Raw genomic sequence first — 72,089 nt, forward strand, 5'->3', positions numbered from 1 at the left:
GTTGGGACATATCCTATTAGGATAAGCTAGGCTGTATGCATGTCTGTTGCCAGTTACGTTAATTGGTCAAGAAAAGAAAAGCGTCCGTGTGTCTGTGAACCTGCTCTGCTACCTGCCCAGAGCTCCTGAACGGACCTGGGCCCATATATAACATCACAGGCAAGAAGCGCACATTAATCGGCGGAAAACTGAAGGGGGTATTGCCTTCGTCAAGGTTTTTCGCTTGTGTCTGCATCTGGCTGCAATAAACTATATATAGGTTCAAATCAAGTGTATAGTGTCAGTGGCCGTTGTGCCGAAACACATGCTCATATTGTATGTTAGCTATTGGAGGCAATTTCAAATAAGGCTGGCCAAGTAGCTATTGTTCAGATTTGCCTTGCGAATACGTTTAATAAAATATTTCACAGTTCCTTGTTTGCTGTCATATAGCATGCGAAAATCGGTGATGTTTCGCTGAAGGGCTTTGGTCTGTGCTATAAGAACCTCCATAAAAGGCAAATTATTAACCAATAGCCAAACACATACCACCAAAATCAAATATTCCCCAAGGTTTCCCAATGTTTCTCTGCATTACCTATACACCTTAATTTCATTGTACCAGCAATAAAACAGTACAGCTTTCCGAGATTTCTGCTTTATTTCTTTTTGCATCGCGAACTCACCAACCAGGTGATACAAAAATGCGGTTTATCACCAACTAGGTCCAATTATTGCATTTTTAACAACTTCTCAGAGTGGCTTCTTCCAAGATTAAGATTTTTATTTACCCTGATGATGCCACTCTTTTTGGTTGAGAAAAAAAGAAGGTTCTTCATTCTTTAAATTTTATTTGACTCGACACTTTTTATTTGAATATTGATTTGACTCGAGCTGCTAATTAAAGGTCACCGCATATCACAAATCATTCACAGTGATCTACCACTTAGCGAAGGTGCCTATATTTAGTTTCATGCATGCTGCCATTAAAAAAAAGTAACAAACGAGAAAAGTACTGATTCTTTTTCCTACCCGGTGACCACCTCTTGTATTATCACTCGCAGCTTTGTGTGATCATATTTTAAGTGGCACCCGCATCCCTTCTATACAATTGTAAATAACATTTTGGAATCAACAATGTTTGGTTCTGACATAAGCTTTTAAGTGTTATAGCACCTTGAACAGTAGCAGGCCACATGTGATGAGCTGTAGAATGACGCTTTTCAGGGCCTTTTTAAGAGATGACAGATAATATCGGCAATTGTTTGAGTTCTTTATATTGCTTGCGTGAGCTGCGTCTGACACAGCCCCAAATCTTTATTACCAAAAATGGAGCGGTAGGGACAAGACCGACTTCGGAAGCGTCTTAAGGATTGCAGGGGTCACAGACCGCGTTAAGCAGGCCAGGTGCAAGCATGTCCTATGGTCATTGGACAAAGGTATTCTGTCTGACGTTTCTGCCACGTGGGATTCAAGATACCAGAACTCAGAACCATTTCTTTTCTTTGCTCAGCGTACCAGAAAAGCGAAGGACAATTAATTTTCGAGAAGATATAGCACTAAAAAAAAAACTAAATATGATCTTCCGCAGCCATCCTGTGCGCATGCAAGCTGCGCGCATAGTTACTAAATGAAGGAAAGTGCATGACTCCAGGGCTAAGCGGTGAGAGTAAGGGAGAGCTGAAAGTTGATAATGCAATGAAAAGGGAGAGCAAACGTGCCCACTGACTGAGCAGCTGCATCCAATGACGGTGACTCCAGTTTCGACACGCGAGACCGCTATCCATCATTCAGCACCGAGCCGCCCCGGGGGGACTTCATTTCCGCGGACGCATGGGTCAGTGGGCTAATGCGAGGCGTGTGGATAATAACGACCGCTGCCGCCCCCCTAATTATCAACCGACTGTCTTTTTGCTCATGTAAGAGTTCGTCACGAAAGACCTTTCCCTCGCCTGCTTCCTGCATTGAACAGTCCTCTGTGGAGGGTAAAAGACCCTTTCCCGCCCGTCCATTTTTGGGCAGTTTTTGCTGACGTGAATGTGAGATCGACAGGGAGTGAGCGCAGAACGTTTGGTCGTGAACTAAACGAGCGAAATTGTCACGATGTTTTTCTCATTTTAGCATAATGATAACGAGTGTTGCGTACGACTCTTGTACCGGCTTGGCCTCTTGTGCCTGCCCTGTAGCGGCTTCCTTCTATCCAGTCTGCTTAATACTAGGGGCGCTATATAAGTGACATGACAAAGCACGATGAAATGAATGAACAATATTGTAATATTGAATGGATATTTCGTCATTGCTCTAGTTTAGTTTACTAATCACACTCTTTCCTGTCTCGTTCCATATCGCATAGAAACACGTCGGAAGTATCTTTGTCACAGCAGTCAGAATGGCTGGAGCAAAAGCTAAAAAACTGAGATTAGCAAGGTACGGCAATCCAGTGTTAGAATTAAGGAAGAAAGTCCCCAGAGTTTGAGATTCCAAGTTGGTTTAGGTGTCAACTTTTCCTGTGCACCTTGTGTTTGAAGAGGAAATTATCTTTAAAAGTTAATGATTCTGACACATGCTTAGAAGGATAGAAAGTTGGTCAAGTTGGTTGAAATGCATGTCTGAAAAAGAGCGCCTGTCCGCGTCCTGCTTTCTGTTGTCCGCATTTCTCTTTCGCGCAATTTCAGCCTTGTACAATAGGGTCCATGCCGCGCTAATTTAGAATAACTTCTTTTTGGGCTAGTTGGTACATGGCTTGTCGTGAAGGACCAATTGCGCACACAAAAAAGAAAAATATTAATAATAATAAATAATTGGTTAACAGGAAGGGAAAGGCGCAGTATCTGTCACACAAGGGAGGAAGGGGGGGGGGAGTTAAAGTGGAAAGAGAGAAAGAGGAGCCGTAGTGGAGGGCTACGGAGTAATTTCGACCACCTGGGGATCGTTAACGGCCCCGCCGGGGTGGCGCAGTGGTAAGACGCCCGACTACTGTGCCGGAGTTCTACGGTTCGAACCCAACCTCGGCGGCTGCGTTTCGATGGAGGCGAAACGAAGTGGTGTCCGTGTGCTGTGCGATGTCAGCGCACGTTAAAGATCCCCAGGTGGTCGAAATTACTCCATAGCCCTCCACTACGGCTCCCCTTTCTCTCTTTCCACTTTCACTCTCACCTTCCTCCCTTCCCTTACGGCGCGGTTCAGGTGTCCACAGTGCAAGTGTGACAGATACTGCGCCTTTCCCTTCCTGTGAACCAACCAACCAACCAACCAACCAACCAACCAACCAACCAATCTTTAACGTTGTGCTGACATCGCACAGCACACGGACGCCTCTTCCGTGTGCTGTGCGATGTCAGCGCACGTTAAAGATCCCCAGGTGCGCTGACATCGCACAGCACACGGAAGCAGGAAGAGAACTAAGGAGGTGAAAATTGCGCTCTTTTCATCTCCTATAAATGAATCGGGTATGTCAGATTTATTTCGATGCAGTAAATTAAAAAAAAAAAAAGGAAATGAGGTTTTCCCCCGATTGCTGGGGCACTGGGAAGCGAAGCTACTAAACTACCGTTTTTGTAGGCGATACTCAAATCCCGTTAAGGTGCCGCTAGTATTCGCAATTACATGTTCGGCACCACTGTAATCTGTGCATATACCGCCCCAAATAGATAGATAGATGGATTTATTGAAAGGAAAAGGCAGAGAGGTTGGCCCGAATAATTCAAATCTGGCCTGCTACTCTGCACTGGGGAAGGGGAAGGAGAGAAGAAAGAAGGTCATGATGGGTGACGATGTGGGAGAAGGCATATGAAATATATATACAGACACAGCAGCTTGCTTTACAAACGTGAATCAAGTCCGCTGGCGCTCAAATAACGGCAAAGAGCGCGCACTGCCTGGACGCCCTTCCCCTTGTCCTGCCAAGCGCCCAGCAGCAGTTCCTCCGACAGAGGCCTCTTGTCTAAACGCTTCAAGGAAGCAGCTAGCACATTTCTTTCGTTCGCATACTCTGGGCACACCAATAATACATGGTCCACAGTCTCTGGGATGCCACAAGTTAAACATTCCGGTGAGTCCAGCTGTCCAATTAAATGTAAGTATTTGCGCGTGAAAGCCACGTTTAAACGAAGTCGATGTATCAAGCATGTCTGATGACGCGGAATATCACGCGGAACATAAAATTTAAATGTTCGATCAAGCCTTCTTAGACGGATGTGTCGGGCGTCTGGTTGAGCCCAGTAAGCTGCTGTAGCAATATTCATATAACTCTTTAGAAGACACGTCGTATCCGCTCTTGAAAAAGGCACAGCTGTTTGGAAGCCATTGATGAGTGCGCTTTTCGCTTCAACATCGGCCTGCTCATTCCCATGGAGGCCGCAGTGGGCAGGAATCCATTGAAACATTATCGTGTGGCCTTGCAGCTGGGCAGATGTGATGAGATCCATAATGTTTAGTGCCAGGGACTGATAGGCAGTGTGGCGTAAGAAGTTTTCCAAAATTTGTAATGCAGTCTTCGAGTCCGTGAATATACACCATTTTTGAGGTGGTTCCCCACATATATAGCGAATAGATTCTCGAATGGCTACAAGTTCGGCAGCGGTTGATGTAGAGGTATGTCCCAAAAGGAAATGCAGAGTCGTTTTCCGAGCTGGTATGACCACAGCTGCAGCGGATGCCTGTGCTGACACAGATCCATCAGTGTATATGTGAATATAACTGGGATATTCTGACCAGATGTGTGCCAGAGTAAGTTGTTTTAGTCCACTAATTGGTACCATTGATTTCTTTAGTATTCCGGGAACACGAAGGTGCACAAAAGGTTTATCCATCGTCCATGGTGGTTGGGTGGGATGATATGGGAGGGCATATCCTGTCGGTACTTGCGACTGATGGCAGCGGAGTGCAGTTGTAAAACTGCAGTCCGGCCTCTCATCCAGAATCTTGCTGAGTGGGTGAAAACGGTGTCTTGTAAGTGCTCGTAAATATACACGAAGTGGTTCGTGTGACAAGTATATGGACATTGGGCGAGCGTGTGCCTCTTCAATTGTGCCTTTGTTAGAGGTGCATCTGGGCAGTCCAAGGCATATTTTCAGTGCCTGCGCTTGCACGCTCTCTAAAGTCCGCAAGCAGGAAATGCTCATACTAGAGAGTACTGGGAGACTGTACCGGATGTAGCCAACAAACAGAGCCTCGTAAAGGCGTATTAAGGAGCGCTCAGTTGGACCCCATTTGCTGCCAGCTATGTAACGAAGTACATGGCAAAAATTAATTAGCCTCTTCTTCACCATAGCAATATGTTTCGACCAGGATAGTCGGTGGTCAATAATTACTCCCAAGAATCTGTGCCTGGAGACGTATGGTATTACGACTCCATGAAGGGTAATCGGGTAGCGGCTGACACATTTTCCCGTAAACGCGATCACTGCACACTTTTCTGCCGCTAAAAATAAACCTTGACGCCGTAAGTACATCGATGTTAATGACACAGCTCGTTGCAGTCTCGCACGTAGTTGTGGGCGCGTCGAACCAGAGGCCCAGATGCAGATGTCGTCAGCATATGCACTTATGTGGATGTTAGTTGGCAGTTCACTCACCAGGCCAATTAGCGCAACGTTAAATAAAGTTGGGCTGAGAACTCCTCCCTGTGGAACTCCACGACCGACCTGAAAGTGGGTAGTATCTCCTTCAGGCGTAGTCATGTAAACAGAACGGCCGCTGAGATAGCTTACAATCCACAAGTACAGCCGGCCACCAACTCCCACGTCGTCAAGTCCATCAAGAATAGCTTCATGGAGGACGTTGTCGTAAGCTCCCTTTATATCTAAAAATGCAGCAGCTACTAGTCGACGGTGACGCTTTTCGTGTTCTACTGTCGCCACAAGGTCGATGACGCTGTCAATGGAAGAGCGTCCGCGGCGAAATCCAGTCATCATATTAGGATAAAGATCATTACTCTCTAGATACCACTCAAGTCTTGCCAGCACCATGCGCTCCATAACTTTTCCAACACAGCTTGCTAGGGCAACTGGCCGGTATGAGGTAAGTTCGAGAGGAGGCTTTCCAGGCTTCAAAAGAGCAACCAGGCGGCTAATTTTCCAGTGTTCAGGAACAGTACTAGAAGCCCATATATCATTGAAATAATTAAGTAGTGCAGTTCTACCATCCTTGCCTAGGTTCGATAAGGTTGAATAAGTAATCCCGTCAGGACCAGGTGCAGATGAATGCCGACAAGAAGCAAGAGCGGCGTCTAATTCAGCTATTGTAAAGGGCACGTCGTATTGATCATTCGGCGAAGGTGGTGCAAAAACCTCTGAAATTGGTAACTGTGCCTGGTTTGTGCCCACAACCATTTTACAAAAATCTTCAGCTACGTCAACTTCATTGCGGCGTTGGTAAAGGGCCAGGGCACGAAAAGGGTGCCTTTCTCGCGGAGGTGTGCGCAAGCTTCTCGCAACATGCCAGATACGCGACAGGGGCTTACGGGGATCCAGTGATGAGCAGAACTGTCTCCAACGTTGTCGTCCTAACCTCTCCAGGTGACGCAAAACTTGACGTTTAGCTCGGCGAGAAAGTGCGAGATCTTGCGCGGATTTAGTTCTTCTGTACTTCCTTTCAGCCCGCCGACGGATCGCGCGAAGCCGCTCGAATTCCACGTCGATGCTGGACACTGACACCGGCACACTAACATAGCGAGTGTTCTCACTGAGAGAGGAAGTAATGAGTCCCTCTATTTGAGATGGTGACTGGAGGTCCACGCTGGAAGTCTCCACCGCTGCCCTAAAGGCGGGCCAGTCTGTGTATTGCACACGAGGTGAAGTGGCAGGTGCAAACCACTTGATGCATATGTACGTTGGTATATGATCACTCCCATGTGTTTCGACATCACTAAACCAAGAAACGGAGGGATGGAGGTTTCTGGAAACAAACGCCACATCCAAGCAGCTGCTGTAGGTTGTTCCGCGTAGAAACGTCGGTGAGCCGTCGTTTATATTGACGAGATCTTGCGTATGCATAAAGTCTGCCAGGTCTCTTCCTCTATTGCTCATTATTGCACTACCCCACTGAGGGTGGTGAGCATTAAAGTCCCCCACAATAATACGAGGAGCTGCACAACACTGGATTGTTGAAAATAGATATGATTTGTCCAAGCCATCTCTCGGTGGAATATAAGCGCCAATTACAGAACATACTCGTCCTTTCAGGGTTAACGTCAAACAAATGTAGTGGTTCGTGTTGTGGGGCTGCAGAGCATGGCGGACGTGCGCAATGTCTTGGCGTACACATACCAGCACTTTGCTTGTTTCGTTTGCTTCTCTAGACCATAGCAGAACATATCCAGAAAGGCGGAAAGCAGCCGGCATGTTGGGCTCACAGATCACAATCACAGGAAAGCGGTACTTCTGTACCCGCTGTCGGAAGTCACTCAGCCGACCACGCAGGCCTCGGGCATTCCATTGCATCACAACACTGCGGCGCAAGTGCATCGTCACAGAGGTGGGGTTAGTTTGTTGCGCCATTGTGAATTATTGCAATGCCGCCAAGAGCGGCTCAAATGCGTCCAAAAACTGAACAGCAAACTTTGCTGTTTGCGTGTTGATGCTGGAGAGCAGCACCCGCATTGAACGAACCAGCTGTTTCAGCATTTCTTTTACCTGCTGGCTGTCGGGGTTGTCGGAATTTTCAGTACGTGTGGCAACCAAACTGGGATTAGGCCTGGCGTTGGCCCTTGATGGTAGAGCTGGCCACTCAGCATCAGAGGCGGTAGGTAATACAACAGCCTCTGTCTGATCCTTGGCATGTGACACTGTCTGCGACATTACAGCAAGAGTACTCTTAGCGGGATTAGACTCAATCTGTTGTGGCACCTGAGCTGACGTTAACTCTGAAGTTGACTTATCCAGGCTAGGCTTGCCTTCCGATTCCTTGTGCCGGCGTCGGGAACGGTGCTTGCGACGACGAATAGACGCGGCCGCTTCTTGATGAGTCGAGTTATCTCTCACCATCTTTTTTAGTATACGTTTTTCATCCCGAATTTTAGGACAGTCCTTAGCCGTCGATTCATGGGCACCCGAGCAGTTATAACACCTGACAGTCTCCGTCTCACATGCGTCATGAGGATGCGTACCGCCGCATCGACGGCAGGATACCTCGTTTCGACAAACGGCGCTCACATGTCCGATCTTGTGGCATTTGTGGCACTGAACAGGTCTTGGAACATACATCCGAACTGGGTGCCTCACATAGCCCACTTTAACGTGGGATGGGAGGGATTCAGTTTCAAAGACTAATTTAACGCACTTTGAGCGGCCGAATCGATGAACATCCACAATGCGCGCCGTAGATTTGATCAGCGTGCAGAGATCGCTTTCACTTATCTCGGGGTCAACGTCGCTGATTACACCTGCAGTAGTCTTTTTCCCATGTGCAAGGAAGGAACGGACCGGCATGTTGCCTAGCGCACCAATTCCTTTCAGCTTGTCCACTGTTGCCTGGGATTTGACATCCACGGTCAGGACATTCTTCCAGGGATTAATTCTGACTTCGTCAACTTCACCGGGAACCAGCTGGTCGAAAAACTGCGTCAGGTGCTGTCTGTTTATCACATTCAGATTCGCCGTTGCCGTTGTTGGTACGAAGGCCACGGAGAAGATCCCTTGCTTTTCAGCGTTCTTCTTTGGTGTCTCACTCATTACTGATGTTCGGCGCAGCTTTCTTTTCAGGCGGCGCGACTGGACAGGCGTGTAGCTGTTGTCGGAATCCATCTCTGTCACGGTGGAGTCATCTGCCGAGTCTGGAAGCTCCACGTCCGCGACGTCAAGGTGACCCGTCGAGTACGCTGTAGCCTGTTCGATGGTGGCGGGTGGGCGCAGGGGTCGTGCGCTCGCCATCCCGAAGGATGTCGAGATCACAAATAGCTCACAGCGATATAAAATCCAGAAAAGTGGAAGAGCGCTAGCTTCAGACGTTCGGAAACCTCCACTTCTTCTTCCTCCTGTATATACCGCCCCAAGGCCGACGCCGCTGGTATCAGTATGGATCTACATGGCTGCGGTAGGATCGAAGTGGCTTGAAAGGGGTGCCAAAGTCAGAGCAAAGTTTAGCGCCTTCAAAGCCGAATCACAATCCGATGTCTAAGAAAACTTCCAAGTCCTTATGCAGAAGGGTAGTTAGCGAATTTCAAGGTGTGCAAAGGCAGGAATAAAGCATCAGAAACACGATGACAGCCCAAGAAAACACCGAAGGTTTTTTAAGCACACGTGGCTGTTCAAAGCTCCGAACTGCAGCAGGCTTGTGCGTATCGACTCGAATGCCGTCCTTATCCACAAGGAAGCCAAGAGCAAGAGTTCGTCTTTCTTCGAAGTGGTACTTCTTTAGAGTTTAGGATGAGTCCAGCCTGCCTGATGCAGTCGAGGACGATGCCAAGGCAATCATTGGGCTCTTGAAATGGCTCGCCAAAGATGATGACGTCATCTAAATAGCACATAGAAATATCCTTCGCAACCATGAAGAACCATATCCACGTGACGCTCGAACATCGCAGACGCATTACAAAACCCGGTTGGAATTACGCTAAATTCAAAGAGGCCGTCAGGAGTCACGAAGGCGGCCTTCTCTCAGTCGCTCGAGCTCATCGGTATTTGCCAAAACCCGGAATTTCAAAAGCGTTTTCGTTGTCTGCCATAGCCTGCATTCGGACAAGTCATTTTCGATTTTAAGGCGCTAGCCTTCAATGCCTCATCGTTGTCGACAGAAGGTTGTCAGCAGAGTTGTCACGCTTTCGAGAGCGAGCGTTAAAAGCAAATTAATAAAAAATACGAGGGACTTTAGCGACTGAAGTAGTAAAAGGCGAAAGCCTGCGTGCAGCATTCTGCTAAGCAACTGGCACTGATTAGTAATGAATTAATAAGATAAATTGTGCTTAGTGACTAAGTAGGCAATAATAAATGCACCAAACAATTAAAATTAATTAATAAGATAAATTGTACTTAGTGACTAAGTAGGAAATAATGAATGCACCAAACAATTAAATATTCGTTAATTATGCATAAATGTAGTACTTTATTAGTCACCAATTGGTGATTAATTTATTGATTATTATTAATCATTGATTGACATATGGCCATATAAGGCACGCATTCGCGCATACTGTGGTGGTGCTCTGTGATTGGTCGATACCTCTATGACGTGATCCTGCCTCGGCCAATCAGAACGCCGCAAAAGCGGGACACATTTTGTCCACGACAGCATGAGCCATTAAAGGCCTTAGCCTTAAAACCTTGTCTCCACCAGGAATCAAACCTCCACCCCTTGGATCCCCAGCCCAGTGCTTTCCCAACTGCGCCACGCCCCGGATCGTGCAATGCACATCATTTTCCCCTTGTCTACCGTGAGGATGATAGCGGGATTTCGCTATTTTCGTGCCTGTAAACGAATTATAGAACGCCGGTGAACTTTGACGAGGTCAAAGAAATGCTGGTTGTGTTCGACAAGGGGCACGCGATGTACCGTCCCGACAGGTGATGACGTCACCTGGCGATTCATGCATATACAAAGCTAACCCCACTGGGGGTCCGATCCAGGCGTCCGTGCGGCGCGTTTCATTTGCCCCATCCCCGACCGCCGCATCACATAGCAGACAGAAGCAGACCAAGATGTCTAGGAGGCGTTAGTACAGCGGGCATTATCGGCGTTTGAAATTGATTTACAGGATAGAAAAGGCGCAGTATCTGTCACAATTCACCGCGGACACATGTACCACGCCGTAAAGGAAGGGAGGAAGGTGCGAGTCAAAGAAGAGAGAGAGATAGAGGCGCCGTAGTGGAGGGCTGCGATCCACCGCGCTATAATAGCTTTCGCCTCATCGCACGTAGTGGTCCAAAGTGCCATCTAGAATTTTTTTCTTAATTTTTACCTTTTTTTCGTACTTACTTCCACTGTTGTCTTCTCCCTCAGTCTCCTGATGCTAGGCGAGTGGAATTACAAAGGCTTACTCGGGCACTCGGCGTATATAGCGTAGTCTTTTGCGCCCACTGCTTAACGGTGGAAGGTTTGTGGTCCGATTCGATTCACTTCGTGCGGACACATTTGACGACCTAATTTATGGCATGATCTGTCCACAGCCTTTGTCTGTTCCATTAATGAGCCAAGAAATGCTTTCGCATTAAAAATGCTGACCAAGTATTTTCTGCTTGATGAACACGCTGCAGCCCTGCAGAACCTTCGGGAACATACATGCGGCTTCTCTGCTGGGTGAGCATAAACACCGCCACCTAGGGATGAGAAGGGGGTGAGGCCGATGCGCGCAGGGCTAAGCGCTCTCCACGCGCGAAAGGAGAGGTTTCTCCAATGTTCTGGAGCGAGGCCGTGCGCGCACTCCCTTCTCGCCACGCCGTGTTAGCAAGAATGTGCGCCGATATAGTTTCTCAACTTTATTGCTTTAAAACCTGTTTCCATTCTTTGGAATATTGCTTTTATGATTTCGATGGAAGTCAACGCCCTGATGCGACTGCGTAAGGTTAAAATTAATTGAAGTAGCTTGTGAAAAAACCGCGCAAAAAGGCCTTTGCATACAATGAATTTCAAACTGCCGTCATTAGTTAGTAATAACCTAAACAAGGGGAGTTGCCTTCATTAAGATGAGCTCTTGTGAACAACTAGGAAAAGGGTGTGAAACAAAATAAGTAGTCTAAACGAATAGCGATGACAACAAAGAAAAATAATCGGATATCTCGAGTCGCTTGAAGCGCTTCGCTAGATCAATTTTTAATGAACTCCGACATGCCGTGTCTGTGCTATGCTGTGAGACTAGCGTTTAGCGAAGGAACTCATTTATGCTGAACAAAGCGCCCACTGTGTGAAGCCATTACTATTTGGAACGAAAATTCATATCTAGCAAAACAAGTGAAGCCATAGCATTAAAAACTATATAGGTGTTACGAAACATTCAATACGAAGAGAGTCTTTTTAGATAGCACATTTTTATGGAATAAATTTAGTGCTTATTGCGCCCTGCACTGCAACTCATAATCAAACATGCATCAGCAGAACACTGTAAAAGCTCGGATGATTTATCATTTTACGATGTATGCAACAGCTGTTTTCTTCTTCTTTTTTTTTTTTTTACTCTATGATCGACTCTCCGTGTGCCTAACTGAAATAAAAAAATAACTATCGCAGAAGGAGGAGGAGGATAAGAAGAAGAAGAAGAAGAAGAAGAAGAAGAAGAAGAAGAAGAAGAAGAACGCTCGGTCACCCGCAGCTAATGCTTTCTCTCCATATGCCGTTCAGCAGCGTTGAACCCCTCTAATTGTTTTTTTTTTTCTTTTTTTTTTTTTTTTTTTTTTGCTGTGAAACTCGCCTAACCTAATACGGTGCGTGCTTACGATGGCCGAGCGAACAGCAACGACGCAGCGAAAATGCGTTTTACATACTCTGCAGCGATTTGTCCTCGGTTCAGCACACGTACTGTTGCAAACTTATTTTAACAGCTATGGTTTAGTTTACTAGTAATAGTAAAATTCTACTACAAATAAATGGCCCAAGCAATCCATTCTGCCTGGGCAGCAGTTCTTGTGAACGAGGTGATGGTCGGAAAAATATTTATTGGATATTTGTTGCCGTGTTTGGTTACGCCTGAAAGTCTTTTAAACATGCTGTTACAAAATCCCTGAAAATGGAAGCTATCTATGCGCAGTGGCATCGAAGCAATGAATCGCTTTCAGTCACTTGATGTGCATATAAAGATTTCCCGATATACGGAACACTCTTCCACAAACAATACATTCGCTGTTTTTCATTCGAACCTCTTCAAATGCAGCGGACCTGGTTATCTCTCGCTAAATTTTCACAGCATGAAACAGAAATAAGACACAACGCCCAAATGGAGACAGGAACAGGTACTAGACGGCTGGGATTATCAAGCTTCAAGGCTTGGAGGAAAACTAGAGTGAAACGCACTGAACTAAAGCTCGAGGCAATTACCGGACGTTCGCAGCCACGTTGCTCTGACATTTTACTCCTCTAAGAGCTTATACCTTAGAATGAGCGCTATTTTCAAGCACTTGCAGCTAAGTAAGATTGCGCTGCTATGTTTCGCAATCTCCGTTCTGTGGCGCAAGTTTGAAATGCGAGTTTCGCTTGTGGGCGGCTACTCTCTAAACGCATTTTTTTGTTTGCCTCCGGTGGACAGCATTAGCAATGATAAATACCTGGCTGCGTCACTCTCTTATGAGCCACTAAGAAAATAGCCTATGAAATGAAGGCGAATGTTTATGCGGATGTGGCCGGAGCATAGTTCTTGAGAGCGTTGTCCCCAAATACTGTCCTACTTTCCTTTTTGCAATGCAACACAGGCCACTGTAAATCGTTGCGTAAGACAAACTAAAACTTTTTCCTATCATGCACGCAAGAGGGTGCGCGAAAGAAGAAACGCCACAGAAGAAAAAAAAAAGCGGATACGGGGGTAAAGTCGGACCGGCCCTTGGGCGTTGATGCGACGGCGTTGCGTCCATGTAAGACGCGTGGGATCTGCCTGGCGGTGCGATAACGGTTGCAGGCAGCGGCCAAGCGCGATGCTTTCTCGAGACGCACCAGAAAGCGTGTCGCGATTTCTCAGTATGCCGGTCCTTTCTGCGCGCTAGCATCGTAAATAAGAGATGCAAAAAGCAACGCACCCGAAGAGGCATAATCCCTTTGTCGCTTGCCGTTACGACTCCCCCTCTTATCCTCGCTTTCTCTCTTCCATCCCCTTTCCTGCTCTCCTTACTTTTACCCCCGTGAGCCGTTGCCGTTTTTCGCTCCTGTTTTATTGTACTGTTTAGATTGTTTAACCCCCTCTTTTCTATCTATACGACTTGGCATGTGCAGAATCCACGCTCTTGGAAAAGGCTTATGCTTAAGAACGAAGTAAGAGGGAGTAGAGGGAACCAAAGGAACAAAAAAGAGAAGAAAAAAAAAAGAAGCATCCGTGGCGATAGACGAAGTGCAAGCGGAGGAGGAGGACGCGAAAAACAACGCCAGAAACAAGTACCAAGAAAGTGGGAATGAGAAAAAGGCGCGAAGTGTGGTGCTAGTGCCTGAGCGAATCCAAGGGTGAAGAAAGAGAGGAAGAACCAGTGGGGGACGCTGGACAAGAAGCCAAGAGCTGAGGGTAAAGGTTTTGGCTGCGTAGAGGGGAAGTCTACGTTGAAAGGAAACAAATGTGTAGAAAACGGTAGGCCGCGCTCGCTATTCGTCGGCGCCTGCTCCTGGTTCGTGCCTGGCGGTCGTGGTGGTCCGCGGCAGTCTTGATGTCATTCCAAACCGCGTCTCGGGGGAATCCTCTCGGACAGAAAGGCGGACGTAGTACAATTCCGGGCCAGTCGCGGTGGCTATTTCGATCCTTTTCTCACTTCTTCTTTTTGTGTGTGTTTATCATCCCTACGTGTCTCGCTTCTCGTCCTTTCTGTCTCTTCTCTCCCTTCTCGCGCTGTCTTTTCACCCTCGCCAGCGGTGAGCGGTGCCACTGCGAGGTGCGGGCGCTTTCTCCGGTCGCACCTCTGACGTTGAAGAGCTGCGCTGAGGCGGCAGCGGCACCGGTCGCCCGAAGAAGAATAATGTTTTTATGGAACAGCAGCCGACGTGTCCCCCATGTTTAACGGCCGGGGCAAGCGCGGAGCGGATTGTCATTCGCGCTGTACGTATAGCGCACCGCATGGTGCGCCTAGCTGCTGTCGCTCTTCTTTTTGTCACCACCTTTTTTTTCTTGACCGCTCGTGTGCGCTGCAAAGCAAGCCGCGGCCATCTTTGCGATAGCAGACCTCCTGATTTACGGCTCAAATATATCGCCTTGCGGTCTCTTCCTTGGCGCGATGTAACGGTCTGCGGATGTTCCCGACTTCCTCCCTTTTGTCGGGCTCGTTGTAAGCAACCTATTGAATTGATGTTTGGTTGTTTCTTTTTATTATTTGCCTACACGTTACCAACAAGTACATTTTCCGCCTTGATGTAATGGCTTTCCTCTTGCATATGATACACGACGTAGCCGAGCGCAGAACCGTGAAACGGCAGTAGGTCAACGTGATTTCGCAATGCATTCTTTGTAACATATTATTTATGCATTCCAATCGGCATTTCCATACGTTTAACTGATAGCTCTCTCTCTCTGTCTGTTTCTTACACATTTTTTTTGCGTATTAGCTGACTGATTATGGAGGCTTTGACGTATCAATAACAACATCTAAGTGAAAACTTACCTGAATGACACTGGTGGTTACGTAGAAATAATTATTTTACTGTCACATTTCTTATCTGAAAGAAATTGGCAAAACTACACCGCAAGGTACTACGCACCATTAGAAACCTGCGCTCTACCAACAGAGCCATAATTTCCTGTCATCACAAAAGGAGAGTGATAAGTTGAGCATGCTGCATGATTCCTTAATTGGCCACCTTGTTTAGTTAATTTTCCGGCATTTTATTACTCCTTTGTCTAGTTCCGTTTGTAAGATCTGTGGTCCTTTGACTTCACGCAGAAATCTGTTTCGCTTGGTAGTTGGATGACACATTAGTTTTACCGCCTTGTTTACTAGCGGTCTGAAACGTGAAGGCTGAAAGAGAAATGACCGACCGACCGTTTGCCGCGCTGATTTATGATTTAATACAAACTATAAGATCAAAGTTTAATTGAGAATTATACAAAGAAACTTTCGAAAACAGCATCACTGAACGTTGCCGACAGTGGAACTAGGGCGCTTGGAAAGCCTGGCAAAAGCTGCTTGACCATTTCGTTTAATTTTAGGCATTGGCAACCTTGTTTCCAGGTGAAGTATAGATACAAGCAAAATAAAATCGCAGTTGAAGAACACCATCAACATTTTTATGCTGTAAAATTACGAAAATGAAGTCCATTTCCGTTGTTTGAATTCTGGATTTCTTTCCTGCTACGCACGTATTCCTCCTTGTCTTTGATAACTGTATTTTTCTATAAGGATTCTGGTAAGTGAACAAATAAGTTGAAGTCCTGTGTCAATGAAGGGTGAAGGAAAAACCGACGCTTAACAAAAGTATTACGTTCCTTTTCTGGTACATAGATGCGCACACTTTATTTGCAGATGATTCGACACAAAGGGGGAGATAACATAATAGAATAGAATAATAGAATTGATGTTTATCCCATAATAACGATTGAGAAAGTGCCCATCAAGGAGGAGCACTAATGCTTTTGAGGGTGCTCATCAAGGAGGAGCACCCTCAACAGCATTATACTCCTGGGGTCTCGGTCCCTCTACTCAGGTCCGCCGCCAAGCAAAAATGTTGCGTTACTTGTTTTCATCAGCTTATCCAACCGCTGACGCAATAAATAGTGGACTGAACACTGAACTAGAACTTCTTTTACTCTCCCAAGAGGCAAATGCTTGAAATTTCTTTTTTCACCATGTAATATATATAGCTCATATGTATGTAAGTGCCTGCGTTTCAATATCAACAAAAAAGCATTGTTTTTTATAATTCTGAAATTGCTATCTATCCGAGGAGCTTTCACTTTATCTGGAGTCCGGCGAAGACACACGCTAGTCTTGTAGATTTCGAGTACATTTCGTTGCGAACATTTCGGTGCTTGTTATCACTGCGAAAAAATTGGCGAGAAAGAGCTGAATGACAAACCTAATTCGTTAACGTGTGAATGAAGTTCTTTTAAAAACTTTACAACCGTTGCAACAAGGGACAAAGTAAGACGGCTATCGCTTGTCCTTCTTTCGCTGGTGAAGTTCTCAAAGATGTGCTGCCGAATAAAATTTCTGCTTTATAAGACATCAGAATTCCATAACATTTGTGGCAGTGACGACTATCTTTCCTTGCTGCCGAGAGTACTGCAGTATAAATATCCGCCGGGACAAAATCTTCAATTTCTCATGCTGAACCACGCAACAAAATGGTGACGTCCCTGATCTTGGAGAAGGTTCTTGTTTTAATGTGCCACTACTCGCAATTACAGAGTGGCCTGCCTCGGAGGCAGACTACATATCTTTATGAAATATCCGCGTTCTCAATGTTCATAGCTAAAACACATTACGTTTATGCCGGTCTGCCACATGGCTTTTGTTTTTATCATCTATAGCTAGCGTGGAATATGAGGGAAAAAGTATCTTTTTAGCATCTTCACAGGAAAGGCTTCACAATTTTCTTCTAGAAGCAGGCTGTCGAAACGTTGAAGTTAGGGAATACGTTTTTCTGCTTTCATCAACGACTTATATGCTCCCTCATTCCACAGACCTTTGAAAGGAAGAACGGGGACGCTCCGCCCCACCTAGCTCAGCTCTTCGCAAATTACCCGGGATTGGAAAGCTAGAAATGTGGACGTCGTGGAAACAAAATGTCTCGAAATGTGCCTCTGCAAAGCTGATTTCATCGACTTTCCTCGCGGCAGACGAAACGATCCATATCTAGGACCCTGCTCCTACAAAACCATATCGCACTTTCCTCATCGCGGCTCCTTTCGGCATACATGTTTTTCTTTCAACTAACCACTTCTTTTTCTCCTCTATTCCTCTCGAAAGCGTGCGCACTAATTTTGTTCTCCTTATTCAGCCCTTGATTTTTTTTTAACTTGTAGGAATACATACAATATTTCTGTCGGCTCCTTCTCTCAGCGCAACGACAACTTATTTCTTTAAAATATTTTTACGCATTATACAGAATGGTGGTATTTTCCTACTAGTGCAATTTGCTCTGTCTTTTACGTGTGAGGACAAGGAAGGCATATTCTCGCTGCCAACCTATTTCTAGCCATGTTGTGAAACGTCGGAGCGCCGAGGGAAGTTTTTCAGAGACGGATGTTCTAATCCCTGCAAGTACGTTTTATTCTGGAAATATAATGACTCCGTTTCTTCGCGTTAGGCACGTGCCGAATTGAGAAAGTGAGCAGAGCGCACTATACTAGTTCTAAATCACCACTGAACAACCACAGAATGAAAATGTCTACGTGTCATTTTTTTTCCCGTTTTCATTTGTTTTCTCTAATAAGAGCTCTTATTTAATTGGAATCCTATATTTTACTTCTTTTTTTTCTTCACTTTGGACCTCCTGACTGAGTTCTGATGAGGAATATCCTTCATGACTGTTCAGTTTATTCTTTTTTTTTTTTTTTTTCTTAAGAAAGGCTTCTAAAGAAAGAGAAATTCCGGGTTCCAGAATGTATCAGTACTTGCATTTCCTTAAAAACAAAAACAAAAATAACACACTGAATTCTATATTATGTTTGTCTTGCTATGCTTGCGCACACTTTTCCCCTGATTCTGAACAAACCTATTCGGCGCGGTTTGAGTTTGAACGCTTTTACTCATTTGGGGAGGTTTTGCTCTCTGTTTCTTTTTTGCTTTGTAGTAGCGGTTTGTGAGAAAGAAGACTTGCATTATTATTGTTTTTTTTTTAAATGGATCAAAATACAGGCGCAAGCACATTTAATTTTGAATGAAGATCTAATTAGTGCTAGTTGTAACATTGCTGCTGTTGAAGCAGTTACTGAAACCATGTTATTACACCTGGCGTGATTATCTATTGATAAAAATACCTTCAAGGATTTGCAGTAGCGCAAGTCATTTAGTTAAACCCTTCATTAGTTGACAAAGCACGAAAAGTCAGTTATTTCTTATATCTATAAGCCGAAAGTTACCTCAGATGCAGCATTTGCGTCAATAGCATAAAAAAAGGAAGAGAATCGGTCTAAATTGCCCAAAATTGTCATTATTCTTACGGACAATGAACAAAAGCTGTCACTCTAAAATAGAGTACGGTTATTAAGGATTCGTCGCTAAGCGGGAAATAGACTATGTTAATCTTCCAACGTGAATCTATCGATTGTTTGCTTGTCATCAATGATCTCGCATAAAGGACCTTTTTGCTCTACTCCACGACAGTCAATAACTGACTAACAGTCCCTGCTCATCCCCTTCCCGTTGTTATTACAAAGACAGCCTGACTCACCCTCAAAAACCCTATCACCGAACTGGCCGTCTTCATACCTCCCAGAGCTCTCAAAGGAGGCGACTATGGAGAAAACGGGAACGTTAGTTATATTTTTTTTACGATATCGCGATAAAATGGGTTACAAAGTACATTTTGTGATACATTTATAGCCACGAAAAACAGCGACATGTCCGAAGCATGGAATGCGCCTTTTTCTTGGAACCAATTCCCGTAAGAGTGAGCATGGGAGGACCCGGAAGGGGAAAAGCGGCGAGGGAGTTTAGGAGGGAACGAGGGTGTCTCGGGAGAGCCTGTGTAGGGTAGCAGCAGCAGCAGCAGCGCGCTGTCATAAATGGGAGAGTCGGCGTGCTCAGGCGGCGGCTGCTCGCGCTCCGAGAAGGACGGCGGCGCTCGCAGGGCGCCCCATTTCCCCTTAAGGCGGCGACGCAGGGGCCATTTGGCTCGCGAGGGGGCCTCAGCGGGCGCTCGCGCGAACGCGCGCCGGAGCCTATACGCCTCAGGGATGCCCCGTATCGACCCCGGATAACGGCAAGAAACAAAGGCGGCCGCCAAGAATGACTTACTCCGAGTCGTTACGCCATATTCGCAGCGGTGGGTGGGGGAGAGAAGCCGAATGTAGGGAAGCGGGAGTGAAAGAGGGGCGGCAGGAGAGAGGGTGTTTAGGGAAGCGAGAAGACGCTGCTGCAGCAGCAGCCCGAGCTATCTCGCCGAAGCTCATCTCGAGCGATATTAACGTGGTTATGCCGTCGTAACGGCCCGCGGATCAAAGAAATCGTGCCACGCGGCGGAAATTTATCTCCTCCGTGGCGTTTTGTTTAGGGCTAAGGGGCGGCTATTAGGTTTATTATATGCCGAGGCGGAGCTAATGTCCCGATCTTCCAGGACCGATCCTGGCAGCGCTGCAGTGCGCGGAAATGACCCGCTGCTGCGTTCTGCAGGAAATTCATTATTCACCGGAGACTTCGTCGTCTGGTGCTACGGTCCTTGTGGTGTGAGGTTGCATCGAGGGAAGGGCGAAATCGATGAAGCCGTGCGCCATCGACATCGACTTGACGACGCTCACGGGATGTGTACGCGCGTGTGGTGTCCCCACGATAGTTCGCGAGCGCATGCTCTAGCGAGAAGTAGAGTGCGCCTGGGGTAGCCAGAATGACGTGATTGTGCTCAGTACCTCAAGAAAAAATTTAAGGTCTATTTCATTTGTGACGCTTAAAAATGTTTTTCCTACAGTGTAGATATCGTAGATATTTTGTAAGTTCGGTGACAATACAGGAGTGATGTAACATGCTATAATCTGGCGTTAACGACGTCTGGAAAACTCGCAGCGAAATAAGGAATCTCGTCTGACCTCGCGGTGCCAGTAGACGCAAGTATATGCGACGGGAGAGCTCAGTGTGGATGAAAGGGAATGGTCAGTCGGTATTTTAGCCTATTTAAATTATGATTGTAAGGAGCACTGGTCCAGGTTTAATTCCGTATGGGCTATTTTTAGCAATATTGCCCATTACAAACATTATGCAACGGGTGAAACATTTTAGGGTAACTATTTTGGAGTAGCGGGGTTTTAATACTGAGAGAGAGCTCAGTAAGGTACATTAAGTGCACATTAAGAAATGCTGTTATATATGAATTAAATTAATAGATTTGGGGTAGGTTAGCGACGGGAACATAGCAAACATAAGCAAAAAGAACTGGATCTTTACTTCACTACTGAGTTAGATGGTTTGGTTTATAGGTCCTAACCCAGGCTATGAGGGACACCGCAGTTGACGGCTCTGACAATTTCTAATACCTGGAGGCGATTACCATGCACTGACATCGCCCAGTATACGGGAGCCTTTCTTTTTTCCTCCATCGAAGAGCGGTGCCGCGCCGTGTACGAATCCGAATCCTTCAAACTTACTGAGTTAAAAGAGTTAATCGCTATACTCGCGGACATCTTGCTGACTCTGGAGCGAAGGCTAGGCTGAAAATTGAAGTATACACACATTTCTCACAGAACATTATCGGCGAGTATAGTATACTCATGTGAATTTTAAGGATTGAACAATGAGAAGAAAACAGTATAGAAAAAATAGCGACGAAGAAGAGAATAAAAGAGAAGACACTTTAGTGCTCTACATTCTTAACGTTTTGCTGCCTTTTTAGTGATCGTGATCGGCAAATGGGCAAATATAGCTTTGCTGCCTAATTAGTGAATATAATAAATCACCGATAAAATATTTTAAGCACATCACTGCTGACATCTAAGACCGACGTTTTAGACAAGTCGTTTTGGGAGTTTGGACTAATAGTGCAGGCTCAGTGAACTATACACTACTTTAACTAGACACAAGAAGATACAGTTCCCAGCGGAATCCGAGGTTCATGGAAATTCAATAATGTAAAGCTTTCAAAAATTTGAAAGCAAAAAGGACACACTTTCTCATAATATATATTAGCATCGTTTAGCTTTATCGGCAGTGTGTGTTATGAGACAGATTAAAATTACACGTGTTTAAAAAAGTAAGGCAATTCATGATTAAGCTGTAACAAACAGCGCTGCACTGTCTTATTTCCAACTCCGAAATTGAGTAGTGTGTCTGCACCTCACAGGCCGTTTTAGGTGCAAATAACAAGAAAGCAATTCTTAAAAAACCAACCAACCATCCATTCATAAATACCACCTTTCTTTATTTTTCACCTGTGCATAACCTTTTTCTTTCTCTTTTTTAACAACGCGCTACTATATTTACAGGACCGCTTAATTTATGAACGGATGCTCTGCGCGAAATTTCGTACAAGCCAAGGCTGAGGAAACAAAACATAGGTAAGAGGGTCTGTTGTGTTTCTTCAGAGAACGTTGCTTCTTGCAAAAGTACTGGCCACATGCTGACACAAGAGGTGATGTCAGGAGTCAGGGTACCTAGTGCGCGAATTCCTCCCCGGAGAACTTCGCTCTGGGTTTCGCAGTCCGTGCGGTCATTATTTACAATGCCTCGCTTGTCTTAATTCTGGCACCGAAGGCTTCGACGACGTGCTTGACTTGGTCTTTGTAGCTGAAGCCCAGAAACTGCGAAAGAAGAATTGGATTTACGTGAAAATATTAGTTGCGCTATTGTAACCGCGCAAAGGGAAGTTTCGTGGCGCGAAGGAACGATAGATTACTGAATAAAGCATATTCTAAGTCATATCTTTGTCATCAAAGTCGACAGGAGCTGCCAACTGCGATATTAAAAAACAAAAAACAAAAATCAATTCGAAAGGCTGCCTGTCAATGAAACATGTCCAGTTGTTAAGAGGGCACTACCGTAGATTTCCTTATCTAGACGTGGTCTATTGGTTCTTGTCTATAAGTGCACTTTGTACAGGGCGAATACCGCGCAATCAGCCCCAAATATGTGGGCGTTTGCTAGGTGCGTACTGCGACAACTTTCATCAGACAATCAACTCCCTTGTAAGAGCTGCTAATACGATATTTTAATGTGAAGTCATTATAAGGTGTGTAAGTAACGATGCTTCAAGCCGTCAAAAAAAAAAAAAAAAAAAAACAGGTGATATAGTTGTACGACCTCGAGCGGCAATTTCAAACACTGCACTATGCTCGTGTCCAACGCGACGTCTAGTGTGGAACGGAATAGATTAACGCATACGATCAAAAGAGAATTGAAGGTTTCCGCGTGTATCAATTGTTTAACTTCATAATTTAAATAATTTAAACAAATGTTTTGGTTTATATGCGGTATTGAAACTTGGGGCCCTTGGGCCGCAAGCAAGCCAAGCTATCGTCTAGGCCATGCATGCTTGAATTGCCTGAGAACAAGCGGGCGTTTATATTCGAGTAGTGTTTTCTATGAACCTCGCAATAGTATTCACAGTGAGACAATAATGTTTTCGCAATCACACCCCGCAAGTAGCTTTAACTGATATCTGTACATTTTCACGATGTCCCCCTTTTCGCTTTGTTTAATTAATATCTCGGTACTTATCTGTCTTTGTCTTAACGCCTGCCATGATTAACATCATGAACTAAGCTATAAACTATGAACAATAGATACACCCTCCAGTGATCCTCAATCAGCCAAGTCCAGCCACAAATGCAGCGACATTATCCAAGCTAAATTTCATCACTTCATTTTACCACATGACTATGCGCAGCCAGGGGCAGCATTTCTTTCCCATGATATCAAAGCTGCCATCAAATATTTCTGTCGTTTACTGTTCTGCACTAAGTGCCCTGTCCTAGCACATTTTTTTCTTCCACGTTGCAGCTACACACTTCAGTTACACTCGTTTATGTGCTATACCTCAAACTGGTGACCCGCAGAATTTTAATGCTATACCTATTCTTTTTTCTTTTCTTTCCGTAGTTTGTTACGTTGTCATGAATTATGGAGTTTATATTCTGGCCTTTTCTTTAACGCCGCTATCACCTACTCCCCATATGGTTGAGTACTGAAAAATACTGAAAACAACGCGCCAATGTATGCCTTCGTCCGCGAGTTTATATATGTGAAAATTTTAATTTACCAACTGCAATCTCCCGCACCTAAGGACAATTTTGCATACGCTCGAAAGGAAACAAATGATGTGCATACCCCTCCCCCGAGATCGCAACTCCCCATAGAAGCTTATGTTTCATAGTGTCTCGTAGGGATGACAACTGAACGCTGTTTGCTTCAACAGGCCTAGGCTAATACATATGATGGCTTATTACAGTGTTCATTACACCCACAGTGGTACATCAGAACGCGCAAAAAGAAAATCTGGTGTGGTTAGCGCCAGTTCGATTTCACTTCATTGTTTGATAGACTATTATGTATTCGAACTATCTTTGCAGCTGAACACCTGGCTGGTGGCTGAAGCGGGCTTTAAGCCGAGCACCTTCTCTGGTAGAATTGGAAAATATTTGGCGTAAACCTGTGTTTTCGCTCAGTATTACAGCGCTCCTAATGCCTGAAATCGCGCGCCGCACATTCTAGCCGCTTACGTTCTATTCCTTTAAAAAGGCAAAGCGAGCACGGCGGCTTAAGTTAGCCTCTTGCACACGTAGTCGAGGATTATTGCCCGGGACCGCAGAGCCGTCGTTCGGATGCGAGACATCTCCGAGCACCGCCGCGGCTGCTCTGTTACTTTTGGCAAAGACGGCACACAACGGAACTCAGCATGCTGTCTATTCTGAATGAAATCATATCTGGATATCAAGAGCCGTACAGCTGTGAAATATCACAGCAGCGAGTATATGACAAACTTGCGCTTGCAAGTCCTCATAATTTTCATCAGGAAAGCGGAAACGTTATTAGACATCCATAGTATTCTTCTACTACTGTTAGTCGCCTTCTTGGCGGAAAATGAGTCGCAAAAACAGGCGTCGTTTTGTTTGCTTTCAGATAATCGAAATAACTATTTTTTTCCAATTGATTGACCATCGAGTCACTTACCCTTTTGTTGGGCTCCTCGCTGACTATCGTTGCGCCCAGATCAGTAAAACCATGGCGATTGAAAGTGTCCAACTCATTTTCTGGCACGCGGAGCCGTCCATGTAATATTCTGCAATGAGAAACAAATGAGTGGAATAAGCAAATATCGTAGAGTGATCATATTCTTATTGCGCAGAATTGATATCAGGGCAATCCCGCACTTCTTTCAACCCGAACAACCGTTAAAGAGCGAAGAGATCGTCAGGGAGAAATAACTTGTGGTAAATTTGATCCTGGAATATTAAACAAAACCGCAAGCCCTTCTGTCCAAAACGTCTTGGGATTATTGCACCTCAATAAGAGTTGCTCGACCCTCTCTCTATAAATGCTGGTTGAACCTCCCGAACTACAGGATGTAGAACTAGGTTGCTAGGAATTATTTTCACCAGTGCAACGGTTACCAGCACTTTGCCAATGTGAAAGAATTGTGTTATGACCTCAGGCTTAAGTACTGGCTAACTAAGATCATTAAAAAGGCCGTACGAATGTGCCTGCGGGGCCTAAGGGCAACATGCCTGACTCTCAATGCAAGAGTCCAAGAAATGTGATTGCCCTCAGCTTCCCGTCTTAATTGAGAAGCCAGAGTTGGAAGCATGGTCACTTTATGTCGCACGATCCTACGGCGAATCAGTTCCCGGCAACGTCAGCTGCCAGCTGCCACTTGACAGAGACACCACGTGAGTTTTCATTCACAACGCCTACTCCGATGTTGACGTCGATACGCCGGTTTTTTTGTGGAACGGGGCCTTTAACCCTTTCGCGTTAACAAAACAGTAAATCTTGCCAAACGGAACGCTGACACCTAGAGGGCACAATCCAGTCTACGGTACTCGTCATTTTGGGAACGAAGTGGAAATAATAAAAGAAGTTTAGCGAGGTCATATCAAAGATTTTCATTGACCAGCCATCCACCTGAGGGGACCCAGAACGCCGGACAGAATATACCGCATTGAAAGAAGAATCGTGCTGTCGCGCCCATTATAAGATCACCAATCACCCGGCAGCAGTAATGAATTAGGGCTTATCTGCGAATGGAAGAGAGAAAAGCTGGAAAGAGAGAGCAAGAAGCATATGTCCGGAAAGAGGAAACTCCAGTTTTTGTGCCACCGACCATTTGGGCCCCCAACGTCGCGGCACTGGCATCACTTCATCCATAATTCACGAGCAAAAATTATGGGCTCTCGACGCGCGCTCTGTTGTTCAGGAACCTCATCCTTCTCATTTTTACCGTAAAAAAAAAAAAAAATAAATAAATAAATAAAATACCATTACCGTCGCACTCGGAAACAAGGGCAGCTACGCGAACGACCGTTTTGCCGTCAGGCTCACTGCAGCGCTTCCGTCTCGCCAACGCTCTCCCTCCGTCATTATCCGTAATGCACTGAAAAGCCATTCCGCCGAAACTTCTCCGCTCCTCTTCGGACGCCGCGGGCGCGAAGCAGCGCTGCGGGCATCGCGTCCGTATTTAATGCAAGCAGCATTGATCTCTCTCGCGCGCACGCAACGGCGGCCCCCCTATAAATGCCAGCGCGAGAGCACGTTGCATATTTCAGAACTCCGTGGTGCGAGATTGATACAGCTTTTGGGCCAAAGTCGGCTTCATGCTTCGAATGCATCATCCGTTGGCCGCATGCACAACCACGCCGCTCGTTCGGCAACGGCCGACGGGCTTTTAGGTGACCTCGCTCCGTGGAAACACGGCCGCCCGGATCGAAAACACGTGTTACGAAGCGCTGTCGCATCACGGTCAATGCTGTGGCCGGCGATACTGAGCTTCGTGGTTCGGCTTGATCGATGAAATTTATTGCTAGGCACACCTAAAAGCAATGTCATAGCCTACCACCGGCCTCGCATTCCTCGATTCAGTCATTGAGCGGGAACCGATTACAGGGAAAGGCTTTTTTTTGTTGCTTTTTATTTCCGAAAGAATGAAAGGACAGAATTAAAGTGGTATTTACAAAAGACGCGCACATATGATTACGACGTCATAATACGTCGATAACTAAAAGCTTGTGAGGTCTATGATAGCGACAGCTGGATAATCTTTGAACGGTCTCCACGCACTTTGCTGCTGTGCTCGTCCAGCATTGAAAAATTAGACCAGCGCAAAAGACAGAGAAGAGGGAGATGCAATGAGCGGCCCCAGAGGTTATTTTAATTGTCTAATTCTTCTCGCAAGGAAGATAGTGCTGAAATCGCCTGCGTCAACAACCATACCGTCGCGATGACCTTCACCAAGGAGGTTTCTTCGGCTAGTTGGTAGAGTTCTTTCCCTTCGGGGGAGTCTGAAGCTCAAAAAAAAAAAAAAAAAGGATGTGAGAGAGACGCACGACACAGCGGTCGTTTATTCAGAAATCCTAAGAAGACATTGCCAACGCAATAAGATATCCACATAGGATTCCTGTGTACGCACATGATTAAGCGTGTGTTCAGTGCATTGTTGACGAAAGGAGCAGGAATCGATGCATACGCGAAATAATCGAGGCACGCTTGATTCTCAAGAATGCAGCTGTATGCGGCAGCATTTCATCTGTGAATCTGTCAGATAAGGAAAAAAACGCTCTTAGATGGTTATGGCATGCGCGTGTGATGATTCTTTTCTTATTACTTATTATTTTGTGTGTGTTTGTGTGTGTGTGCGCGCTTCCTTCTGTTTATATGCTTCTGGGCCGCAAATAAAATTTAGTCGCATGTTAACGCTGTGTCCCATCTCTCTCTCTCTCTCTCTCTATCTCTCTCTCTCTCTCTCTCTCTCTCTCTCTCTCTCTCTCTCTCTCTCTCTCTCTCTCTCTCTCTCACGTCATGCCCTTTCTGCACTTCAGGCTTCGCCAAATGAGCAGATCTTTAGTCGCTTGTGGCTATTGCGGGTCGCGATGTGTTGATATATGTACTGTATTTGTGCAGCGCTTGCAGAAAGGAGTAGGGCGTGGTATTCTCTCTGCCATAGAGTGGGCTGCTATGTTCCAGTCTCGAGAAATGCAGCCGAGCTTGGTTCATCTTCACGAGGTGCGGTCGGAAGTCTTGACGCATGCCGTAAGGGGGCATAGCAGCATACCCCAGCTGCCACTTCTCTAGATGTTACACGTACGGTGACGCTCGACCAGGGGCTTTTTGAAGCGGTACTATTAGAATCCGAATTCAGAAGAAATGCCTGTGCCATCTTGTGCCGTGAAATTCATTGATTGGTTGAAATAGATCGCGTGGTTTCGCGACGTCACACTCCCCGACGACCAATCTGCACTCGGCCAGGTCACGTGAAGTTGTGACGTCATCAGTATCTCTAGCAATTAGAAATTTCCCAGCAGAGTTCGCTGGTGGTATCAGAGGCTGCACCTGGCAGTTGATGTGACAAGGTTCTGTACAGTTTTGACGTCTTCCACAAAGTCGCAACTGCAACCAGACTGCAATACAAAGTGAATATGAAGAAAGAAAAACACTTTTGTTGAAAGAAGAAATGCTAAAAATGAAACACCAAAACAAAGCAGGAACAGAGGTGGATTCGGATGTTGTCATATTCAGCTCTTAAGGAGCTTTAGGTGTGCCCCGATGTTTTATTTCGGGCGCCTCAATATCAATAAAGTGACTACAATTGTCTGCTCGGGAAATATACTTAAAGTTATCACTACGGTGATGCTAAAGTCGGATAGATATTTTGTTTTATTGGATACATACACCGCTTTATGAGGTTACAGCAGGAGAAGAATGCAGGTTCATCAGATGCCTCTTGCCATCGCCATGCTCGATACTTTTTGCTGCTTACAAGGCTGGCGCCGACGCCGGATTTTCAGTGAACGGGACCTTTAAAGCTATCACGTTAACATGTGACATCGACGGTGTGTGCAAACAATCACGGGCATGGCGCTGTCAGGTGGCAGGTGGAAGCCGAGAACAGAATCATGGATGGTTTGAGCAACTTAACAAGTCCACACATTATCAGAAACCTGGGAGGAACTGCCAATTTGGGTTGGTCATTCGAGATGGGCAGTTGGAGTAAGAATAAACCTTCCAGCTGTTATTAGACAATACTCCTAGGTCACGCAGGCAGCTTTATACGGCTCGGTTAAAGTGGGGCTTTGTATGAACGGGAGTTAGCATACGTAATCGCATCAAACCCTTAAAAACGGAGCTTCAGAATGCTCCATAATTGTACTTTCATTGCTGTGTGCAGTATATACGCAGGGTGCTAATGCAACGCTCTCTGACTAGCCTTTTCAAGGTAATAAATTGAAGTGATGTAAACTGAGCAGCAATGTTACACCATTTTTGTAGCATTCGCACAACCATTATGCTGATGAAGAAGAAGATAAATGCACTAGAAAGGGCATTATCTTGTGCACCTCCTCTCCGCAGGTGCCGCACATACCCGAGCTTTAAAGGAAAATTCGAAAGTGTTAGGATACGGCTTTCAGATGCACGTCACAATAGGAAAACGTGAACGGAAAGCTTGCTCCAATCGATGTGGGGTATAGGATAGGTGTCGTGATACATCTATAGAAAAAGTATTGAATCAGTGCGCCCGAATGAGGCAGCAGGCCTTTTAGAAATGGTTATTTCCATAAGATTTTATAATAAAAAATACATTTTTCAGATTACCACCAGTTAAACAAGGTGATTATTTTTTTCAATAATATCTGTTTTACTTAAGCCATCGCATATTTGCATCCGTAAGTTTTTATAGTCATAGCACGCGAAGTTCTGGGGTCATTTATCACACCCTTTAAGAGAGAAAAAAATCATAAAAACTCAGTCAGCATTGAGAGCGCGTGCCTGCTTGCCGTCACCGCCAAGAAAATTTAGCCCTCGTACGCATTAATCTCTTCACTGTGTTATGAAAATGGCGCATGTCAGATCTCCTGATGCAGCAACATAGTTTTCGAGAAACGACGCGTTTCCTCAATTTTAAGGCAACGCGTTTCTAATTTTTTCGGTCTCTTGCTTCCTCAAAAGATGATCGATAATTCGCGCTACATATAATTACCTAATATAGGACTAATTTGATTTTGATTAAGAAAATGCTTTGACAGAAACTTGGCCTTTTCAGCGCCTTTTCTGCAATATCTCAAACTTATGTCGATCCATGCACGCATCGGACAAAATTTCAAAATCAGACCTAGGTTTAGAAAGCATCGACCGCTCTAACTTTCTTAATTAACCCTTCGTGCTAATGTTACGTAAAAAGCCTTAAACTGCGGTATCTTTAAAGTAATATTTCATTTTCACGAAGAAATCTCGCTCTTTTATGATTAGCTTTTTATTGCGCTTCCTAATGCTACTTTACGTGCATGCCGTATACCCGCGCAGCTTAGCTTAGGTTTAGTTAGCAACATTTTATGCGGAAAACTTAAGCTTAAGGTTCAACGCCAAACTAAGCAGTGTATTCAGAGCTGAATGCAAATAACATCGTGGCATGGTATTTCTAGAGTCGTTATTTGTAGCACCTTAAACTGGAATTATTATTTCGTTAATCTTCAGCAGCGGCAGCATCTACAAGTGCCGAATCATACGCAAAACATCGCAAATCGGCTGAGCAGAGAGAACTTTGTCAGCCTTTCCATCGCACTGTATTCTTCTCTTAAATACAATGTAAACCCTGCAGACCTAATATTATTACCAAGCAATTTTTGCAATAAAACGATGCCCTGCACTTCATCAGTGGGTTACGTCAGGGCAGAGGCAGAACAGGACCGCTTGAAGACCGCAGCCTTGGTGTGGCGCGCATTCTTTCCCATTTGTCGCGCGAGCCCGTCTCCGCTCGCTGGCAGGCCTGCTTAATTCTCGTGTTGCTGCGCTTTTTTCCCCTTTTGCGTGCGCCACGAAAGGAATGTGCCGGCAGCTCAGCGGGGCATGTGCACCATTTGGAAAGCAGGCCGCCGCCGCCCCTGAGGGCCCAATTGCTGAATCTCTCGGCAATTAGTAGCGCTGAGACCAGCACGTCTCCGCGATGAGGACGTAAATCGCGAATCACATTGTCCGGCCCGGGTCTCCTCCTCTGCTTTACTTTCCTCCTCCTTCTCCTCCTCAAAGCTCAACGCAGACCACCTCCAGCTTGCCGGTTCATTCCCTCCTTCCTCACCGCTACCCTCGTGCACTTAGTAATGGTCTTTTCGGTGCTCAAACTCCCGCGAGAAGAGGCCACCCGCCCCCGAAATTAAGGAAGAAGCGAAGCACCCTTCCTGGCCACGCTTCTCCTCCTCTACTTTAGTTCCCATTCCTTTCTTCCCTATTTTTCTTTCTCTCTAGCGCCTTCTTCCCGCAAACACTTCTGTCCGCTCTTCCCAGTCTCCTCTGCTCCGCTAGAAGAGGCTTGCGTCTGCGGCACGAAGAATGTGGGTGCAGTGCGTAGCGCGCGAGAGCGCGCATGAATCTTCGTGTTAATCGCATTTTCCGCTCCTCCCGTGTGTATCCGGAAGCAGCGGATGAAGGGAAGGGGAGGAGGTGACGTAAGAGTGGGCCTGCATCCCTGTGTACAGGACGAGGCTGCGCATAAGTTTCAGTCTCTGCGTTTGTGTGCACACACATGTACACGCACGCACCAGCACGTTCGAAGCCGCCCCAGCCGCACGTCGCGAAGGCCTAACCCGCCCCCCACGAGACGCCGCGACGGTTCGGTCCCGACCACCCTTGACGTGCGGATTGGTGCCGTAGCGCGCAATCTGTCTTGGCGTAATTAATTGAGGCGGTTGAAAGCAGTTATATCGAGGACGCCCACCGCTCTTCCACCTCCCCACCTCCAACATGCTACACAACTTTCTCCTTTTCCTTCCCACATTGTCCCTTTCCTGCCTTGCAGCCGTCATCTTCTTTGATGCGCTGGGAATCTCTCTAGGATACAGGCCGGGAAAGGCTCTCTTCCGCCTTTCCCCCATTGAGAGCCAGCTGTTCTTTCACACTGGTTGTGTTATCATGCCGCGAGTGGCATGCTTGGCACTTAAAGCGGCGGTAACCGCAAGTGGAAATCTGGGAACGGCGATTATTTTGTTCTTTTTCAAGGAGGGCACAGAGGTTCAAACGATGGTAGTGATGTTCATTCTGGTGGCGGCTATATGGGCGGCTTAACTCAGGTTTTGCCAGGTTTGCGTGTTAAGTTCGTACTGGTGATATGCGGCGCTCTTATGTGCCTCAAGTGCGCGAGCAAAAGTGCTTGGTAAACAAAAGGAGAAAGCCTTGTTTTTTGGTTCTTTTACTATCCAGTATTGCACAGTTCTGAATAAAATTAAAAATAATATTCTCTATGCTGGAGTGATGCCACAGCTTTCCTTTTATGAATTCACACCATTTTACTTCCCGCTTCTGTGTTCATGCCTGAGCTCCATGAAAAAGTATTTGAACTATATCCTATTTAAGCGACGACTACCCGCTGGACGCTTTAGGTATAGATAACCTCCTGTGTACATGCAGAATAGATAAATGGGGTTATAAAGCAAGATAATTAAGAAAAACAAAATAGAAATAGATTTGACGTCCCAGTACTACTAATCCATTTGATCCATCAATGCAGGTTTTGTGACACAGCAGTTGATTATAGCCAACGTTCCGAAGAACATTTACCTTGGTATGTCCTGGCGCGAAATTCTTTTGCGACGTCTCCTGTGGAACGTCTTTTCGCAATAACGTCGACTAATTACGACATCGGTCTGGTTTGTAGCACGCTCGGTGTGCTTGGGGCTCCAAAACTGAGTCTCTGCCTTCTTCAGGTTTCATTTATGTTCAGTCATCAACCACGTTATCCTTCCCCATTCCCCGCTATAGATTCTCTATATATTCCAATTATCTCGAGCTTCTCTTCTAACCCGTGCTGCTTTCTTTGCGTCTCCGCATGTTCTTTCCTGCTTAATTTGTTCTTTATATTCCTGAATCCATTCCTTCTAATTTAATATCAAGCGTTTCGTCAGCCTCACAAGTTCTGAGCTTGAAGATAGGTCGCATACAGCTCAATAACCACGAGCCTTAAATGAGGTTCTCTGCCAAGTGCAAAGATTATTCCTCACGACGTCGCACGTAATGTCCTTGCACCTCGTAAAGTAACAATGCAGGAGGCTGGCAGGTGCTAAGAAAGGACATGATTACTGGGAGGCGTAGCGCGGAACAGACAAGGACAAGAGAACCAACTAGCCCAAAACTCTACTTTGCTAAGATAGGAACCGCGAGTTAACTGTACCACGCGACAATCGAACAACGCCCTTCGCTAGAGGCCCACATTTAAGGGCAAATGACGTTTTACTCCTGCTTATGGAAGGATACTATTTCTGTATTCTTCTAAACAGTACCAAGAGATGAATAAAGGCTATACTTATGTCACAGTGGTAAGAAACATCTTCACAACGCTCGTAGACAGCAAAGGTAGCGCTAGGATACTATAATATACGGCCCGTCATAGAGCAGGTGCGATAAAGCCCACAGAGTGCTCACCGGGGTAGAATTCGATGAGGCGTTGCTTCTTGAAGTCGGTGCCCGGTATGGAGAGCAGGCAGACGAACAGGTGTCGTCCGGTGCGCGAGAACTGCTCGTCGGGCACTTGGCTGGTGACACGCGTGACGTAGGAGCCGTCCTGGCGGGGCGTCACCCGCTGTGCTGGCGCGAGGGCGTGGCGCCGCGGCGGCGACGAAGAGCCTTCGTCCAGCCGGTACAGCGACAATGTCGGCAGCGGGAAGGCCCCCGTTGCTTCGCACACGAACGTTGTCGCCGACTCTTCGGCAGCCCGCGAGAAGTTGAACACGAAGTGCTTCGGACGTGCTGCGGAGGGTGGGACGAGAAAAAGAGAAATCGCAAATCAAAGCATTGTATATCTTTAGCAGCGATGGTATCTTTAGCAGCGAATCAAGAGACATGTTTCTGCAAACACTGTCCAACCGAGGTTTGGACAAAAAAAAGAAAAATGCTCATTGACCGCCATCTTAAATTCGACAAATATAGGAAAAAGCCCAACGAGAATTTCTTTTAAAGAAATAAAAATTTCATTACTGACAACAAATTATTTTACAAAAATTAAAGACACTGTAATTTTGTATATAGTAATCTGATATGGACATCCTTTTCCCCCCAAATATGAAGGCTGAAGAAAAAGATAAAAACAAAGCCTGTTTGTTCAGAAAATTTTATCAACATTAATCGCTTCATAAAATTGTTCGATTTTACCAAACGTTTCCGAAAAACAAAAAGGCGGTATATCGGCCTTTTCTGAGCTAGTTTATGGCGCAAACTTTTATAGCAAACCAGCAAAACAAATTGCTTTTCGCGGAAAACGAGGCCGTAAAATGCACACTGATGTGGTCGAAGTAAAATTATAAAAGATTGTACGTTGTACAGTATACTTTTAAGAAGGTTTATTTCGGGCAGTTCAACCGGAAATAATTTGATTCTTATACAGCAAATAATTTTGATATTGTAACGCGCATGCCGCGTAGCGTAGGTAATCGTTCAACTGAAGGAAATGGGAAAGCTAAAAAGCCTGTTGGTCATTGCATGTAATAATCGGAAATTTTGAAATAAGAGAAGCGTTGAAATGTGAAAGGGCTAAATTATCTGTCTAAATATACATAGACCACGCTCTGTACTCGGACAAATATAGTATAAGTTGATCAGGAGAGTGCTAGCAGCTTCTTCACAACAGCAACTCCTCTATTGCATCTTATAACTAAACCACATATTTTCAGTCCATTTGCTTGCATATACCGCTAGTACCGCCCAGCGCAGTACTCCCAGCAAAGTCTATAGCATAGTTGAACAAATAAGAATGTAGGACTGTAATCTAGCATACTCACGGAAAAAAAAAGTAAAGTCAAGTGAACGAACCATAAACAGTCATGAGTTGCGACCTTTGGTCCTGGCTGCTGTGCGAAGTCACGTGACACGAGTAGCGCCCACTCAGCTCAGTGGTGGGCCGCAATAGATTAAGAGCGCGGAACTTGGTGAAGTGGTTTCCGGTGACCGTGAAGTCCGTGTTGAGGCGCCCCTTGAGCCTCTGTGACACGTGGCGCGTCTCCAGCTCGGGGATCCACTGGTAGATGGGCTTGGGGTCGTCGTTTAGGAACCACTTGACCACCAGCTGCGAGTCGTCACGCTCCGTGTACGCGTACTCACAGTCAAGCAGAACCGAGTCCTCGGTGCCGTTTTCCACCCAGGTGGGAACCGAAAGTCGCACGATCTGCACACCGCTCGCCGGCCTATACCCTGCGGAGACACAGTAATAGAGAGTTTTAGTTTACCGTGATCCGCAATCCGCTACTGGGATCCACCACCGCGCGTTCCAGTGCGCATGCCCAGACCCCCCTTGACGCCGACAGATGGCGCAACATACTGGATGTCGGCACACAGACCTGCCGCGTCGGGACCAATCAGCTTGACCGACCCGCCCACGCGCGGTAGAGAGCCACGGTGGCGGATCGCGGACCACGGTAAGCTAAATCTCTCTAATATCTGCCCACATAAATATAGGGCCGTAGTTTCTGCACTAATGCTGCAAAGCCTGCGTACGAGGTTCCCAGTGATGGGCGAATACATATTAGCAACTCTACGTTTTCAGAGTTAGTGTCTGTATCCCATCCTATGAATTGCTCCCTGTGCGCACGTGAAGTAATTATGCAGTTTCTACACGAGGCACTGCGTCGTCTCTCGTTACTGTCTTCGCTTTTACTCCTAAGAATGCGCAAAGTGGTGACACTTTACGCATCGTTCCTTACGGATCCCACGACGCATTCTGTTCACTGTTCATGCGCTCCGATGTCTATAGCCATAGCCCATTGAACAAGAACAAATAAGAGATGTTGGCTAGCGGATTGAGGCTTCCCTTCGCGTCTACAGCTAGATACATTCGTGTCTATAGCGTCTGTTCATTAATGCTTTTCGGGTCGTCAGGCGTCATTGTTCTGCTCACCCTCTGTTCGTCAACTCATCCAAAGCTCTTTCTAGTGGACTTCGTAGAACTCATAGCGTTTGGAATGAGTAAAAAAACATAATAAAGTGGAGCGCTTAGAGATATATATAGAAAAAGGTTTCCCCGAGGCGTTGACATTGTAAAGAGACTCGATAAGTACCTCCTCAGCGAGATTAAAAAAAGAAAAAAAAAACGTAATGCAAATATAGCCATTCAAATTCACTTTCCAAGCATCCGATCTTGTTTGCGTTCCTTCGTTATTTAATAGGGTGAACTGGAATTCATCACTAAACACGAAACGCCATTTTTGGCACCATGCTCAAGGTCTCCATATTTTGATGCACCCGCCAGAAGACTGCTTCAATTTCATCTCATTGCCCTTGAAAATGTGTGAAATAAGAATGTGTCTTTCATTTAATGTCGCACTCAACGAGAACAAAGGTCACTGCAAAACAACAAACGTTTCTATATAAACAAATAAGGCAGATGCTGCTCCACTGTGTCGACGTCGACAGTGAAATATGAATGAACATCAACAGTCTGTTGTACGGAATGGGCTGCTTCCGCTCTTTGGTCACCGCTGTGGCTGGTAATTAACCACACTCTTCTAAACAGTCGATTTAGTTGCTTTTTGGGACCCATTGCATTTTTGGTATTCGATATGTGCCGCAATATTATTTTACTAATGTTATTTCTATCATTTCAGGAATCTAGTCAGCCTTCCGTTGTAAGAAAACAACCATAAAAGAACTTTGTTAACCCGCGCGTAGATACCAGATTAACCTCCAACGTTCATTGCGTTCATAGCGCACATACACAAGCACACGAACATCAAATCTCATAGAGAAAATTAAAATGAAAAAGTTTGACGCCATATGAGAAAGAATGAAAACTGAAGGCGGAGCAGACTGCAAACATACGTGACCCAAATATTTGGTAGCTATCTGCTCGGTGGGCGACTGAAACGATGACATATACCATTAGTAAAATAGAAGGGCGGTTCGTTTTTACCCTTCGCGCACGGATCAATTAGGAGCACTCGATACAGACATACCGTCAGCTTAATTAAGATTGCTCATTTCTGCGCTGAAACTAATCACGTCAAGTGGGCAGCGATTGAACGATGGAAGCTCCCTGCTCGAAAAACCACTCCAATGATTACAAACGTCGTATTCCTTCCTTTTCGTGCTGGCGTGCAGCGCGGAAAACGGAAGAGTAAAGAAAAACAAAACGACGGAACTAAAAGTGCCTGCAGAGCATAAAAAAGAATAAAAGAGAGGAATATGAACTTTGGAAGTAAACATTTCTAGAGAGAACGAATTTCCCCATACCCCCCCCCACCCCCCCTCTTCTTCGCCCGCCTTTCCCATTAAGAAAAAAAAAAAGTGCAATGAAAACCGAAGCGCTGCGACAGAGGAAAACACAATCATTCTACTGAGTTTCGTGAAGCGTTCTCCGACTTCTTCGTTCGATGGTTTCGATTTCTAATTGGCAGCGACGTTCAGCATGTGCGCGTACATTGAAATGAGTGGCTCAATACTCTGGATTGCTGCCAGAATTCCCGATAAACGTGCGTGCGCCGAGAAAGGAAGGAATAATAAGAGTAATAACAGACAAGTAAGTGTTGCTGCAGCTGGATAAGCGAAAATCAATCCGCGAACGACGCTCATATAATTTGCGCGGGCATTCTTTTTGTATATAGTCCTCCGGAGCTGCGTGGCCAGTTGGGCAAAGATTATCGACGCGAGGATTACTGCTTGGGCCCGCTCGTAAATTCTGAAATGCAGCCCTTCGTTTTTTTCTCCTTGCATCACCCTGCGGTTTTGTGGTGTGGCGTTATGCGCAGCGGCCATAACAATTGGGCGTATTCTTTCGTCGCCAACTGAACCGAGCGCGTAGGGGGAAGAGAGGGGAGTTTGATGTCTTGCTTTATTTCGGTCATTTTGTTTTATTTTACCAAATGCTCTGCCATGAACATAGCTGCAAAGGTAGGTTCGAGCTGACAGTATTGCAGTGCGTAACACGTAGGACAATGCTATAGACTATTGTCCGTTTTCCTTCCAGAATTCCTTGAAGCAACTTGAGTGCCAGTGTGGCAACTGTTTATATAAACCATAACATAGTATCTCGGCTGAGCTGAAACTTGTTTCTCAGTGCTTAAATTAAGCAACTCAATGTTGGCATTACTGCTGCGAACAAAAAATCAGCAAGAAAACTACCAGTCCCGATGTCTTGATGCCAATTCATGGAGCCGTAACATCAAAAGTACGTCGTTGTTTTTTTCTCTAGTTAAAACGGATGTGAAGATCTGTGACGTGACAACTGCCGGAGAATAATGAACATTTTGTTATTTTGAAAATTTTCAGTAGTTTTTTTAAGCTTCAAAACCTACAGCACTGCAACATTGTAATATCGAGTGTGAAACGAATGTTTTGGCACGCGCTATTCACAATATTGAGACCCATGAAGATTCCGTAGGGCTTCCTGCTCTCATTAGCTGACTGTCACAAAATTACTTTTCACGTTGGCTAGCGAAGTAGTGCCATCTGTGTTTGGCGCTGACCATTCGTTTGTAAAAAACAATGAGCGCTACTACCTTTGCGTGTGCATCACGGCACCTGTATCGTGGTCATAGTCAGCATCAGGCGCACAGCGCCTAACATACTCTACACTGTGTTAGGCGCTGTGTTAGGCACAATCTTTCAAGTGAAATACATCGGAAGAGAATTGAGACGGGTTACATTGCGGTTGCAAATAAGAAATGTTGGTATTAAAATTATTAGGCAAATAAAAATGAGACAGAGTACAAAAACATGTGTTTGTTTTGAAGTTCTTTTTCCTTCGTGACGCATAGCTATTTTACATTAACTCTTACCTTTCTGACTGGTGCTGAATTTTTAGAGAGGAGTAGTATAAAATAACTAAATAACAGACTTGGTAACGGCGAAACGATTGCACTGACAGACATAGAGTTATAGCTAATAACAGGAACGACTGCTTCTTCCTTCAGCCGCTATGCCTGCTATTCATCAACCCTGCTTTTGGAAACCTCACTCGAGGATATGCAATGCAACCATTGTCTCTTTTTGGTAACCGTGCATGCCAGAATTAGCCTGAATGTTCGGGCGCTACCCAGGCAATTACTATTATTTACTGAGAAGTGGCGAAGTGGTGAAGAAGGCAGGTAATAGAAAATAAGATGGTGTTTCTTTAAGCTGTACTTTATTTCTGTAAACCCAAGAACTGGGGTAATTTTTACGAAATGCATCCGAGAATCCACAATCACGGACACACGTGTTGATGGACATTATTTTTGGTTTATTTTCAAATTATAATGTGGTGCAATGCCCCAATGAAACTAAGGAGGTTGGTGAATGCTGCGCTCGTGACAGTTAGTTGTCGCAGCGAATCTCCTAATACGTGGTGCTGCCATTCTTAATGTGCAAATCACATATATATCAAGCGTATCCGACTATTCGCGTGTGGACTCCGTCCTCTTCAAGAAGTTGAAGGATACCTAGGGAGCAAAACGTAGTCAAGTCGCGCTCGCCTCCAGTTAAATTCCATCATTCAGCCCAAATTTTCACAATTAATTGTGACCGAATTCAGAAGATATTCAGCTCTGGCTTAGCTCGTATGGCAAAACTGCGTAAATGGCTCTTATTTGTGGCTCCTCTTGCGGCTGCTCGTTCGCTCAAATGCATTTTGCTACTCGCTTAGTCAACAACTCCCCTGATTGATGCCTCTGTAATCTCGCACATATTTATTAAAGTGCAGTCTTAAGCTACCACGCAACGTGAAAGATCATCAGAGTAATACTCCCCGTTTTGGCCGTGCCGAAAGAACTTGCCTGCGTGGTATAGGGACATCGGGCTGGGACACAAGAATCCTGGAAGGTCTGATTGCCACCTCACACTCCTATTTAAGAAGAGATACCTCAGTGGAAAGTTCTGCCATCGTAGCCTTGCTATCTGGTCTAGTGAGGTCACGCAACCCACCGACCAATGAGTGCTCGACCATGTCACTCGCCACACGCCTTGGTCACGTGTTTTCGCTCATGACGCCAACGTCGACCCCAAGATAGGCGACAACGCCGACGCGGCATTTTCTGAAGACTAGGACCTTTAACGCCTTGTTTACCTGTTTGTCCTTCAAATACACTTTATAGATTATGGCTATCAAATCAGTTGAGAACTTTTGGTCCTGGCTGCCAGCACTGCCACAGTCGCCTGCCTGTTTTGGCGATGCTCTTAAGCCTCAAGTTGGGAGGTCGGTTTGACTTCAAACTTAAGTCGTTGCTATTGCGTCCGTAAGGCGTAAGCAGTTCCATCTGATGCAGAACGCGAACACAGAAAATACGCTTAATTTGAACGAATTCTTCATTGGAATCCATTATCTCGGTAAGAACAGGAAAAGGGCTTCGTACTATTTAGTTCAGGCAGTGGCGTCGAAAAAGCACAAGAGTAGCCTTCTGCTATACAGTTTACGCAATAACATTTTACGGTAGCTTTATGGCGTCCGATCGAAATGAGGTGACCGCCATGTAGCTGAATTGTTATGCATTTTTTAGAGACATCCGTTTTATTAATTCACCTGCGCTAAAATTACTAATATAAAAGGCAAACCACCTGTTTTACCGCGACAGTCGTTATGCGCCCGTACCCGGCATTCGGGTGGATATCTGAGTCGTAGTAGTAGTTTTCTGGTCAACGAGGGTGTTGTCACGGGGACATCCGGAGTGTTATTTTCATGTAAGACTAACGAAGATTACCGTGGAAGAAGGAAGATATTCTGTGTGTGCTGGAACGCGCAGTCACAGGATAATAGTGGAATTTTATGCCATTGTAGCTGCAGCTGGTGAGTGTCCGTTGTCATAGCTTTTGCGTCATTGTTCACTCACCCTCGCTCGGCTGAGGAGCGGAAGGGGGGTCGTTCCTGGCGGTAAAGTGATTTTTTATCTTAAGTGTCGGTTCGTGCGGACACATTCTTATGACAGGCTCTGTCTGTGTCATTGTGGGCCAAGAAATACTTTCACATTCAAAATTACAAATTTCATACAGCTTTATGTAACGTGGACGAAAATGTCGCCAACCTGTGTGTCAAAGAATACTAGAAATGCCGCATTTGTGCGCGTTGCTTTATTAAATCAACAAGCCAGCGGGCACCTGACACGTGGCTGCAGTTTTTCAAGTATGCCCAACTGCAACAAATTATTGCGCGACTGAAGTTCTTTATAGGGCATCACGTAGGTTACTTCAGGGCATTATCCCAACGTTGGCTATAGTGTTTAATGTGTTACTTTAGTTGGCTACTGGCTTGAACGAATAATAAACGAAACAAAATCAGACAAAGGCGCAGTGCGGGCAAGAAAGCCTTCCCTTCATTCGATCTTGACTCCCCACTTCAGGTAACTCTAACCAAATGATCCCCGAAGTAAGTTAGCTTTAGGTAACGTACGTCGGCGACGTGCTCTTTCGCGAACCAGGAAATGAAAATAAAACATTCAGTATAACCTCCCTTTACGCATTCCTCTAGCCGATGCTTCACTGTTTGCGCGGGCCCTAGATCGGGGAACACGATGTCTTTCCGTGCTGCACTGCTTGTTTCCCTCAAAAGCAGCCCTCCGGCGAGCTCGCCTCTGCAAGTGTAACTACTGCGCACTCCTTTTGGCGCCACAGCGAAAAGGCCATAAGACGAATCTTTCTTCGCCACAGGCCCTGAAGAGTTTAAACTCCAGGCTTGAAAAACGAGCTGAACAAGCCCGGGGTCACATTGCGGAGTGGGGAAACAGAAAGAAAACCTTGTATATACCCCCCCCCCCCCCCCCTCTTAGCATCTGCTCGCGCCTGTTTGCGTTCTTTGTTTATATTCCTTTTGCAGATTTGTTTTCTGTTTCCAAGCAGACTCCGTAAAGAACGACAAGAAGCCAGAAAGGAAGCGGTGGGTGGAGCATCGGTGACCTCTTAATGCAGTCTTCGTGTACGGCGCGGGAGGGCGAAGCTGCCGCGATCGAATTTCCGCGTCGCAGCCGCCGAACGGCCCACCCGATGCTTCTGTCTTTGCTTCTTATCTGGCTTGTACAAACTTGTTTTTGCTTGCGCCTGTGTGTGCATGTGCATTTGCACGTGCTTTGCGTGTAGCTATTACGCTTTCAAAGTGTGTATGTGATTACGTAATCTACTTTGTATTATTGCTTGGTACCTTTCCTTTCTTCCCTTTTTCCCATGCGCCATTATTTCAGATTTGCTGGATCAACGGACAGACATCTATGTTTCTCTAAGAACCGACGTTGATAGTACATGCGCTTTTTCCTCTCTGGCCTACAAAGAGGAATGTTTAAGCACTGACGGGGCTGTTGAAGGTTACGTAAAAAAAAAAAAATACCATAGAGGCATTATTCAAAAAGATGAAAACTCTGTGAAGCCGCTCGTATCGAACCGCGTAGAGGAAAATGAAATAACGATTTTTCTTCGGACCTCTTTTTGGAAGCAGGAAAATAACGGTTGCGCAGATGCCGAGGTACGAAATAAGCACTCAATACCTAGAGCGTATGCATCAAGCATGCATGGAACACTACGAGCTGGCGGTGGGAAAGTTTTGCTTTTTGACGTCGTTTAGTGAGTATGTCGTATTAGACGCCTTATTGACCGTTGTCTCCTCACGTAGTCAGGTACCCTACTTTTGTGCCAGGCGATGTCAGGGCCGTATCTCTCGCCACGCGCTCTCGAAGTGGTCAGTATTTGCAGCCTCGTGTTCTTATTGTGCGCTTTGCAGCACTCAGTAATCGGATCGCACAGATTACAATATTTCTGGAAAGCTTTGTTTAAGCTTCGCATTTGAGGGCACGACACGACAGCGTTAAAGGATTGTCCGCTGTTCGCCTTTCAGATTCTCGCTTGCGTACATGGACTCTCCTACTCGCTTAACCACTAATCCCTTAATATCTGCCTCTATTATTTCGCAAATACTTTGCAGCATAAAACCGTAATCACCCTTCTTTTCTGAAAGTCCATCCGACATACACGTAAACTCCGCTTAACCTCAAGGGTAGCACGCTTGACTCAGAATGCAAGCGCCCTGGAAGAAGGTGTTATTTCAATCACATTCCTATCTGAGCTGAGAAGCCCGAGTTGGAAGCTCCTGCCAAATCGGCCATGTCACGTGGTCACGTGACGTGACACCATCCTTCCACCAATGAGTGACCAACCATATCAGCTTTCAGCTGTCACCTCACAGAGCCATGTCCGTAATGTTTCGCTCGCAATGACGATGCCGTGGACGCCGACAGCAACGACGCCCTATTTATTCCCTGGACAACGGGGAATTTAACACTATCGCAATAATAGCATACGATAATTAGCGCTACCGGAACTAGTGGTTAAGTATCGACAGCAACCACTTTTTATCATATCCAGAAATCTTCCTTTAGAAGGCAATGTATTGTGCCTCACGTTTCAAAGAATGCAATTTCTGAGACAGTACACTGTGTTTACAAATAGCTGCCAATACCACCTAAGTTAAGTCAATTATCTACACCTCAGAAACACGGTTCAGTTGAAATGCTCTAGCGCTCTAGCGCACTATGTTAATGTTCAGCCTGTGTGGACAAAGGGGAACATAGGGCTCGTTCAGCTGAAAAGCCGTCGCCGTATCCCAGTTTGAGAACGAAACGTTTCAAGGACGATTCGGAAACGTGTCGGGCAAAAAGGCAGTAGTTTAGCTCTGGTTAAACCTGGTAAGTTGCGCAAGTAATACTGCAATGGTTGCGCTTAAGGTTCGGCATGTAGTGTAGGTATTAAGTCATTCTTATGCCATAGGCAATCACACACTGAACACACGCTTGCAGATGGATTATTCGTGAAACGGCGGTGAAACTCCCGCGTCGCGGAATCGCATCCACCAACCCGTCGAGCGTAGTCCAAACGTCTTTGCTCTTCCACGGCCCGAGTCAAATCGGCCATGTCACGTGGTCACGTGACGTGACACCATCCTTCCACCAATGAGTGACCAACCATATCAGCTTTCAGCTGTCACCTCACAGAGCCATGTCCGTAATGTTTCGCTCGCAATGACGATGCCGTGGACGCCGACAGCAACGACGCCCTATTTATTCCCTGGACAACGGGGAATTTAACACTATCGCAATAATAGCATACGATAATTAGCTATCAGGCCAGCAGGACCGAAAGATTTACATCTTTTTCTCAAACGTGCTCCTCAGTTTCTTTTGCACGTTGTCTTTTACGCCCTTCACACCTTTTTTGTCTTTCTGGCAGCATCGCGAACTCGTTCTTTCACAAGCCTTTTCTCTCGTTCTTCAGCAGTCTCCTGAGCACGTCGTTGTCGCTTGGTTGCATTCCACCGTTCTTGGCTACTCTGTGATTCTTCTCGTCCTGTTGATGCCGACTCATCACTGTCCAAGGCATTCTGAAGACTTCATGCAGGATCATCACCAGACGTAAAAGTGTCTAGAGGAGCAAGACGAGCTCGTCTAGCAGCGTCTTGCGCCGAGCCCGTTGTCGTTGTCTGGCTTCGGCGCATCGCCGATGCTTCTCCTTGTAAGACCATAGCAACTGATTTACCCCGACACGAACTCCTATTTCTCTCTTTCCACTTTCACGCCTGTTAGCTATCGTCTTTTTACTACTGCGCTATTCCTTACCCTTGGCGGCGGCCGTCCGCCTCTTGGACCCTGAGTGGTGCGTCCCGACCACCGCTTCGGCGCACGTGCCTGGTTTTCGACGCGCGCATGCAACATCGGACCTTGCTCGCATCGCATGTGGTGAGAGAGTGCGATCCGGGGAACGCCAGGAGTGCGAAGTGCGTGAATACGAGAGTGAGCGGTACGTCAGCACAGAGAGCGGACTTTTCTTTCACATCTATCTTTTTTCGTTCTAAAGCTAACACTCCCCCTTCCTCCCTTCCCTTACGGCGCGGTTCAGGTGTCGACGCAGCTGCGGCTCAAAGTCAAGCGTGGCGCTTCTCGCGGTTCGATGGTCTCAGCAGCCTGTCTGGCGCGGCTGTGGGCTCTGTCGTTAGCGAGATGACGTATGTGTAGGACGAATTTATCTAGGTTAAACGAATGAGAGGCGCAGATGGAACTTCACGAAGATGGCGATGCCCACTGCACAGCACGATAATGTGGTGCAGTTTTACACGAGGCGTTATTGGCTGCGGCGATAGCACAGTGCTCACGTGCTTGGGCACGACGATGAAGACAATATTCCCTGCGCAATGCAACAGTTCAAGGTTACAATTACACCATGCATTGACGTGGCGCTTTGCAGATGGGAGGAGTAATGTTAACACTTGAAGAATACGGATTCAAATCAAAATTGTGACGCAACCGCTATTGCACAGTATTCCGGAGTGGTGTACGTTATTGCGTTTCACTTCCCAGGTAGCGTCAATCTTCTAGCCGAGTATGAGGCTAGTTCGCAACATGGATTCGAACTGACGACCTATATACCTCTACTTGTATGCCACTCATTTTAAATGTAGGTGTGAACCAAGAAGCCAGACAAATACTATGCCTTTCTTTCCAAAAGCGAAACCAAACTAATGACATTGAATACTTTTTCAAACTCGGTGCCAGCCTCTAAAAGAAAAAAAAAAAAAAAAAAAACGCGAAATGAAAAGGCAATCCTAAAGGCGCTATTTAGTCTACCCTTATGGCGAAGCGCATGATCGACCCCTTGCTTATAGGTTCACATAATCGAGGCCATCGAACAAGTGGTATTCGGCCTGCGCATCAGCGGCGTACGCTGATCGTTTTATATGCCGCTTTTACGGTACTAAGAGGGGAAAAAATGAAAGGACATTTAGTTACACGTTGAGAATGCGACATCATTAAAGCCTGGAGTTCACCTAGCCTGCTGTCACCCTTTCGTCACTGCTGCTTTTCGTCTATGATGAGGACTGTGAAGCCGACGATACTCAGTGTTCAGCGCCACACATACACGCAGTCACGCTGTCCGCTTGCGATGTTGGTCTACTTAGTAGGCACACAGGTCATTGATCCTGGCTCCATTACAACTTGATACACGGAACTGTGTGGAGGCGTCTGCACAAAGAGCAGCTACGAATGTATGCCGGGTCCGCCAAAGTTCCCCAGTCCTGTCACGGGAGAATTACACTTGTCAAGTCTGAAATGTCATTTGATCTTATGGCGTCCACACCCTGTCAACCACTCTTCGAATTTTATACCAGCCGATCAGCCACGATGCCGCTAACCGATAAGGTTTTCAGGGTTACGGCATTTATTATTAAACAGTCTTGTATCTTTCTTGATAAGTATTTGCCACGTAGCGATCTTTTTGACCACCCATCTACTAAATATTGTGCTTCGTCAGAAAATGCAATTTCTTTTGTCATTCGTCTTTTATGCATATCAGCCTGAATTGAATATGCGCAGCTTTTATAAGTTTAATTGTTCTGTTTTAAATTTTAAGTCTACATGGCACACCTCCACCCAAATTTTGGAACTTCAGGAATCGCCACATTGCTTTCAAATTCGATTTCGTTCTCCATGTTATCCAATAACTGCTCGATTTCAGGATATTGTGGCCCGCACGACCTGAACGTACAAGTGCACATCCGAGCTCTCCAGAAGTGAAACGCTTTTAGTACTAGTTAAAGCTTGTTGAAACTTTGTTTATCGACACGAGGTTCCATCGCTGGCATGGCTATGTAGGCAGCTGCTCTTCCGTTACTTGCCTCGCTTTGAAAATTATGCTCGCGTGATGTATAATTTCGCGCGAATAAACGTCAACCAAATTTCTGTTTCGTATTTCACACATCATAATATTTTATGGCGAACTGCTTGTAGGCTATTTAGGTTTTAGCTAGTTTTTTCTTAACTGCCCATATCGATAGCGCTGTATCTGCGATTTTTTTTTAGCTTCTGACATAATTATCGCACTAGAGTTAAGGAGGAGGAAGATGAGGAGGAAGGGCAGGGAGGTCAACCAGTAAAAGCAAACAGTTTTTTACCCTGCACTGGGGGAAGGGGATGAGTGGATATAAAAGTTGTGAAAGAGGGATAATTGAAGTTAGTACAGTCACATAACAGATACGCCCCATCACATCACGTCACAGTCATGTCATATCAAACTCATAGTCTTTCGATTAGGCCTCTGGTTCCCATAAAGCGGAGCAGGGCCTGGGAGGCCCCCACCGCAGACGATCGCCGTGGCCAGGGACCCAAAATCTTAGTTTCACTCAATGGGCGTCCATCCAGATGCTCCAGCGCACGGCACAGACACTGCCTTTCCTCACTGTATATCGGGCACCCACAAAGAATGTGGCCTATAGTCTCGTCGCACGTGTAGGGCTGTTTACCATGCCTATTATAAAAGAATACGAGTTTGTGAATGCTACACCAACCCACAGGCGGCACAGCCAAGTTTCTTCACGTCGGGGTAGGCCAGGTGGAAGGCGGAGCTTCAGGATTAAACATTTAGGTATTCGCACAGAGTAGAATCAAGCATTAGGTAAGAATATTTTCCCTCTTAATAAATGAAGATACACAGAACCAACAAGTTGTCTTCCTGAGCGCTTGACAATGTGCTACCTATTTAGCAACCACTTGACTAAAATAATCATAAATATGAAAGGAGCAGAAGCAGATATAACCACCGCTTTCTTTTCCTCCTCAGTTTCCTCTTCCTCTTCCTTTTTTTAGATTTACACAAACAAAAAATAATGCCAGTCTGTGAGCAGAGCAGTGAGGCTGTCGAAAATTGGGAAATTCGGATGTACCATGAGATATGATGAAAACAAGACGCCTACCAGGAAATAAAACGAAAACAGAAGCCGAGCGGCTCGGACAGAGCGAATGGAATGAGGATGGCCTTCGAACAAGTCCGTTGCCGCCGAAATGAAACGCGAAGCAGGCTTCTCGAGCGAATGGACGACATTCAGTCTGGAAACAAATATGGCCAGTGGACGAGGCGTACAGCGGTGCTCTGCCGCTCCGGACAGAAGAGAACAGCTCGCTCGAAAGGCTTTAGAGCACAAAAAAAAAAAAAAAAAAAATCAAAGACAAAAACATGACCAAGAGGCGAGATGGGAAATTCAGGACCGGTTGTCTCCTGGCGAGACGTCGAGGTTGTGGTGACTGGAAAAAACGTGAAAAGGCTTGGGGGCCGGAAAACTTCGAACAACTTCACAAATAAAAAAGTTTAGAAAATAACTTAATAAAAGTAGTCTGAGAGAAAGGATAGCGCGCAAAGCTTAAGGAAGTTGATTGAGAGGAGGAAGACAGAGCATCCTTCTGCGGAAGGAACATGCACTCTTGGGACGGAGTGAAAAGAAGAGAGATCCACCAAATCTCTCGAGATGCAAGTAAATGGCTCTACTGCAGTCTCCATTCTTCGTGTCCGATCAAACAAAAGAAGCGCGCGGAGGGCGCCCTAAAGAACTCGTGTTACGGTGCGATAATGCGGACGACCTTTAAGGGGGAGAAAGTTGGCTGTTCTCAACCATGCCGCGATGGTGAAGGCAGCCGGCGCTTGCGCACTGCGGCCTTGTTTTGCAGTTTGGGTAGGAGCTGTAAAGTGACTTATTTACTTCTTCCGAAACAGGTTTTGCTTAGGTTTTGATGAGGTACGACACCAGTGTTAGCCTCACCAAAAACGACTCGTTGTTGGGGACAGGCATAGCCTATACCGCAGAAAGAAGCTAGCGCTTCATATGTTCCCATCATAAAGCAGAAGTTGGCGAAAAGACGGAGCGCAGCAAAGCGAATGGTAAATGTTTTCGCCCGCCATAGAAGTTCGACGGCAGAGACAGCTGTAGGTTGCCTATAGTCACAATTCTTCCTTTCCACAAAACCTGAGTGTTAATTCTCAGGCTTTAGTATCAAGAAGGATCAGTACACTACCAACGCCCCGTGCTCATTATTAGAGTAAGTGAAGTATGAAATTTACTGGAAAACATAAACCAGTCTTGAAACGAACGTTGCGTATCCTTACTTCACTCCGCCATGCAAGCAATAAAAGTTTAGCTGTCGCAGCTAAAAAGTGTGGGAAAGCGCCCTCATTCAGATGGTGTCATAGGATAGGAGTGAACGCTGAAAACGCCATGGAGGGAAAAAGGTGGATTCACGGTGGAGGTAAATATAACGCTGCACTTTTGAGGGGATGCTGGATACCGGTTCGCAATCCGTTTCCCGTGTGCCAACATCCCAGAGTGCAGAATCGTGTCGTTTTCTCTCAAGTGCGGGTGAATCGTCGTGTGTGAACTCGAGGACAAGAACCATCGGTGCAGCCGAAAAGAGTTGTTTGAACAGTCCGATAGCTGATGCGGGTGTGCTTCGCATGAAGGATACGCTGATGCGATCTGACGGTTGCGGACGAGAAGGCGCAGGTATAGAAAAGAAGCTGCTGCTTTTAAGTTTTGCTAATTTCTGAACTGCATTTCAAAGTTGTCTTCTTGTCACGTTCTTAGAATAGAAATAGTTAATTCTCAAAGGAGAGTGCAGACTTCTGACTGTACGCACTGACTTATGGTGTAAAAGGTACAATAAGTTTCTGATCCTAACGATGACAGAGATCTGGAATCGATTTCACAAACATGAACTTACTTAGTAAATGATTTTAAGGTTACTATTGTTAAATGGTCAATCCGTTTTATCAGCTCACTGCAATTGATAACAACCTGCAATGAAATCTTAACTGTTGAGATTCATAAATAGCAGTATTCTGTATACATGAAGTATGGCTCGAGGAATGAACACCATTAATATTATCTACTCTTCAAACCTAGAAGAACGATAGGATTTGGATGTAGTCACTTGCAGTCTGTGCAATATCCAGAATATAGCACCCTATCCTTTTAATAACTGTAAAAGACTAAATGGTGCCTATGTTTCTGGTAATGTTGGACTCTTTCAGTGTAATGACTGCCAAGTCCATAAATATCGCCCTAGGTTTTGTTTTTAGTTGCTTGCCCGGTGCTAACATCTTTAGGGATTTTGTTAACCATGCATGCATCAGAAACTGACGTTTCATTCCTAACAATTAAAGCAATGTACTAAACAGAAACTAAAATATTTCAGTTCCTTTACTACTCTTACGTCGGTACTAAGGAGAAATGATCACCGGGTAATTTATCTTTGGTAGGGTATATGAAAAACAATGTTCAATGTATGTCTTAATGAATCTGACCTGAATTTCGCTTGATGGTGCTGCTCAAGAAAACAGCTCGCAAAAACGAATTATAGAAAAGGAATAAAAGAAACAAAAGCCCTATGGGAAAGTGAGGCATGTTTACGGATGGTCATAAGTACAAATAAACCCGAAAATCTTCCGAAGTGCAGAGCAGGGGCAGCAGTCTGCTTAAGTTTGGCGGTTCTTTTACCCTTCACTTCTGAGGATTCAAAGAAACGAAACACTCATTAATTAGCGGAGTACAGGTTGCTTCAGCTAAAAACGCCCGCTAAGTTCTTCGTTTCAAGTTTAATTCTTCTTCATATGAACTTTTACAACAGGTGGTGTACAGTGGTAAAGGCAATGTGAAAGACTCTTCTTATGCGGATTACGGAAATAGGGTATAAAATGGCATTTCGTGTAAGTTTTATGTTAGATGTTTACTCTGTAAAGTGCACAAATGTTTCTTGGTTTCGCTGCCTATGCTTATTTGCATTGCATCAATAGGTTCTGCCATCATAATGAATCCTATGGCTCAGATTTCGACAATTTCTTAAACGAATTGAACACTGACCGAAACGTGCCATAAGACTGAGGTATAAATGAAGGCTATCTCACCTTATGTGGTGTACACTGAGCACACCAATGTTCGAGAAACTGGGATTTATACATTTAGTTTCACGTAGAAAATCGTATAAAACAAACGTATGTGAAAAAATGCGGTGAAACACCGCCACTAATCATATAGCTCCTCACTTGACCGCATCTCGGAAAAATAGCAGTGATTCTTTAGAATGCATATTATTCTATGTTTCTGTCAGCACTGTTTGTCACGTTTTGTTATAGTTTGCGCTCTCTTCAGTGCACATTTCAATAAAAAGCAACCCACTTCTCGCTTTGCAGAAATGGGCTTATACTATTTTCCCTACGGAGTGCCGCACTGTCTCTAATTTTTGGTAAAAAAATGGTAACAAGGATCTACTAAAATATTCGTCGATGAAGCCTACGCGTTTGTGCTATAATAGCCTAGAGTGTGGAAGTTGATACTAAGGCTACTTTTCACAAAAACGTTTAATTACTCACTGACGGATAGTATCTATATTAATGCAATCGTGATCATGGTTTGCAGAATCGGACTATATAAATGCGAATAAGTACACTTATCACAAAATGATCAGTAAAACGAATTTTTGTAGCTTTTTCTACACCCTATACACATTTACTAATACCCCGCTGTAGTGGCGCAGTGGTTAGGGCACTCAACTACTGTGCCCAAAAATGCGGGATCGAATCCCGGCCTGGGCGGCCGCTTTTCGGTGGGGGCGAAAAGCTAGGCGTCTCGTGTTGTGCGATGTCAGTGGACGTTAAAAGATTCCAAGGGGTCGAAAACTCCGGAGCCCTCCACTACGGCGTCTCTCATAGCCTGAGTCACTTTGGGACGTTAAACCCCAAAACCAGACTAAACTTTTTCTAATAAAGCCGCCGATCGATCACTTTATAGACACGAAGTTTCTGTTTAGGAAAAAAAAAAAAAAAAAAAAAACAAATAGCGCCGAAAGTTCAATATGGCTGATTTGATAAAACGTACTGAATCATACACCTAGTGGTTCGAGTAATCGCGTGGGAGGTAGGAGGCCCACTGTTCGATCCCTTTAGCGCCCTGTCATCCACCCATTTACAATGTTTCTCCTTGGATTGGCGCCCGTTCTCTCTTGATTGCCTGGGAAAACAGGCCTTTGGCCTAACCATGTGTAGATTGAGATAGTATCTGCAACTACATCATTTGACCAAGCTGTCTTTGACCCCTTAATATTTGTGGCCACCACTGAACCAAAGGAAAAGGGAAATATATTTCGAACGTGTTTACGTTGTGGATGCTCTATACGATCTTATTTCGCAGCCATTTGCCTCCTTACCCATTTTCTTTGCAATGAATGTCTCGTTTACTATTACGCGGCGCTGCGTATAGCCTACACTGTGTTATTGATAAGAGAAGTTTAATGTTTATTTTCATTTATTAAGTCCCAAAGCGACTCAGGCTACTAGAGACACCGTAGTGGAGGGCTTTTGAAATTTCGACCACCTGGGGTACTTGAACGAGCACTCACATCGCACAGCTCACGGGTGCCTAGCTTTTCGCCTGCACCCAAAAGCAGCCGCCGAGGCCAGGATTCGATAGCGCATCTTTGGGCAAAGTAGTCGAGCACCCTAACCACTGCGCCACCCTGGCGGGGCGAATATAGCTCCTTTCATCGCGCAGTATGAACGCGAATGCATAATTAGCTTCGATTATGATTTACTTATGCTCCTGCTCTAATTATGCACAATCGCAATTTTTGTTACCTTCTTCGTCATGTGCTTACTCCAAACTGCGCACAGGTAGGTCATCCGACATCCATATGATTCGTTATCTCTTCTGCAATCTAGAATAGGGTTCCAGCACTTGCTACCAAACCGTAGGTGCTGCATCAGCACACATACGGGGTAACTGAGAGCGAATGGCTATATTAAAAGGGCTCGGTTTCTGTTTTCCTTCGCTGTCGTGTTTGCCTCGTGGATATCGACACGGTTCGACATGGACGTCAAGTCAGCCTGGCCTGAAGTGGAGTAGGGCTCTACTTTGAGCCTTCGATCGCACGCGAAGCGTGACTAGATTTTTGAAAAGAGGTGAAGTAAGAAATATAGAAGAGGAGAACGGTGGGAGAGTAGGCGGCAGAACAAGGGAGCAGCGATGGAGACGGAAGCCAAAACGTGGCGGGGCCAGCAATTCCCCTTCACTATTGGAAATCGACGGCGAACGCACACCAGTCGAAGCGGGACCTGGAGATGGCTGGGGCGGGGCTCTCTCCTGAGCACCGGCGGAATTTCGGCCACGTCGCTCGGGAGCCCTAAAGGGGAAAACGCGAACACAGAGGGAGGAGGGTAATGGGTGAAAGAGAGGCATTTTGGGGGAAGGGATGAACAGGGAGGACGCGAAAGGGAAGGGAAGCTGAAACGCACGGGACGAAGAGCTTCGAGTCAGAGGTGCACGCAGCCGGGCCGGGAACGATGGAGGCAGAAATGACGAGACAGAGGAAGCGCTAGAAGCGCAGGTGGAAGGGATGGGGAGGAAAACACGCTCGCACCTCTTCTCATTAAGGAACGCACTTGAAAGGAGGCCAAATTAGCTGGGACCGTTGAGTTCTCATAATGAGAATGGGCTTCCAAATTGCCTGCTTTACCTTGTGAATCAATTCTGTAAGGTAGTTGCTTGCGAGCACTAAAACTGCCCGTAGTTCGTGGATGGCAACATATACATCTAGTTCGTTCCGATGCGCACGATACTATAAAAACCCTGTTTCGCACTCTTCTCTCTCTCTCTCTCTCTCTCTCTCTCTCTCTCTCTCTCTCTCTCTCTATCTCTATCTATCTCTCTTTCGCTTGCTCTCGGCCCAGAGAGGGATGAAACTGAGGCGGCATGGGGAAACGGACGGCTCCACAAAGCTGCACATTATGGGACCTGCGCAGTGCTCCGCACAAAAGACCAGTGGGGTCCTAATAGCTCGAAGGCGCCGTTAGAAACAGCAGTGAGTTCACGGCGTCGCGACCGGGGTGATTGCTGCTGCTGTCGAGAAGGCGCTGCTGGAAGCCGGCAAGCTCGCTTTTGTTCATCATGCACCAGTTTCGCCGGTTAACAATGTAGCCTCTTAAACTGGCCCGTTTTGGGATCTTTTGTTTTGGCGCTAGCGACCGCTCAAGCCGGCTGCAGTAGTAATTAGGAAAGAGAAGAACAGAAGTAAAAGAGTATTGTGATTAAGAAAGAGAAAATTCCAAGAGCGATCTTTTTTATGGAATTAATTTTTCTAACTTTGTTTTTATGTCTGTTTTATAAAGAAAGAAACTTCGTGGAGGCTTCCTTTCTAACGTAGTTTCCAAGGCAGACGTTTTTAAGACAGCAGTGAAGGACACAGTCCTTTGTCTAAATTAAACAGTTTGGCGGAGTAAAAGCTGAACGTAATTAGGTCTAACAAGTATTAGACATCTCCCAAAGAACAGCTTTCGGTTGTTGCCATTTATATAACGCCACCGCACCGCTGCCAAAAAAGACTTGCTTGTAAGAAATGAAGTCCGGCTACCATGATGGTGTACTGCGTTACCCGTTTGGGACATTTTTTTCTTACGTTTTCACCACATTCTCACTACATTTTGAGAATGAGACTATGTGGATAGTAGAGGCTATTGGAAAGTCGAAAACTGAGTATTAAGCCAATTACCCGGTTATATCATTGATATGCTTTTATTTATCATACATTAAGACACACATGGCAGTCATCAATATATATTTATTTTAATATGTTTAACAGACTACTTTAATTACCAGTAGGAGCGCAGACCGCTTGATTGCTGGACTAACTGCTTTCACCGATTGCGGTAGAGACAGGGTAGATATATGGGAGTCTTGTAGAACTCAAAGCAAAGTGAACAAAAGCTGAAGGGAAGCCTAATTACGCTAGCCAAAAGTTTTGGCATGGGAACTTGTTTTCGTTTGGTAACATGTTCTGTGCGCCGCCTACAAGACGCGCGTCTCGCATTCGCGAGTATGTTTTCACGATGGCCGCGAATACAGCAAGCAGTGTGAGGTTAGTTATAAATTATTTGTTCAAAAAGAAATACCGTGAAGTTTTTATACGAATAAGATAGGCTGATCCTATACCATCAAAGACGTGTGGCTTTGGAAAAGATCATAAAACTTTGTCGAAATCTATTGTCTTTTAATTCACAACAATCTCATGCCAGACTATGAAATAAAGAGAGGATTGACTTTTTCGTAGTACAAAGCCAATGCTGCTACTCACGATGCTTCATACACATACGGTTTATGATATTTAACATCCCAAAGTGATTGAGGCTATGATGGCCGCCATAGTGGAGGGCTCCGGAAGTTTCAACCATCTAGGGTTCTTTAACGTATACTGAAATTTCCCAGTACAAGGGGAACCATAATTTTCGCCCCATAGAAAAGCAGCCACCGCGGCCGTTATTTGAACCCGCATGTTGGGTTCAGCAGTCTAACGTTGTAGCCACATAGCCACTGCGGTGGGACGCTCTATATATATACATGATAATGAAGGGGACCATTGTGCCACCATACTGACACTACCGGCTGCTTTAACAAAGACACAGGCACCTGACTCCTACAAGCGATCATTTTGCCCGACCACGCACCTCTTGCGAGAATGAATGAGTGGTCCTCGCGTGAGACAAGAAAAAAAAAATGAGAAAGAGAAATACATGTGCTGCGGCAACACGTCCTTTTCACGCTGTGCGTTTCTGTTTGGTACTTATGAATGCTCCAAATGTATTCACGTCGCACCGACACCGGGTAAGCGGAACAACGAAAAAGGAGAGCAAATTTTCGTGCAGCAATGTCCCGGAAAAAAATATTGCTGTTTTCGTTCATCCTAGGTCGTAACGCCCCTTCCTACCATTAATCTTGCGTCTAACTGCGCTACATTTATATTTATCAACGCATTATCAGCCGAGCGTAACGGACTCTGGAACCTACATCACAACTGTACAAATGAAATGCGATGCAAACAGTCCGCGCGGCCACGCCGCCAGTCTGACCTTCGATCGCACACTGCGTTTCGAATAGGCAAGCGGCAAGGCAAGTAACTGTAGCGCAAATAGGTTCGTAGATGCTACACTATATTTGGCATAGGTTGCCCATTTGGAAGCAGTCACAGCCAAATCCTTTATATAGGGGTCATTAATAGCCGCAAGTTTCGGCGCTCTATTCAAGGAAGCCCAGTGTTTATTCAGTCTACTGAGTCACACGTTTCAAAAATGGCGGCAAGCAAATGCGTTGCGACCAGGTTAGCAGAGACAACGACTGGAATCGTAGTACACGCGAGGAATCGAGCTTGCCCTCCTTCGGTGAGCTCCATTGTGCTTGGTTTTCTATGCTACTAATTGTTGTCGTTTTGTGCACTTTACTTTTATTTTGTGCAGCAGCTTCATGCTGTCTGAATTCACGGTATCGAGACCTTTACGCACTGTACTTTTTATGCAAAGGAAATCAATCAAGTAGTAATTGTGAAGATTTAGTCTGTTCTTTCAACGCTGGGTGAAGCAAAGAGCAATAATTTAATGTTTCTTTGGTTGATGAAGAGAGGATATCGGAAGGAGGGGTCTTATTTCACCGCCGATTCCTCTTTCTTCTCGTTTCTTTTAATGACTTAAAGTGCGCTCTTCTAAATGCTCTGACACAGTCCTCAGATGCATCGTACTCCCGTCGGCTCGCAGCAATGGGAAAGAAAGGAACAAACAAAAACAAAGCAGCGCTGGTAACTTGTCCACGACAGCTAAAATAGCATAATTTGATACGATGCCAAGATTGAAAAGGACCATTGAAGGTCTGATAACACGGACCTTTTCCACCCAGTAGAAGTGCCAGGAAGGAGAAGAAATTGTTTTCTTGTGGTCAAAGATGCGATGCGGTCTTAAAACACATTCCTCTGTTGTCTGGAGCAAACGGTGGGCACTGATGCTGAGGTGAAATAGTGGTTGCATTTGTTAGAGAAACCTTCTATGACATGTTTAAATTACTTGATGCCCATGTCAATTTGTTCGAATACTAGGTTGCCAAAAAATTTGAATTTTAAGCTTCGTTCTCTTTCTTTCTTTTTTTTTTTTTTTTGACAGAAGCTTCAAGCGTTAAACCGTTTTCAATTTTCTTGACATTCTGCTATTCCAAGAGAGCAAAGATTAGTGGTCAGATGCAAAAGGTTTATAGTATAATTGAAAAGGTGAAATGACTAGGTAATATTACAGCGACGTTTCGGAAACTTATGAGATTGAATATCACTTCAAAAACTTTTTTTATGTCGACTGCTTTTCTAGAATAACGGCTGTTAAGAAAGGCGTTAAGCTAAAGTAAGAATCGATATACGGGCTTTTTTGCTCAAAGAGCGCACAAAAATGGCCCCGCATATTTGGCTTCGTTCACTGTAAGGTTTTTTAGAAATAATTTTTTTGGTTCAAAAGAATAAAAAATTGGAGACTTTCTGCTGTGTCGATTTTTAATAGACAGTAATGGCGGTCCTTTTTTTTGTTTATTTAGTATGTGTGTGTGTGAGGGGAGGGGGGGAGAAAGGGGGGGGGGCGAAGTCCCAGGCAAAGCCGAGGGTTCTAGCGCAATACACCCAACTTGTCAAGCCAACGTGGCCTAAGTATTTTGATTTGTATTCCGAGGCGAATGATTAACACTACATTAGAGCAAAACTTAAATAAGCACAGCATTTAAATAGGTCGCCTTGTTTTCAAAACTGACTCCAAAGACTTCCTTCTGATGAGCATAGCCAGGCCTAATTGTCTTTTCTCTCGCTTATTTCAAGACGGATCTAAGCCAACTGAAAAAAAAAAAAAAAAAAAAAGAAAAGAGCGAATGTAATTTATGCCAGGAAGCTGTAGGATTACTTCCAAAACTGCCATTTTAGAAACGAACCTTAGGACCAAAACGCTGAAATGAGCATAGCTCCTGCTGAAAATCGGCGTTCAGCTAATGTGCTTTTCTATGGAAGCTCTCGTAACATTGCAAAAAGCGGACACACATGGACGTACTCGGTCCCATCTCAACGAGAAGGGTCACGCTGGCCGCGAAACAAACGATCTCCCTGGAATTCAATTTCGGATCGCTGCCCCAACTAATGCCATTCCAGAATGTGAAGATCCCTAACGAGCCCTTTTCTCCGCTCAGGCCTTTTGAATCTGCGCAGCAGGCGGCATTTTCAAAGGAAAGGAAGAGGCCGAGATTCGCATTCAATTTTCTTTTTCGTAGCGAGGTCAGGTCAAAGTATTTCCCACTCTCTGCGTCGGCTTAGAAACATTTATAGTAGAATGTATCTTTGGAAACACTGCCTCTATTTCCTTACGATGCAAGCATAATTCGATAGATGTCGTGCGTGAAACTCGAATTTCGCTAATTTTGCATACGTGAATATGCGACGAGAGAGGGACACTTCAAACAACCTGGTGAGCCGGCAGCAGATCACATTTCATACATACAGAAATATAATTAGAGAATCCCAGAGAATGGTAGACGTTGCCTTGCTAAAAGGTTGACGGCTGAAGCGCACTTCACGGACACAGGGTAACTCTTTTTGAGCCCACACAACATGCATGCATCCCTACGAGCGTTTCTGTTCATATACATAAGTGACATTTCTTTAAAATGTCATGCCAACCTAATTACAATCTGACGCCCATTACCAATTATATAATCTTATGATAGAAATAATTTAATCTTGGTCGCTGCGGTCGCTTTTCGATAGAGACGATAAACAAGGCGCCGGTGTGCTGTGCGGCGTCAGTGCACGCTTAAGAACCCCAGGCGATCGAAATTTCTGCAGCCCTCCAGTGCGGTGTTTCTCATAGCCTTAGTCGCTTTGGGACGTTAAATTGCACAAAACAGCCAACTAATACCAATCTATTACACTGGCACTTGCTAAATATACTTTGCCGAGACGCACATGATCCGATATGGTCATTCGTATCCTTTAAAAAAAATGGCGAGGAAAAAATAAATCTTTGTGTTCGAAGCAGAACAAACATTACAAATTATTCTGGTTATTTGGCTAATATGAGCGAAGGATGCACCAAGACCGGCTTTTCTTTCTGCGATACCAAACATTACAAATTATAAATATCGCTCAATAAAATGGGTGATAAGCATTTGTTATACGCACTTCTACAAAAAAAATAAAAAATATGGGGGAAAAAAAACAAGAGTTCCAGTGTACCGATCCTGGCCATTATTAATAGGATAATGTAGTGTCATTTAGAGCCCTTCCTCCGTAAGATACGACTCAGAATGTGTCAATTCACATTCTGCGAATGAGTGTTGGGCAGGTGCAATGAAGTGATCCTTTTGATATTTGAACACCAAAAATGGCTTCTCTGCAAATAAAACATAAATCCCATAGACGTGGTCAAAACCCTCATCTTATATTCAGCCATCGCCCGAAAGTGAAAAGTTGCGCAAGATGTTTAATAAGGCCAGTGAAAAGGCAAGCAAAAAATGCAGCTAATGTGTCTTAAGCGGTCTAGAGTTCAATTATTTCCGCTAGCTTTACCGGGGCTACTTAGTGAGGGCCTGAAATAAATCTCGAGCTAAAAGAGGGGTTGACTGAGGGCATCAGTTCTCGTTGGCGTTCTAAAGTAGATATACAAAATCTAAGTCTAAAAAAAAAAAATGAAACGACAACGCGGCCTCTCCTCGCATCTCTTCTATACTTTTGATAGCTCCTTCGGGGGGCCCCACCCAGCTCTGAGCGTTTTTGATAAAGTGCTGTAATTTATGTTTCTCTAACGTCAGGTTCTGAAAGTAGATTTATGCTTTCTTTTTTTCTTTCTGTGCTCAAGCTGTGGATCACGTAGGTTTGCAAGGGTGCGAGTTAGTAGGGTAGAAAAAAAACAACATATATATGCTAGTAGCGGATGCGAAGAACTCACTACGACTTATTTATTCGATACTGCCAACAGAGCAAATTTAGTGTTCCAGCTTCGCACAATTTGAAGCTTCAAAGATATGGCGTAGGGTAAAATAACTGCTAGCCTCACTTCTTGTGCAAAAAATAAAAACAATGAAGCTGGGAAGTATTACCTAACAACTCGCCGACAATTTTAGCCGATCCCAGTAGCCTTCAGCGCAATAGACAAATGTTTATATAATGTGAAAATGAGGCAGCTGGCGGAAAGAAGTCTAGTAGTCTAGTTTCGCAACTTTTAATAGCCTTTTCTTTGGCAACCGAGGAAATGTGCCTTCTGCAAGAAAAAAGGGGAGGAAAGAATCCTTCTATATTTGTTTCTTTCCCCTTCGCGGTTGTCAAAGAAATTGTGCACTTTTTACGGCTATTATCATGAGCTTTACTTATGATCTAAATAAAGACCCACAGGAACGCTTCTACGTATATTTCTTTCATATATAGGGTTCGATATTTACAAGAATATAACTGACAAGCAGATAAATTCCTTTCCTTTTACCTCAAGCTCCAAGTGATTGTGAAACCACAGGTTTCTCCGACACAAAATGGGTTATTCTAAAGCATAAATACTCATATTTACTATTTTGTTCTCTCTCTTTACATCGAAAATATAACGAAGAGATATCTTTTCTCTGCCGATAATTAATGACTATAATGAATTTGAGCAGTTTTCTTGAAACTCAAGCTCTAACGAAGATTACGCTGAATGAAAAGAAACGTCACTGAATAATGCAATACTGTACAATTGCTCACGAAAGGAATCCCTTCGTATTAAACTACTCCTAATCTTTTCCCTCGACCCGTCTATATATAAACAACCCAGACGAGCATTGAACGGTTAAAGACGCTGACCGTAGGGTTATACAAATAGTACACGTACATTGGAGATACATATTTTTTGTTTTGCACGTTAAAAAGAGACAGAGAGAGGAAAAAAAAAAGATGATTTGGTGCTTGCCTGCAATCCGTAGCGTTCAATGTCCTTTATACAAGAAAACGTGAAAGGCTATTTAGAAAAACAAAAACGTTAACTCTGCTTAAAACAGCAGGCACCATTCATGCTTCGGGAGTCAAGAGCGTTGTTTACAGTAGCGTACTCACCAAGAATGTACAACAGGATGAGAGCGGCCACGGCGACGGGTGAAGATTGTGCGATGGCAGAGTATCCCAGTCGCATGGCGTCAGTCGCGAGCGTCGTAGCCGCTGCCGCGTGGTTCTGAAGCGACCCGAGAAGCAACCCGCGCCAAGACACGATGCTTGCGGGCGCTGTCTTCGCCGTGGGCGCAGCCGCCACTTGAAACGGCGATCGCACGCGCCGGCGTCAACGAGAAGCGCGGCTCGAGTCGCCCGGCAAGCAGCCGGCTCTCCTTGCGAGCGGCATATTCCGCGCGCGCGCGCGATCCCGGTGTCCCGAGGAGCGCAGCGGCAGTGTGCGTCGGACGCCGCCGGCTGCAATGAAAAACCCGCCGCGGGTCGGACCGCTCCGCTTCCCGAGGCGTCCGCTAGGCGAGGCGCGACCATCGACCCGTGAGCGGGAGAGCCGCCGTCGTTTGTCGGGACAGACGTTTTCGGCGGGGTTGTACTCAACCCCTCGCAAACGCGCGCACAAGGGTGGCAGCTGCAAGCAGCTTTTGCCGCAATAAGATAATTTTAAAGGTGAAGCCAGCTTCAAAGAATCAACGCCATCAAAAGCTTAAATACGTCGTGCCTTGCCTGCAAGTTCATTGTGTTGGGTTTAACACCCAGAAGCTGCAAGCAAGCTGTGTAGGACTAAGTCACATTTTATTTCTACTGCAGTTCCTTAAAGTACACCGAAATAGTCAACTAAAAGTTGATTTGTTATTTTAACCTCCGCTTAACTGACAGAAGTGAAAATAGGCTGGTTCCCCAGTTTCTCATAGTGGTTTAACGCTTGAGTCCCGGGACTTCACAGATTTAACATTTGAATGTTCGCCTTTCTGCAAGTCTGAAAAGGTTACCAAATTAGGCAGAATGTTTTAGATGCGGATGGAAAGCACATGAGCAGCCCCTGTTCACGGGAGGAAGAAGAATGAACGGAAAAAAGGGAGATAAAACGAAGTTTTTCTTGGGCATCAGCCGTGATACTCGCCAGCCTCCTCTCAAATATGCATTTACCCTTGTCGTTGTTGTTGTTCTTGTTTGTTTTCACTGAATCATCTCCTATTTTTGTTGTCCCATTCACGAATTTCGAGATGTCTTTCTGGCGCCATGAAGCTGGCAAGAGCTGACTTAGGCTGCACTTTTGTGATGGAAATCAGAGCCACAGCGACCCCAGCATCCGAATTCAGGCCCTTTACGCCTAGACCACGGCGGCACGTCCGAACTGCTTGGTTAGAACGGGGCTCGATATGTACGCAGGGTGATCTTTTAGATTTCAAGACAATCACGACTGCATGCTAATAACTACGTGCGACCTAAATTCGAAACGCACTGAACAATAATTTTGTTTAAGTAAGCTATACCGGCATTTATTTATTTATATTCATTCCGTTCCCAACTGAAAATGACTCTATTCGACTCGACTCTCGATGTACAATAATCATTGCACCTTTTTGAGTTCTTCTTTCGAGTATGCAAAAATTGCAATATATTTCTGATGCTAGAGAAGTACGTAGTTGCTCTTTCACAGTGTATGCGCCATGTTGGCGCCAATCAGATTTCGAATAAATTAGAAGAGTAGTGTTTAGAATAAAGAAGTAAGCACCCGTTAGCCTGACAGTATGAATATGCAGAAAATAGAGTCAAGCATCGTCTGAAAAATTTCAAACACCGTGGAATTTCGGGGCTTCAGATTCTTACAGTTTTCACTACTGCAGACATTTTTACTCCATCGCAGTAACTTTCTCTTGATGAATCTGCTCGTCTTATAGCAACATTTTGCACCGAAAGGACCACCGAAGCCATTTTTGCAGTCCCTTGCTGTCTGGCGGGTCGATGATCGAACAAGAAACCCCGGAAAGCAGCAAAGAATTGAAGCGCGAGGGGAAACGACGGCTTCACCACACTTCCTCGTCAGCGATTTGCAATGAGGCCCCCGCACCGATATGTCTGGCGGCTGCTTGCGCGACCTGGGACAAGCGTTCTCGGCGTCACCGCGTAAACGAAGAGGAACGAATGGCAAATACATCACAAACGACAAGGGTTCGACGGCTCAACAGAGAGGCCACGTACTGTGATTTACGGGAGCCTGCTGCTTTGGTAAGTAAGCCGCAGCCTCGAGAATCCTGCAGGTTGCGACTCCTCCCCTTCAGATTTGCCCATACTTCCGTCAGCTTGTTCGCCATGCGTGCGCTGAAACTTTCCCTCTAAGATTACGAATGTAGAACTTACAGTCGTCAGGAGGAGTTTTTCTTCCTCTCTCATTTCTAAATCGTAGGTCACGTGGAAATCCCCTTTCAGAATAAGAATCAGAAGAAGAATCAAATGAAAATGCAAATCTTTTTAGGGTAGAAAACGAGCCGTACTGTTATCAGAAACTCTGTTTTTTGCAATGCTGACAGTGACTGCACAGTTAAATATATTCTATAAAGGAAAGAACAACGCACCTTTTCTGTTCGGGGCAGAATGCTTAGTGCAAATATTGCGGGTTGTTGACATGGATTTAAAACGTCTCATAGAGGCTCTCTTGAGGTCAGAGCCTTACTCCAAATTGTACTAAGATTGCCTTTCCGAGGTTCGAACTTGAGGGATGTTTCGTCTGCATGAAGTTTGCCTGCGAGTCTATTTGAAGTAGTGAGTCCCCATTTTATACACAGCAATAAATATTCCGACAAAATAATCAGGATTCGCATCAAATTTTTCGAAATTTTCCTTGATATTTTCTTTTTTAGCGTTCGCTATTAATGGTCAACAACATTGCAAATCAATGTGATAGCGTCGGTTAGGGCATATATTACCCTTATTATGAATGCCATGATGCACTCTCTTCGACGATATGATCAGTTCCGCTGCTATTTTTGGGCTGTTATGTGTAGTTCACCCATTACCATATTGAGGTAACAATAACCGGGAAGATTCCTGTGAACGATGGTCCTGCAGAACTGGGTTAGTCTTTTATTTTCCCGTTATCACCTTTGGAATTACCACCTACTTTTAGCTCTAGCTTATAAAGTTAAGTTTACTATCAAAAGTTTGACAAAGATTACATCAAATCGATTGCAATGAATTTGCTTCACTTTATTATATATTCAGGTGGCCGCAGCTTTGTTTGGAATTTTCTCGGCACTTCCATTGTATAGCACTTGCGTCTCTTTATTTCCCCGCAAAAAAAACGACATAAAGCTATAAAACTTTACCTTTCGTTTGCTAAGCCTGAACAATACGTAAACAAAGGTATATACGTCTAGTTTTATCTCTACTTCGGGCTTAACATCTTCTGCCAACTGTTGTATACGGCACGCTTTCATCACAGTAAACTCCAATGATGATAAAATTCATATCAATCAACCCAGGAACCGCTGAGACACTATAGAAAAAAGTATTAGATTGCTTACTGAAACACTGCAAAGTTCAATTCGTCGACAAAATAAAATGTGAAAGCGAACAGTCGCGTCTGCCATAACGCTCTACTTTATTCAGTAAACTGGCCCATTGTAACCTACTGGATACATTTGTTATTTTTTTTAAATTGCGTGCTCTTCACTCTAGTCCCTCTCAGAAAACTACTCGTCTTTCCTTTTTTTTTTTTCTTTTTTTTTGCTTAGAATAGGGCGCAAAGAAAGGAAAAGGAGAGCCAATTTTGGGCCGACTAGAAACGACCGAAAGTAGCGTAGGCAAGACCGCGCCGTCTGCATCAAGGCGCCCGTTACTGCAGATGTGCAGCGTGTGTTGCTGATGCGGCATCTCACCGCAGAAACCAGTCGAGAAACACCGAAGGAGAGAGCAGCCACCACGGTGCTCTGGTCTTCGAACGCAAATGCGTGGCAGGCCACTCCGCTCCTCCTTGTTCGGCCCCGATAATCGCCTCATCGTCGGCCCAAGAGTCCTCCCTCACGGGGATCTCAGTCTCACCCTAACCTCTCCGCTTCCTCCTTCCTAGGCACTCTGACGTCTTCTGGGCTCCTTTTCTCGGGCGCAGTATTTGTGCCGCACTGCTGGCTCTGCTCAGGTCGAAGCCCTGCTTCGAACCCTCGAGTGTATAGCTCGACTCGAGCGAGCTGGAGAGAGAGCCGGTATTTGCGCGCCGTAATAGCTGCCCACCGACTCACTTTTCTGATTCCGTTCCTACGATGCCGCCTACCTCCTCCTACGCAGCGCTACGCTAGCGTTGGCATTCGCGCCGACGCTGCGCTCGCTTCACGTGCATCAAGTTTCAATCCACCATCCCGGCGCCACCGAAAGGTTTGCTGAGTCGTCAAACTATTGCTTCACTAGAGAGCGTATTATGTCTTGTTTTAGATCCACTACAGGGCCTGTTAAAATGAAACTTAAGATTTTTCGTTGGATAATGTTGATTAAGAACCTGGCAGCAACATTTGCATGAATGCATCCTGTAAAAAATGTCAAGGCTCGAGGAGTACTAATCTAGAACTCATGTGTCAGATTTTAGCTATATTGTAATAGTTCTGAAAACACACAACCTTATTAGTGGAATAACTTGTAAACATTCCAGAATCTTCAGGTAATAATAAGAGAATCCCTGCCAATTTACAGAAACATGAGACTTTGTAGCCACTTTCAACGTATCAAAAGTTTGCTGGCTCGCACAAACGCCAAATGCTTCGACGTCACGAGAATATAACGCGTAGCTTTACCCCCGTAATAGGAAAAACCGGCTACTATCACACCATGCGCCATCGCCTCGCTAGCATCTTCCAGGAAATCCGCCATGATGCACCTCCTGAAAACATGATTAGCTTGCATTATATTACCTGTTTATTATACCTGCACATCCGTCGATTCTTCGGCTAACACACGAGCAGGTTAACGTTCTTTTCAATGTGTCATTGCGTTCGACGCGGCCGCACACAGTAACAAAGGGACGTACACAGGGAGGGACCTAAACCTGCCGCTAGGCTTCAAAGCACGGCCGTGTCGGACGCAGATCATATTGAAAAGAATGTGTATCTGCTTGCCCGTTTGCATTAAGAGTGCACGACAGTGTACACTCATGTTTCTTTGCTTGCTGTATCCTGAATGCTAAAGGCTGGACTACAGTCTTCTCTTAGTAGTGGCTCACGAAGAACGTCTCGAAGTTGGTTCAAGAGATTTTATGTCTACAGCAAAATAGTAAAGGCAGTGCAAGCGGTTATTGCTCTGGTTAATGTATTTGATTAAAAGCGCGAGGCTTACTGACTACCTTGGTTTTATGCTAATTTGCTGAGAGGAAGCAGACAAGAATTGCTTATTGGTGTCAGTTATTTCGAATAAAAAGGCCACAAATGGCGTGCCATTCAATACCTTGCTAGAAAAACATGCAGGACTTCGAAACAAAATCACTGTAGTAACCGGTAAAGTCTTGGTGGTGACCTATCTCAATTTCCTCACTTCAGGGACTGATGTTCAGCTTGAAAACGACACGAAACGAGAGCGTAATTTCTCTGTGTCAGAGTTTGAATTCAGTACGTCGTTAATGTTATGGGTAGCTTGATTCCTGACCAGAAGTATCAGCAGCCAGGAAGAATATCAGAGCTACAGAACGAATCTTTCTCTCCTATGGATGGAGCTTCCGGCTTACAGGCAAACAGACTTTGTCAGCATTCCGCAAATGTCATAAACCATCCCCACTATTACAAAGCTGCAAAACGCAACGTTTTGTTGCAGTGGCACGGTTTATGACAAGTGCATGAAATTATATTACGAAGAAGTTGGCGACACCCTGAGCGCAGAGAGAGCGGGGCGTAAAATAAAAATTGGAAAAGGCCTTGCTGACGCAGGTGTAAGCGGTGTTATCCAGTACTGCAGGAGCATGCCAGCAACGGACAAGCAAACGGCAATACTTATATGCGACAAATGTGAAAATATTGTGCTCTTGTTAATCCTGAAACAAATTTTCTTTACAATTTAGGTAAAAACGTGGAGGTAATTTGTATTTGCATTCCCCTTCCGGCGTTGTTAAAAGAGACATTTCGAAAAAAAGAAGTACAGCAGATTATTAGTGAATCATAATAGTGTACTGAATTACGCAAGGCACTTGCACTAACCCGCAGAACATATATCAAGGGAAAAGTTACGTTGAGACACAGATATGGATTTTCAACCTTATCACTTTTTTGCTACTATTACAGTGGCAATACGTCACATGTGGATATTGCACTTATATACTCCATTATGGTGTACACATGCTGACACCAGCAGCGCGTGCCCAATTATTCATATAATTTAATTTAATTTCGATCTTAGTGATAGCCCGTTCTATGAATTCAAATTGTTGTGTTAAGCTGCTTATAGCTGTTATCATAAAAATCATTTTAGGGCTGCGTTGTTCTTTCTCTTTTGCCTAATCCGCAAGTGTTCACAAGGATGCATTGGGTGCAGTTGCTGCTGCTGAAAGCCTCGGATTCAAGATAAGGAAATAGTACAGACTGCATATTGCGGCCGAATCGTCCGTTTTCGCTTTACGGTACATACAGTGACCTAGTTATGGGCAATCCTGCTATAAAATTAGAGAAGTTCTAAGGCCAAAGCCTTAGTTATGTCTTGAGTGGCGTGCACATGAAGTGTCCACAGCAAGTGGAAGGAAGCAAGGAAAGAAAAACTTTATTTAGCTTCATTTTTCGGTGGTTTTTGGGGCGTTTTCAAAGGTGTAGCCTTGTTGCATCCTCAGAAGTCTTCTCCGTCGACCTCATCCACTTCTACCAAATGGTCGGTCGCCTTCAGTCCAGGGCTCCGCTGGCCACTGCCGCCCGTTGAGCTCGCTGTACCAAACCTTGGTGGTCTTCGCAGCTGTCGTTGGACAGCAGAGTCTCCCATTTCTCCGCACTCGGGTTTTGTACTCTGGGGACCACATCTATGTTCTAACAGGTACATGCGATGTGATATAGTGCGCGCTTTTCGTCGCACCACGGACATCTGTCCGCGTATATGGTAGGGTGCATTTTGTTTAAAATGCGTAGGTTTGAGTATGAACCTGTATGTAATTGTCTCCAAATGACAGCTTCCTCTCTGTTGAGAGAACTGTGCGGTGGGAGATATCGCATTCTTCTGCCTCTATAGCTTTCTAGTATGGCCGAGTATATCTTGGGTGGTAACGACAGTTCCATGGTCTCTTCTGATGCTAGAAAAGTATTGTATGCTCGAACTATCCTGTCAGCCTCTTGGTTCTCTGCCACTCCGATGTGCTTGCTAGCCACATAATGTTGTGTGTGGTCTTGTTGTTTTCTTCTTCGTGGTTTTTAGATTTTTCGCTCAATTCACGGAGAATACGAAGCGAGTGAGCTTCTGTGAGCTTCTGTGAAAAACGTATGAGCCCTGTTTGAGATACTATGATAACAAAGAAATCACACTCTTTGGCAGGAATATGTTAGAATGATCTTCGCATAAATGACACCTTTATCGTGTGCTCTCTTTCGGCTGTTAGGTTCTATTTGCCGCGGGTTATGACTAGTCCAATCAATGTGTATGTGCACCCAGAGTGGTCTTCAGTTTTGTTCAAGCATCCTTCAATTTACTCGCCTGCTTATAAATGACGACAAATGGGACGCCAGAGAGCATCTAAGAAAAAGAGAAAATCTCACTGATAAGATATAATTCATGCAGACTGCTATTTTGAACTAACTACTTTAGTTGCTACTGCATCACTCGATCTTACAAGACAACACAGTTGGCGTTCAGCTCATTTTCAGTTCAAAGACACATCCAATATTATAGAGTCCCCTCAGTCAGCCCCAACAGACAATGTTTGGATAACTGAACCTAATTACTTTATAACTGCGGACACACAGGAAAACAAAACTCAGGGTAAATTTCAAGGTAAAATTTTGGGGAGCACTCGAAAGCATTGCATCTCCTACATCCTTTTCAGGACCAATTTTCAGCTCAAAGCCACATCCAATTCCACAGAATCTCCTCGATCAGCTCCAACAGACAATGTTTGAAAACACTCAGCCTAACTACTTTATAACTGCGGACACACATTAAAACAAAACTGAAGGTATATCCACGACCAGAAACAATTCTTCGAGTGACGCCGCGACGACGTCACAAACAATACTCGGAGCACGCATGTATACGGATTGAATGGTTGGAACATTGACTGAAGAATAGTTATAGTCACTTAATTATATGACAGAGGCACCCAAATACAAAAGCTAAAATATTTAGCGAGAAGTGGACGTAAACATAAAGGCAAAGTTTGTAGGGTCTAAAATACAGTGTCGTCTATCCGATCTCGGCTTAAAGAAGCAGGAAATTTCAAGATTGGTCCAAATTGAAGGCCGCATAGATTCCAAAATAACCAGGGATGCGGGTAAGGCATATAGTATAAATTAATTTAAGATAACCTTTTTCGAAAAACTTCTCACCTTCTCTATTTGCCCCCCCCCCCCCCCCCCCCCCCCCCCCTCTCCACTGGCTGTCGCGGTTCTGTAGAGACCCGAAGCGAAGGAGAGACTACTGACCTTAGGCAAACTTGAAATGTGGTAAAAATAAAGTTCTTAGTCAACTTCAATAGCTTACAACTAAACAAGAGTAATTATTAAGCTTTACTTAAACAAAATCCTTTCCAGTGGTTCCTCTCTCAAAAGTAGTTCACTGTGTTTGTAAAACATAAGACGGCCAGCGGCAAAATTCACTAAGCTAAGGAGCTTACTGTAGCAAAGGCGCTGTAGAAATTCTGAATTTTCTCGAATTTTCTTTTAGTCAATGTAATAAAGAAAGTCGATGCAATGAAGAAATTGCCTCAGGTGAGAACCAACTTTTGTCTTCGTTATGTACAAAGGACTAATCTTCTCTTCCGGACTGAAAAAGCAATTAGATGTGGCTTTCCCGAACGCGGCAGTAACAAGACATACCAGAACTTCGTAGCCCCTAGGGCTGTTTCCCGCAGACCGTGCCTGACAAAAAAAAAAAAAAAAGGAAGATATATCGGTCGCGTAACAGGCTAACGAAAGAACTACAGAGTTCCGCTATATGTCCCGGATACGTTTATTGAACACGACACTGATCTGTCCAGCTATAGAACAAGAGTGAGTGTTCCGACACATTACCCATGGCAAATGAAATTTAAGGGGCTGAAAAAGAAACTTGGCTTTTTGTGTTATATTTATTCGCGCGTAGCGATCTGCCCTTTTAACAATTGTCGGTGTTTTCTGTGAGCTTCCTTACAGAGGTCAACCATGACCGATGAAAATCCACGCTCCATTTTGTATTCAAGACCATTCGTTTGAATACTTTACAATGCTGTACTTAAGGATGAGAAGTAGTTTCTTCTAGAGCCCCTGATTCCCGTGGACTGTTGCTTTTGCCGGCCAGTACATCTAATTTTCGGGGCCAGACTGTCGTAGAGACATTGTAGAATAATTGGTACCAGATAAAAACAAATGTTTTGATAAGAAGCTATAATTTTCTCGGCTGCATTTATTTTTTTTCTAGGGCTGCAAGATATGGATTATTTTCCACCTGTGAATTATTCGTAATGAGAAAAAGAATTTGTTTCAGTTCTGAGTCAGAAGTGCACTAAGACTTCACGAAAAAAATTACTTTAACGTTAAATGGCTTTCTTTGGTAAGCGCGTTTAATGCAAATAGATATTTGTGTTTTGGGATTACGGGTTTCCATTAAGCCTTGAGGGTGACAGTATTATGACAGGATTTCATAGAGCCTAAGTACTGATAGCCTTCTTAAGCCGTGAAATTATGCTAAAGCAGGACAAGCAGGCATTTTGTATGGAACACTTTACGTACATTATACTTATGCTATGACAACAGTGAGTGATACATGATCGGCGTCATCACTCTTAATGCTCTGGTGATGCAGTACACTCTTCATTGCTTCTGTTTGAGCTGAAAACAACGTTATAGGATTTAAATTCAAGATCTACAGCTCTATTGGTCGATTAAAGTAAACAAAATAGTCGTGGTTTAGCACTGGTTACACCAAGAGCTAACGAAAGCTATGGAGCTATGGTTACGCTTGAAAATTGGCGGTGGCTTAGCTCAGCTAGGCAAGGATATACGTAGCGGAAGCATGTGTGCCTGGCGCTGGACTGCCTACTCCGCTCCAATACAATTCCATCCAATGCAGTGTGATCTAATCAAATCTAGTCTAATATAGCTCAATCCAAATCAATCCACTGTAATCCTACCCAGTCCAATCAAGTACACTTCATTCCAGTCAAATACAATCTAATTTAATTCTGTCCAATCCAATCCAAACCAATTCAATCCAAACCAGACCAATCAAATCCAGTTCAATTCAATCTAATTGTGTTCAATGCTGAGTACACACTCGCCCGAGATGCGCCGCTTATTAGCCTATCATCATCACGACTATCATCCTCACGCTCAGTTCAGTTCAGTCGTTCAGTCGTGTCCGACTCTTCGTGACACTATGGACCATGTCACGCCACGCTTTCCGGTCTCTCACTATCTTCCTAACATCACATAACTTCATCTGCAGTGCCTCGAGGATGCCATCTAACCATCGCGTTCGCTGCCTACCCCTTCTCCGGTGACCCTCAACCTTTCCCAACATTAAATCTTTCTCCAGCGACTCCTCTCTTCTCATCAGATGACCAAAGTAGCTGAGCTTTAACTTTAGAATTTAACCCTCCAATGAGCAGTCAGGGTTTATGGTCGACAGTATCGACTGATTTGATCTTCTGGCAGTCCAAGGAACTCTCAAGAGTCTTCGCCAGCGCCACAATTCAAACGCGTCAATTCTTCGGCGGTCAGCTTTTTTCACAGTCCAACTCTCGCATCCATACATCACAACTGGAAAGACCATAGCACGCGTTATACGGATCTTGGTTGGCAGACTACTGTATCTGCTCTTTACTAGGCGGTCAAGGCTAACCATTGCTCTCTTTCCCAGAAGCAGGCGTCTCCTAATTTCATGGCTGCAGTCTCCTTACGTGGTAATCTTGGAGCCCAAGAAGAGAAAATCTGTCACAGCTTCCTCACGCTAGAGAAGGAGAATTAAGATGCGCTATTCACGATCCCGGGCGTGGCTCAGTTGGGTGGAGGGCTCGGCTGGTGATCCGGGGGATGGAGGTTCGATTCCCGATGGAGACAAGTTACAAAAAATAAACAGTTTTGCATTTACTTAAATTAGGGTAATTATTAGATAACGGCATGCCTTGTGTGCTTGGATTCGAAGCTGCATAGTGCTCTGCGTAGGTGACTGAGGCCAACATTTAGTGTAATATCAGCATACGCGAAGAGGAGGTTGAGTCTAATTTAAGCATCGAAACGTGTGGTGAAAATATTCCCCGATACATATAAAATCGCAAGGACGGTCTCCTCGAAGAGGGCTTCCCTTTAGCGTTTCAAAGCAAAGATGTGCATAGAGAAACAAAATCTGTTTTCCAACCTCCGAGCGCAACATTGCATGCTGAAGATCGAGTCTCAGAAAAGTTCGGCTTTCAAACGACGAGAATGCAGAAATAAAGTCCATCATGTGTACGAAAGGAAAAAAAAAAAAAAAAGAGTAATTGAAAGACACGGGGCTTCAATGTGCCCTACAGCAAGAACGAGGACAGCCGTATGTGTATGTAGTTTGGGAGGGAGGCAACATGAATTATCTTGCCGTAATCGTCTAGCAGCAGTTGTAAGAGGCCCTACTTAACCAAGTCGAGTAGCTGGGAAAAGCATCTAGGGAAAAAGTAAGACAAGAGCCGACATGCTAGGCCTCGATTCTATAACGACCTCATTTTTTTTTTTTTAATTTCTGCCGCCTTCAGCGGGCGCATGTTCCTTTAACCGGTGTTTTTAAGGGGACTGTTCGAATCACAGTGACTAAAGATATATTGCGGCGAACAAGTTCATTAAATCCACCCGTTTTTGTTCGTAGATGGAAGATGCACAAATTCATATCGGTAAGTTTATAACTGAAAAGCAGATGAACCGTCCGCAACGAAAGTGCATATTTGTTTGTGCTCAGAAGCGTTGTTTATTCTAAGAAGAGCATGCCTGACGTCATAATTTCGCTTTTTAACGCCTGAAAGCATTCACGTATATGACAGAGTATCCTTCAGGCC

The 72,089-nt window shown here is 45.0% G+C and overlaps 1 protein-coding gene across 1 annotated transcript; it reads right to left on the reverse strand.

Annotated features, from left to right (window-relative positions):
* Positions 1–21,599: 21,599 nt before the first annotated feature.
* Positions 21,600–60,110, reverse strand: LOC146185734 (uncharacterized). Its single transcript, XM_084607904.1, has 5 exons — positions 60,035–60,110; positions 34,179–34,556; positions 32,796–33,119; positions 24,348–24,456; positions 21,600–21,979 (listed from the first exon to the last, which is right to left on the reverse strand). The coding sequence occupies exons 1-4, from the start codon at positions 60,108–60,110 to the stop codon at positions 24,371–24,373; spliced, it is 864 nt and encodes a 287-aa protein (XP_084464030.1). The 3' UTR covers positions 21,600–21,979; positions 24,348–24,370.
* Positions 60,111–72,089: the final 11,979 nt, after the last annotated feature.

This window comes from Amblyomma maculatum, chromosome 6 (genome assembly GCF_055883805.1).
Source record: "Amblyomma maculatum isolate TAMU_Amacu chromosome 6, ASM5588380v1, whole genome shotgun sequence".
Taxonomy (NCBI): Eukaryota; Metazoa; Arthropoda; class Arachnida; order Ixodida; family Ixodidae; genus Amblyomma; species Amblyomma maculatum.

Excerpts from the sequence above, each read along its gene's own strand:
- LOC146185734 (XM_084607904.1), bottom strand. The coding sequence starts at position 60,110 with ATGCGACTGGGATACTCTGCCATCGCACAATCTTCACCCGTCGCCGTG. Across the intron at positions 34,557-60,034 it reads CATCCTGTTGTACATTCTTG|GGTATAGGCCGGCGAGCGGT; the intron begins GTGAGTACGCTA and ends GTGTCTCCGCAG. Across the intron at positions 33,120-34,178 it reads GCAACTCATGACTGTTTATG|CACGTCCGAAGCACTTCGTG; the intron begins GTTCGTTCACTT and ends CACCCTCCGCAG.